Source organism: Periplaneta americana, chromosome 1 (genome assembly GCF_040183065.1).
Source record: "Periplaneta americana isolate PAMFEO1 chromosome 1, P.americana_PAMFEO1_priV1, whole genome shotgun sequence".
NCBI classification, from domain to species: domain Eukaryota; kingdom Metazoa; phylum Arthropoda; class Insecta; order Blattodea; family Blattidae; genus Periplaneta; species Periplaneta americana.
In genome coordinates, this window is record NC_091117.1 from 148,184,031 (window position 1) to 148,244,978 (window position 60,948).

Sequence of the window (60,948 nt, forward strand, 5' to 3'; positions counted from 1 at the left end):
CCTGAGCAAGATTAATCCAGTCTCTACCATCACATCCCATCTCCCTCAAATCCATTTTTATATTATCCTCCCATCTACGTCTCGGCCTCTCCAAAGATCTTTTTCCCTCCGGCCTCCCAACTAACACATACTATGCATTTCTGGATTCACCCGTACGTGCTACATGTCCTTCCCATCTCAAACGTCTAGATTTAATTTTTTTTTTTAATTATGTTAGGTGAAGAATACAATGCGTGCAGTTCTGCGTTGTGTAACTTTCTCCATTATTCTGTAACTTCATCCCTCTTAGCCCCAAATATTTTCCTAGGCACCTTATTATCGATTACACTTAACCTCTGTTCCTCTCTCAAAGTGAGAGTCCCAGTTTCACAATCATATATCCCAAGTACCAAATCTCACATCCTTATTCTTTTGCTGTGGTCGCGCCAAAGAATCAGTCTGATTCCGAGGCTTATGTTTTGGTTTCGTAATAAGTTGTTTTTACGGTGATGGATTGTTAGCCCTTCGCCCAATCCCCAAGCTGGAGGGCCACCCTTTGTCGATTGTCCGCGACTGCTTATTCAATATGTCCGCGGCTACCCTCCACATCTGGAGGCCGTCTCCTCTATCCGCAACATTAGGACGTCCCATGCTGTGATGATAATAATAATAATAATAATAATAATAATAATAATAATAATAATGATTCATTTAACCTGGCATAGGGACTCACCATATATGATTCACTTTTCTTACTTATTATAAATTTATCTTGCCTAGCCATTTCTTACGTAACCTTACATTAACCTAAATTACATTGGCAAAGTTCGTCAAATGGGGCAAGGGCTATGGGTTCGAAAAAGTAAGGGCAGTGGGATATAACACGCTAGCGACTAGGCGTAAAAAAGCGACACCCTGTGCACTTTTTAACGCGCTTTCGGGGCACAGGGCCTGGGGGTATTTAGGACTTAGACTTAACGGACCGACATACTACTCGAGGGGAGATCATAAACATAAAATTAATACAAGGAAACAGAGGACTGATGTAGGGAAGTTCTCGTTTTTAAATAGGACAATAGATGCTTGGAAACAATTGCCTATAGCGGCCTTTGAGGGCTGCCCCCTAACAATCAAAAGGTTAAAAAATATGTGGTGTAAATAGCAAGGACCTAAGAAAGGGCAGACTATTAAAGATGCAATTTTATTAAGAAGAAGGAATTGAGCTACCAGCAGTGACTTTTGGGGGCTATCTTCCCCTAGGGACTCTTGTTTATGCGTAACTAAGTTGATATGTAATTAGGTTCATGGATGTAATTAGATTCATGAATGTAATTAGGTTCATGGATGACATTAGACTCATTGGTGAGAGTAGGTTCACGTGTGATTAATTCAGTGTTTAGTTGATGTATAATTAATTAAGTTGAGGTGTATTAATTAAATTGATATTGCACTTAATTGTTCGAAGTGTAAATTTGTTGAAGTGTATCGGATGTCGTTGTGAAGTATATCGGATGTTTAAGTGTATAGTTATGTAGGTCTAATTATGTGTTATTTCACTTTTTAACTTCGCTCTAGAATATGCCATTAGGCATTTCAGAATAACATAGAGGGTTTGGAATTGAACGAGTTACATCAGCTACTTGTCTATGCGGATGACGTGAATATGTTAGAAGAAAATTCACAAACGATTAGGGAAAACACGGAAATTTATATGAAGCAAGTAAAGTGATAGGTTTGGAAGTAAATCCCGAAAAGACTAAGTATATGATTATGTCTCGTGACGAGAATATTATACGAAATAGAAATATAAAAATTGGAGATTTATCCTTCGAAGAAGTGGAAAAATTCAAATATCTTGGAACAACAGTAACAAAAATATAAATGACACTCGGGAGGAAATTAAACGTAGAATACATATGAGAAATACGTGTTATTATTCGGTTGAGAGCTTTTGTCATCTAGTCTGCTGTCAAAAAATCTGAAAGAATTTATAAAACAGTTATATTACCGGTTGTTCTGTATGGTTGTGAAACTTAAACTCTCACTTTGAGAGAGGAACAGAGATTAAGAGTTTTTGAGAATAAGGTTCTTAGGAAAATATTCGTGTTAAGAGGGATGAAGTTACAGAACAATGAAGAAAGTTACACAACGCAGAACTACACGCATTGTATTGTTCACCTGACATAATTAGGACATTAAATTCAGACATTTGAGATGGGCAAGGCATGTAGCACGTATGGGCGAAACCAGAAATGCATATAGAGTGTTAGTTGAGAGACTGGAGGGAAAAAGACCTTTAGGGAGGCCGAGACATAGCTGGGAGGATAATATTAAAATGGATTTGAGGGAGGTGGGATATGATGATAGAGAGTGGATTAAGCTTGCACAGGATAGGTACCGTTGGCGGGCTTATGGGAGGGCGGCAATGAACCTTCGGGTTCCTTAAAAGCCATTTGTAAGTAAGTTAGCTAAATTAGGTATGTAAGTTTATCTGCAGGTATTTAGGATTAGCTTTAGATATTTAGGTATAGCCTTAGGTTTCTAGAGTTAGTTTTAGGTAATTAGGTTAACTTTAAGTATTGTGTTAGTCTTTTGGGTTATGTATGTTCTTGAGCTATTGTATGTTATACTACCACCTGGCATATGACAATTCGCCGTTAATAATAAATACATATTAATACTTCAATAACGACGTAATTATAATGGTTTATTAATAACTCAATGGAAAAGTCGTTTTTTGCAAATAGTTTTCCTGATTAGTAAATGATCGAAAGATTAAGACGTTATAATTTTGTAAATATTATACTTCAAATTAGACAGGATTGTACTAAGTTATAAATGTATTAGAAACATAATAACAATGAATGTATATGAGTGCATGCGATTGAATTGATTAAAGTGGCATTGACGTTATCAGGTAATTAGATTAACAAATAATGTGTTTAAACAAGTAAGCTGACAGCTGTATTGAGGTTACGTAGACGATTTTGCTGACTAGCGAATGCGGAAGGTGAGACACTCGCATAGAATGTACCGATTCAGCTATTCAGTTTGTTCACTTATTGTCGACATCTGCTAACCTCAATGCGATATTTATTACATGAAATAGTTAAGTATTATGTAAACGAGGAACTGAAATTTAAATATAAATATGGCTGTTGTAGAAGATAATTGGATGAATATAGCAACAGGGACGATTTATATAAACTTGTTTATTATAGGGTTAAAAAAGAGAAATTCAAACTTAGCAAGTAAAGAAGTTTGAATGTTTAAAATAAATGCGATAGGGTGAAAACTTGCACTAAAACCAGAAGTAAATGTAAGTTAAACCATCATAAATTGAATAGTTATAGGATAGAAAATTTGTTATTAAATTATATATATATATATATATATATATATATATATATATATATATATATATATATATTGTATTATCACTATTTGTGCATATTTCAGTTTCAATTATTAAGTTTATGTACTTTTGAACTATTAATAATAAATAATAATACTAAATAATTAATACTTCACTTTCCTATTTTTTCTGTATTACTTTACCTCATACTTCGTGCCCTTACTGGAGGTATGGTGTCTGACCACATTTCACTTCACACAATATTTCCCCACTTCTAGCTACATTATATTGTTCTACCGTACTTTAACCCCCCCCCCTCTATTTTTCTCTTCTTACATCTTCATCTCTTCTAATCTCCATAATCATCTAATTGTTGCTCGTTTCCTTCTTCGCCGATTAGCTGCATTTGTTCAACGTAGATTACACTATACATTCTCGAGTAACAAGGCAAAAGGTGATAGGTTAGCATGTCGCAAAGTTCTGAGATTGGATGGGGCTAAACCAATTCAAGAGCAAGGGGAGAGAAATCTCCACTTGTCTCTGGTTTACTAACAACAGTGATGGGTGGACGTGCAGGGTGTGTACCGCAGCCTTGGTGAAGACGTCACTTAACCATAACGTAGTTACGTGCAAGTTGGAGCGTGAAATCGGAACTCCAGTCAGCTGGCTCGCTCGCAGTATCACGTCAGTCCTTGCACCTGCACACGTCTTCATTCCTTCATTGTTTCATTCATGTATTCATTAATTCACAATACATTAATTCATATAAATGAAATTATTTTAAAATGGAACCAAATCTACACATCAGGAATAAAAATAACCAGTGCTCTAACATTAAATACCTTACTCTATGCCGATGATCAAGTCATAATTTCCAATACAGAGGATACTTTACAAAGAGGATTATATACATTAAATAAAATATTAAAAGATTTTGGGATGGAAATTTCAGCACAAAAATCAAAAGTAATGGCATTTTTAGGACAAGACCCAGTCAGAAGTAAGATAATACACAATAACCAATGCCTTGAACAAGTACAAAATTTCAATTATCTGGGTTGTGAAATATCTTATCAAAATGAAAAAGATGTGAACAAGAAAATTACCAAATTTACACAAATTCTAGTAATAATAAACAATACATTAAAAGCTAACTTAGTACAAAAATCTACAAGAATAAAAATATATAATACACTAGCATTACCCTTCCTTTTATACGGAAGCGAGATTTGGACATTAAAGAAAAAAGACATGAACAGAATCAAAGCAACGGAAATGAAATTTTTAAGGAGGACAGCAGGATATACTCTTTTAGAACGGAAAAGGAATGAAGAAATTTTGGAACAATTAGAAGTAGATTAGATTAGATTAGATTAGATTAGATTAGATTTATTTATTTAACCTGGTAGAGATAAGGCCGGCAGGCCTTCTCTGCCCCTCTACCAGGGGATTACAACTATAACATGAACAATAAGATTACAATTAATATTAAATTTACAATTACAATTACAATTACAATAAAAATTAAAGTACGACAAGAATACCTGATTAATGAAAGCTAGACATTTTATCATAGAAGTTAAGAACAAAGAATATTTTTGTATTTACTAAATTACAAATTAAACCTACAATAACAAAATTCTATAGTGATGAAATTACCGGATATTGAGATATTTTGTGGTAGATTAAAAGAACTATTTACAAGAAACCATGTCTGAACGAGTCTCAATTACTGACCAAGTGCCTAGTAAGTTTGCGTTTGAATTGAATGTTATTTCGACAGTCCCTGATGCTAGCAGGTAACGAATTCCAGAGTCTTGGCAGGGCTATTGTGAAAGAGGATGAGTATGAGGAGGTGCGATGGGATGGTATTGTTAGTATTGTTTCATGGCGAGAGCGTGTGTTCAGATTGTGGTGGGAAGAAAGGTAAGTGAAGCGAGACGACAGGTACGAAGGAATAGAAGAGTTCAAGATTTCGAAGAGAAAGAGAAGTGAATGTAAATTTCTTTTCTTATCTAGTTTAAGCCAACCTATTGCTTCCAGGGATGGGGTAATATGATCATATTTACGAACATTGCTTACAAAACGTACACACAAATTATGAGCACGTTGAAGTTTCATTTTGTTGTCGCTGGAAAGGTCAGTCAGTAAAATGTCAGCATAGTCAAAATGGGGAAATACAAGGGTCTGCACAAGAGACTTTTTTAAGCAAGAGGGAAGATGAACATTTATCCTTTTTAGCACATGAATAATAGAATAGTAGAGTCAGTAGAAGAAAAAATCAGCAGATACAAATTCAACTGGCTAGATCATGTATGAAGAATGGAAAGTTCAAGAATCCCAATTTATGATGCAGTATCAACCTAAAGGACATCGTCGACCAGGAAGACCTTTTAGACGACTGCTAGATGGGGCCGAAACAGGTCTATAGAGGTCTAATTCGTGAAGGATGATGATGATGACATTAATTCATAATTAATTATGTATTAATTACTCCTAATTTCTTTTAGTGTGGACCTTCCTTTGCTACTTTCATAATATTCATGTTTGTGTTCATTTCACTTTTGTCCATTTTTTGTTACCACTTTATTCCTTCTTTCCTTGCTTCTAATCCTACTTTCTGTCATTCATTCTTTCCTCTTTCCTCATTTTTGTATTTGTACATATCCTATGCGCATTTGTCGTGAAAGCCTGATTCAGATATAGTTGACAGGGCGACAGCTTCAGCAAATGAGACTTCTTGAGTTTCATACGGGTGTGCATACACAGTCGACTGTACCCGTGTGCTTGGCACAGATATCTCACAAGCACATCCGAATGGATTTATGTTTAAAATTTTTCGCACAAGATATTGAATTTCTGAAAGTGATTTCCTTCACGTCACTAGTGGCCTCGCGTCGCGGAACTTGTCGCCTAGTCTCATATGAACGTGTTTTTGTGACCTAGAAATAGGAACCGTGGCGAATATTAGGGGGTAACAAAACACCCTTGTATTTTTGTGGCGTCAGAGTGTCCTTGCTAAAAAATGAATAACATAGGACTTCGTTTCAAAAAAATACACATATGTCATTACTATTTACATTTTGTATTGAATACCTAATCGAAATTATTATTTTGTAGTTTCTCATTGTGTCATGTACAGAGAAAGTACTTTGTTGTTTCTAGTAGAAAAACTCTGCTGTTTCCGTTATTTTTCCTACATTGTAAAATTTCAACTATATAATAACATGGAACAAGTTGTTCAATACTAGTAAATAATCAGAGCTGGAAAGTTAATACCAAAACTGTTAAGTTGAGTGAGCTGAGACTATATCTCTACCGAATGAAAAGTAATAGCGCATGTCTCAATGTAAATGAACCAGAACGACAAACATGTACAACCCGCGTGGTAACCAAACATGTGTTCCAATCGTCAACAATCTTATAATAAGAAAACAATAAATGAAAAATATAAAAAAGCAATAATTTGTAATTATTATAAACTTCGTAACTTCCAAACTAAAGCCACTACCCTCCCGACGGGAGAGGTGGCCTACACCTCAGACAGTTGACCAGACGGGAGGGGTGGCGTACATCTCAGACCGTTTGAGGGTGGAATGTGGGGAGGCTGTTGGGGTGGAATGGTACACGGACTTAGAGGGATGGCGGGATTGGTCGTTAGGGTGTTGTGAGCTAGCTCGGTTCGGCGTGGGTGCGGTCGTTGGGCTACAACTCATCCCAGGGGCGCACAATAGACCTCAGGTCGCGGTGCATAGGGATGTTCCCCTCCCGGCCTCGTTGAAAGAGGAAAAAACTTCCAAACTAAAATAATTTACCCATGCATATAAAAATAACATGCAAAGTATACAATTATGATTCTAGCCTCATTGTAAGAAATAACCATGAACATCTCAATTTTATATAAAAAAAATACTCCCTTTATGTCAAAAATAAATGTTTTCGTAGCCTGAAAATATTGGTTCTACGTTAAAAGACGTTACTGCAGCAAATCTGAAATATGATACAGTAGCCTATATCTTACTGTCATCAAGTGAACAACTACTTTGTGAGTGTAATAGTATATCTTGTATGTGTTCCATAATATTAAACACATAATAATTTTTTTTTTTCAAGAAAAGTTTTCATTTTTATTGTAATGACAGCTAGGAAGTTCGTATCGTAATTCCGATGTTGAACTTGGACTGTAACGCAACCGAATGCATAGCATCATGAGACGTCAACATTTAACGAAGAATAATCTGGGAAAAAATAAACGTGTTACACAATCCTGTTTGCATAATTATTATTTAATAACAGACAAGTTTACTTTTTTGGAATCATGCATAATATTAACATTACGTAAATAATACAATAATAAGAGATTAGCTCACTTTGTTCAGAACCTAAAATATTAATATATATTAAAAATATTTTCAAACTATTCACGACTCTACACAGTTCCATAGAATGCCACTATGCGTTATGTGAACATACTGTGTAAGGTCTGTAGCGTGCGGGAGCAGGGCGAGGCGCGGGTGACATCTATACTATACTCCTCGCTGTACTCAACTGAAATCTATTGTTCTGGTACGAACTTCCTACGTATGCTAGTAATAACAATGAGTTAAAACAATTTTAAATTGTTATAACTGCTAACGATAATAATCAAAATGAGATTAAGAAATAAATATTTCTGCTATTGGAACTAGAAAGGAGCTGTCGCTATTCATACACATACAAGTTTGTTAAGTATATATTACATAAGAGTGTTTCAAAAGTGATGGTCAAACATTTAGGAGTGAGAAGTAATAACGAATAGAAGGAAAAAGTTCCAGTAAACATGGGTCTGCAAATTAACCGTTTACGAGATAATGCCATTTTCTACTGGTTGAGGCGCGCTGAATACTAAATAGTAACTCCAACAATAGCAGTAACTTTTTAATTTAATTTATCAATCAAGAGACATTTAAAATTCATAATTTTGGCTTCAGCACCACAGAAATATGATTGAACATACACAAGAGAAACTTTTTGTTTCAAGGACAATGAAGTTAATGGATGAACAAGGTAAAGTACAGTATGAATATGTTAACTGAAAAATATTACAGTAGATTTACAAAATGCTGACCAAGCACTTGAGTGCATCTGTCTAGTCTTCTCCGCTAAAAAGACTTTTGAGAGACAACAGCCACCACAAATTTTCATGGAAAGTATTGACATTTTAATTCATTCCTTATTCTAGATGTAGAGGAAACTTCTTAAAAATAAATATAATTTCCATAATTTTAATGGTCTATTTCACAAATTTCAGCACTTACATATTTTTGACCATTAAAGGTATAATTTCATAAATATTAATGGACTTCATAACCCTATATAATAATAAACTAACAAAATGTAGAAGCTTAATGTACTGTAATTTCGTGTACAATTATTAAAAATACCGAGAGATGACGTGTTTAATACCATATTTTTAAGATAATACTTCAAATTTTGTAATAAAACATTTCAGAACTAATATTTTTCTTCTTCTTCACTTCAAGGTTTAGGCACAGTCTAGTATATACAGTCACGAAGGTCAATACTTACTAAATATGCAAACATAGACAGTTGAAATATGCATCCATAGATAGTTGCTAACCACCAGGATCGATATTATCGCCTCATCTCAGACCCTTTCCCCAGCAGACGATTAAATGTATTGTACTTTCGATATCGTATTCTTTTGAAAAAAATAACACCTTCCTTCCACTATTGCTATATGAAATACATAAGGTTTATATATTATTTTCATAAAGCATATATCATATTTTATACTAACCTTCCTGGATATTTCGGAAGAAGGTTAACTCTGACCTCCTTTTCTTACAATATTTATAGTACCACAAACGTCTCCTAGTCCCATATTATTATTCAAATTATTGTATCTTAGCCATTTACAGTTATTACAACAGACGAACATTTCACAGTTTATACAACTTTTCACAACAGAAATAATTACAAAACTGTGTTATTTTAATGTGAAGAGAATTTTATGTGTTAACATAATCTGTTCGCATCAACATTTTAAGTTTAGAATGGAAGCTATTTTGAAATTCAGTAGAAACGAATTTATATTGTGATTTTAATTTAGCACATCTACTTTCCTTAATTGCAGACAGAAAATTTATCATACCACTCCTATGAAATTAGTGTACGTACGATTGTGTTTTAGGTACAATACAATAATTCAGTACTCAATTGTAGTATTAAAATACAGACAAATAGAATGTGAGGAGTGTCATACATGACATTATGTTTAATTAAAATGTACAATTGCGAATATAGGAATATAAGTTAAATATAGTAAACATAACCTATAATTTCCATATGACATAACATACATATGTAGTGGCAGGGCATTGGAGACCACTAAAATTAGACAGAAAGAGGCAACTGGTACAGTAAACATAACCTGTAATTTCAACATATCTAAATATTCGTGCGGTGCAACTGAAAATTATTGAATCATGCATAAATGAATGTACAAGAATTTCGCAACATTTAATCGAAATAAAGGCAGGTATTACAGATACGAACAACGTAATTTTCACACCAAAAATAATATTATACCTTAACTCGCAAGGAATTATGTCTGAAGTGTCTCCTAATCATTGTTTTAAATTTTATTAATGCAATTACACTACATTTTAGAGAAATATATGTTACTCTTTATGCATTCCAATTAATTTACATGGTTAAAACGCCGTCCTTCGTGTTCGGGTTAAGCAAGTCACATAGTCTGCCTTACGGCCTGTATTAGATCACGATGGCAGTGACACAGTCTATTGTTCCTAGTACTCACAGCGCTCCAAGCGGCTAGCAACTATCGCGAGAAATGCAAAAAATCATCCCAAGCTTCGTGACTATATATAGTAGACTGTGGTTTAGGCTCATCTTAAACCTGTTCCGATGTTCACTTCGTCCATGGCCTTACAACATCTCGCTTTCCCTTTGGTCTACATCTCCTTGCATGAGCCGGTGGTTTGCTATCCTGCATTATTTTTAGGTGTTCACCATTTCTTGTTTTTTCTTTCAGTTTCTGGAGTAGTGGTTCTGCCTTGAGCTCTTTCCTTATATCTGTGTCCTTTTTCTTGTCCATAGTGGTATATTCTATAATGCTCCTGAAGAACTTCCTCTCTGCTGTCTGGATTTTAAATTTATTTCCTTTAGTTATAGTTCTGGCTTCATTTCCATACATTAACACCGGTAGAGGTACTGCGTTATAAAAAATTAATGACAGTATTAATCAGGGTAAAGGTTCGTAATACTGTGATACGAGTAATATTGCGATAGTTCTTTTTGAGAATTTATTACAATTTTACTGAGCGAGAGGAAGATCGGTTTTTGCGTCAACATATTAAGGGAATGTTTATTTATTCATTTATTTATTTATTTATTTATTTATTTATTTATTTATTTATTTATTTAAATCTACCACCAATAGAAGCAGGCTTCCAATTACAGGTAGCTTACACAGATACATACACAAAATACGTAACAAGGAAAAAAAAAAAAAACAAAACAAACAACACAAACGAAAGAAAGAAAATACATAACGGTAGTAGATGCTATAATATAATATTGCAGTTTTTGTAGTGCCAAATGTCAATATAATGATGCAAAATTATTTTAAAACTAGAGTAAAAACATTATAATACACTTCTTCATAATTTAAATACCTAAGGAAATACAATTATTTTTAATATTGTATGAAATTTTTCAACTGTTAAACAGAAATCTAATTGAGAATCACAGTTTAAAGACAGAGAGTTGTATTACACATAATAAACAATGGAGAATTCTTGAAGAAAACAGTTCTAGGAATGGGAATAACAAAAGTTTGCCTATGACGTAATTCTGTTTTTTTTTTACATTGAATTGAAGGAATTTAAGAAAATCACAGTTATTCAATATACCGTTAACAGTCTTATAGAGTAAAATTTGCCTAATTATTAATCGTCGAGATTTTAAAGTTTTATAATTAAATTAAAAAAGTAACTGATTATATGAAATTTGCTTGTCATAAGACGACACGTGATGTTTTTTAAAATATAAATAACGTAAAAATCTTTTCTTTATCCTTTCTATTTGCATCTGATGGGACTGGAACTGAGGTGACCATATTACAGACGCATACTCTAGCTTACTCCTAACTAGAGTTTCATATAGAGTATCAATAGCATTTATATTTTTTTTAATTCTTTTGTATTTGTTCGTGGACAAGTTGCTGCACAAAACCGGTCTTTCTCTCGCTCAGTAAAATTGTGATAAATTCGCAAATATAACTATCACAATATTATTCGTATCGGAGTATTACCAACCTTCACCCTATAATAACAATAATATACCGCAATAGTTTCCTCTGATTGAGGTTCTGGCTAATATGTACGTCTATTATCAGGCAGTACATCTCACTTCACGATATGTGTCAGAGGAAGAACAAATTGTTTGTATGCATCTGAAGTCTGACTAGTGTAATATGTAGCTAGTCGGCGATGTATGAAATGCAGAGGGAAATGAACGGCACCCTACTCCATTATCTCCTGGCCTAGTTGCATCGTAAATGGTGTCTTCTTGGTAATAATAATAATAATAATAATAATAATAATAATAATAGTACTGTAATACGTTCCTTCATTGCTATCATAATTTTTATATTTTCTTCTAAATTTATGGATCCGATTCATTTCTAAAACGGACTTGCGTTTTTTCTGTGTTGTCTGAAATGGTAGTCTTGTGCCTTGTTAGTGACAGGCATGACTATAAAATATTCTTAGCATTTTGTAACACTTTAATGACAGAAGTTTCTTCCAGAATCTGATTCATATTTCATGTAATAATTACATTAATAAAATTACTTGAATGAGGGGTCCAGTGGAAAAGAGACCCATGTCATATTCCTGTTGATTTTTTATTTTTTCAATAATCCGACAGATCTTGACATTTAGGACCTCTTTTATGAACTTCCAGTCCTGTGGCATGTGTCTACTGAACATGGTAAGCATTTATATATACCTCTCCTTCACTTGAAAAGAGACGATTTCAGTGGAATAAATATTTCTCCTAAAAATTTAGTTTTTGTGGCATGGGCCCACTTGCTCCTGAGCCCATAAAATCACAGATATAGGCCTATAATACCTGAATTTAATGAAATGTAATTATATTTCTTAACATTCTAGTTAAAAGTTTTAATGTAAAATATATAGCCCAGTCATCATGAATAAACATAGGAAATACTTCTTGAAAATGAGATTTATTTGTTAAAAATTACAAGTAAGTGCAAATGTCTGCAATGAAAATTCATTCTTCTTTGAGTTTGGAATTCTCTTTCCACATCAAGATACCCAAATTTTGTTCTCCTGTCTACCATGATTAAAATTATATTCACTAAGAAACGGTTCTTATTAATGGAGTTCAAATAAAATTCCACGGTTGTTTAGAAAAGTTCTCAGAATTTAAGTTCTATTGCTAGTAGAGATTAAAAACAATTCACATCCTCATTCTTTGGAAATTTTAACAATATTTCTTCGATAAATGTAATATCCTCCAATAAATTAGTGAGGGTTTAACGAAAGAAATATATTTTAACAACGAATTAATACGTTTTAATTTCTGCATGTAAGTATTTTATAAAAGCCTAAAGCGTACGCATAAAAATGTATTTATATACAAATTAGGCCTATTTCTTTTGTATGTATTTTTTTCTATGTATTTATTTTATTTACACTGCAAGTGGGCAAGCACCCGGTGGCAGTGGTATATACAATATAAACAATACACAATAAAATGATAAGCAATACACAGTAAAATTTACAATACACAATACAATTTTACAATACATATACAATTTTATACACAATACAATAAGAATACGCAATACAATTTAACACAATAATAATAAAACATAAATAAAATACCTATTTTTACAATACAACCTACATAATTATGTATAGGTCCTACATACAGTAAGTTTCAATAGTCTTTCACTTTACTCTCATCTCATTCCCTGTAGTGGCACTATGACGCATTTCACTGACACTTTAGCACACATTTCACTGACACTCTGTAACACATTTCACTGACACTATAGAACACATTTCATTGACGCTATAAATTATCACTGATCGGAACTGTTCACTGCACTGTAAAACCATAACTTCATTGACTCACCTCGCTTCACTGATACAACAGTTCAAATAAGTCAAATAATTACATCCTTATGCATACTTATAAACAGAACTACATTTAAACTAAACATTTCTAGTCTAAGGCCCTCTTACACGCTATTTTTAAATACATAATTTACAATTCAAACCAAGGAAGTAACTCGTCAGGCTAGATAGATACATGTCACCTTAAAAAATTAAATGTTGAATGTCACCTTAATTTTAATTTGCACTTTATACACAATCTTTTAAGTTATTCTTGAATCTCCTTCAATTATATTGTAACGGTATGATACAAAAAAATTCCTGTATATCGTCGTTGTTCCTGCAATAACTCCTATGTGCAAACTACAAAATTTTTCAGTAGGAGGAAAAAACACATTTATTCATCCTATGGCAGCCGTACATAGGAGACTGTGAATTCCTACATTTTCGAAACAAATAAATATAATTACATATAGGAGATTTTATTATTTGCTGTATCACTATTTAAGTTATTTAATAGAGCAAAAATCTGAAAATCGATAAATATGTCACATAGGAGTTATTGCAGGAACAACGACGATATAATCACTCACTTATTTCGGGGATCAATAGTACTTAATACAACTTATTAATTTTGCTGAAATGAAACACTAATTTTAGAAGCAATTCTCATATATCGCTATTGTGAAAAATCACCGTCCCTAAATATAGGCATACCCCCTTTGAATGCAGATTTATTTTATATGCTGCTCAGCTGTGGTTCGCTTTTCAATCACTGGACGCTGGAAGCTGTAAGAGAATCTATACTGATATTCCCAGACAGGAAGACATAAAGCTATTGAAAACAACCGGAGATGCTGAGGTTCTTTATGAATGGTACAGTTTGGAATGAAGAAATGTTTACTCTTCATATCTGGGTCACCCCATCTCCTCGGGGACCATGCGAGGTCATAAATTTCGTCTGCAGAGTTTGGCAATGGCCCTTACCCCTTTAGAATTCTTCTCCTCTTACCCTCCCTATCCTCAAGTACACTCCGAGGTCGTAAAGAATTCAGAATCCATACTGATATTACGTTATATAGGATTTAGAGAAGAAAGGAAAGTTAGAATAACAGAAAAAAAACGAGTGATCGTAAAATTTTACAAGCCAACCTACCGTACAATTCCCAGAAAACTTCTATACTTCTTGGTGGAGATGATCTTTGATTTTGAACAGAATTTACTACGTTGTACCCAAAATTTATTGGAGCATCTAATTCTAAAAACAAATTATTTTCTGGAGATTCTACATCACCCTATACTCTAAATTGAAATTGAAGTTATTATTATTATTATTATTATTATTATTATTATTATTATTATTATTATTATTATTGACAAGTATAATTTGTCGGTTGTATATCAAAGATCATTCTGGGTTACTCCTAACTTCCTGAGTAGCATATCTGAAAAGTCCGATTAGATTTCGCAGTACTCGTATTTTCCGGAGAATATAAACACTTCAGAAAGTAAACTATTCTGTAGTTATTTATTATGAAAATTTTGACATGTTTTCCACTATCCTTTGTAAGAAATTAGTATGAGTTCGAGTTATAATTGACTCAAACTCTATCACCTCAAATACAGAATGTTAAAAAAGTATACAATATTTTAGGAGGTGTTAGTATGCATCAAAACAAGTAAATAATGTCTAATAAACATGGATCCTACAACACATACTTTCTGAGATATGTACATTTGTTCATAGGAGGTGCTCAATATCACGTCCATTCATGGCAGTGCATTCCTCTACCCTTCGGCCTAAGGAATCACGCACTCTTTGAAATTGACCTGGTTGTTCTTGATAACCAAAGATCTAGGGTATTTATGTTTGGGGAACGAGCAGGCCAAGGTGTGAGGTCTCCCCAATCAATTCAGCAGTCCTGAAATGTTAGCGTCAGGTGTTCACGCTCATTGCGGAAAAAAATGTGCTGGTGTGCCATCATGCATGAACCACATCTGTAGTCTTTGCTGACATGGCACATACTCCAGCAAGGTAGGCAATACGTTAATAAGAAAATCCTGATAACGAGCCCCAGTTAATCTCTGTGGTAGCACGTATGGCCGTTAATCTATCACCAAGAACGCCTGCCCATAACTTGATTGAGAATCGGTCTGATGCCTTGTTTCTTCAACTGCATGGGAATTTTCATCAGCCACACGTGCTGATTACGAAAATTCACAACACCATCTCTCCTGTACCCCGCTCACACCCGCAACCAAACTTTTATTTTCAGTATTCCTTGCGACGTATCATTATTCCATGCCAGGGGTGTCAACTACGGTATGATTATCTGGTAGTCTGCTGTATTGTAGGGCAGAGAAATGCATTGCCATGAATGGACGTCAAATTGAGCACCTCCTATGAACAAGTGTTCAGATCTCAGAAAGTATGTCTTGTAGGACCTATATTTATTGCACATTTTTTCTTGTTTTCATGCATACTATCACCTTCTAAAATATTGAATACTTTTATATAACCTGTATGTTATATTCTGTCCTGTTGTTTTAGCAAAATCAATCAGTCGAGATGAATATGTACCTCAAGTTCTGAGTGGCAACAAATATTATGTTTCTGCATAATGTTTTTGTTACATTTACGGTTTAAGTGCACCTTAATATTTTAATTACCAATAAGCCACTTTAAGTAATGCATGTGTGGCAACACTGTTACCGAAATATACTAAAATTTAAGGCCTGAGTACCTAGCGGGGCGTAGAGTTTTTTTGCAGAGCTGGTCTCGCAGCAAGTAGTGTTTGTATACATGATTAACCCCCCCCCCACTGCTGGGGAGAAATGGTGCTTACATACGTTGACAAGTGCTACTCAATTTTCTGCGATGTTGCAATTATTTAGAGAAACTAAGTCGATTTGTCACTAAATAAAAAGACAGTGCAGAATAACGAAGAAAAATTCTGTTCCTTTCATCTTATTATTATTATTTTATTATTATTATTATTATTATTATTATTATTATTATTATCATCATCTTCTCATTTTTCAACAGTTTTCATAAGATAGGATGAAGTGAAAGGACAAAATTGTGGAGGTGATGACTAACATATTCTATTAATGTCTGAGAAATATTAGATTACCAAGGTGTTTAGACTTTCCATTCCAGAGTTTCCATTGTGTATCAGATCTGCGAATATCTAATTTTCGGTACTACCTCTAGTTTCCATCACTACGATAATGTAGCCAAAGACCAGAAGGGTCGTGTAAATATGCCCGGTTGAATTGTTAGAATTATCCCGACATAACGGATCTAAGTTAACCCTTTACTGTCAAGGACAGTTTTGCATACACTAGTTTAATATTCAAATAACTTCAGTAGTTCTCTCTTTCTCAAATGATGTCACATATGGTCAAATTCAGTTATTGACAGTGTGCCATATCTGTCCCGGTATGCAGTTTGAAATATTATATGCTTATACTAGCCGTACCCGTGCGCTCCGCTGCACCTGTTAGAAATAAATATAAAGTAATTACATAATTAAAATAGGACATTTGATCCAGGGAACATTCGTGTTTGATAGAAGGATAAATCGTTTAATATGTTACTTAATTTAAATTGTATTTAAATAATTAAAATGCGATCATTTTGGTCAAGAGAACATTCATTTGGTGCAATGACAATTCCTTTAACATGTTTCTTAATTGTTATTACATGCAACCATAGTTTAATGAAGATTGACATATCTTTTAGTTTTAATGTGTATGCTTTATATTACTTGCTATATCTTTCCATTGAATTATGGTAATAATTTCATTTTAACCCTTGTTTTCTACGTCTTCAGTAAATGGTGCTTGGCCCACCATGGTTCTGAACCCTTCAAATAACTTAAATAGTGATACAGCATATACAGTGATATGTTATTATATTTCTTTCTTTCGAAAATTAATGTAAGAATTCACGATCTCCTATGTACCATTGCCATGGAATGAGTAAATGTGTTTTATCGTCCTACTCAAAAATTTTATATTTTGTACATAGGAGTTACTGCAGAAACAACAACCCTGTAATCTGAGGTGGCGGTGAAAATGTATTGTATTGTTATTTTAAAAGTCTTGTATATCCTTAAATGTTAGTCCTATCAAAATTTTGCATAGAATGAAACTTATCGCAAATTAGTTTTCAAGAAACTTTTGTTATGTAACATTTTTCACAAAAAGCAATAATAAGCAAGATATTTCGATTTATTTAATTCAGGCTCCTTTAAATAAAGTATTTTGAATGCCATATAGCCTAAAATCTATGTTATAATCAACTTAATTTATATTTCAATTTTCATCGAAATCCGTTCAGCCATTATCGCTTTAAAAGCTGACAAACATCCAGACAGACAGACATATAAACAAAAATTTAAAAAAAAAAAAGCGATTTTTGGTTTCAGGACGGTTAATTATACATGTTAGGACCTATTACTTTTGGAAAAGCGAAATTACCAGAAAAATTTCAGCTACGCATTTATTAGTATAGATTATAAGTTATATAAATATAAAACCAATATGTGCAATATCTGTCCCAGTATGCGGAAAGCGATTAATAGACGATCCTTCAGGTATTGAAATATGTTGATTGAAAGATTGGTTTATTTATTTATTGATTAATTAATAAGGGTGTCATGACAACCCAGCAAATAGACCATTCTTTAGTCCATTGTAATAACTTTAGCTACTGTAGCTGCATCTTCTCACACACTGTTTGACTGTGTCATACTGCGTACATATTTTTCAGTTTCAGATCCTCGTGGAGTATTGTGTAGATTGATCCATGCAACAGGATTTTTGGTGCACAATCTCGTCTATTGTTATGCGCCTCTCCGACATAACAATGTCCTTCTTACATTCATCAATGGGCGGTGGTGTACGAGATCACACACAACTGACATAATCCTACTAGTCCATAGTCCACACGCTAGAGTTCCTTCCACTCGCCGCCTGGACCTGCCATCTCGTGGCTGTTAGTAGACCTAAGTATAAGAGTCTTCATACCAACTTCTAGATCTAGAATATTACGTATTATGTAACTCATTCTAATGAATATTACGAATAATGACCCGAGTGTCGATTAATACACGTATGTTCGCTTAAACTCAATCGTAAACGGTGGGAAACCAAAGATCACTTCTTCCAAATACATCTACCATGTCAGTCTGAAATCATATAGGGGGAAAAACACCTCAATATTGGCAGAATTATTAAGAGAGAGAAAAGTTTTTTAATAAGAGGTCGAGTTATTTGGTTCAACCAAGTATAACAGCCCAACAGAACGAGCGTATCTCCTTCGGATATATTAGCATGATGATGGGAACTGCAAGCAGTTTCGAAGCGTTAGAGATATTAAGTCCACCCCCAAAAAAAAGAACACTACACAACACACAACACAGGTCTTTCACTGCAAACCCAGCTTTCTCCAATCTTTCCTATTTTCTTCCTTCCTCTTAGTCTCCGCATATGATGCACATATCTTAGTGTCGTCTATCATCTGATATCTTCTTCTGCTCCGAATCCTTCTCCCGTTTACTATTCCTTCCTGCGCTTCCTTCAGTAGGCAGTTTCTTCTCAGCCAGTGATCCAACCAATTCCTTTTCCTCTTTCTGATTAGTTTTCAGCATCATTCTTTCTTCACCCACTCTTTCCAACATAGCTTCATTTCTTATTCTGTCTGTCCACTTCACACGCTCCATTCTTCTCCATATTCACATTTCAAATGGTTCTATTTGCTTCTCTTCACTTCGTCGTAATGCCCATGTTTCTGCCCCAGACAATGCCACACTCCACACAAAGCACTTCACTAGTCTCTTCCTTAGTTCTTTTTGTATTAAAAGCTTCCTTCGCCATTGCTATCCTCTTTTTGACTTTCTGGCTGCAGCTCTTGATACTGCTTTTACATGTGAAGAGTCCATTGCAAGAATGATGGATGTCACTTTCTTGTCGAAAATGAACCAAGACTGTCAATGCGTAGCTTAAGACATATAGAATATACATACAGAGTTATATGGCATTAACACTGATAGTCATTGTCCAGTAATGATCGGAAAATCACAGTTAAGCTTTGAGCGCTAAGCATTTAAAACTTTCAATTGCTTCTCCTGCAAAATGTATTTCAAATGACATCCATCATTCTTGCACTGGACTCTTCATGTACATTCCAAGTATTTAAAGCTCTTCACTTGCTCTACTGTCTCATTTAGAATCCGGAAGTTTTCCTTCTTTATTTTTCTTTCGAGAACCATGGTCTTCGTTTGATTGCATTTATCTTCATTCCATGCTGTTCACAACTGTAATTTAGCTTCAGTAGCATATCCCTCAGTATCATACCTTCATCTGCTAACAACGCCATATCATCAGCAAATCTTATGCACATTATTCTTCTTCCTCCTACTTTTACCCCTCCCACGTTCTGAAAACAGTTCTTCACCAAATTCTCCAAGTGAACGTTGAACATGATAGATGATAAAGGGCATCCTCGTAGTATTCCTCTCCCTATTTCGCTTCCTTCAGACATCTCTTCTCCTATCGTGAGTTTGACTCGTTTTGTATATAGGTTACTGAACAGTCTCCTGGCTTTCCAATCCACATTTATTTGCTTCAGGATGTCTATCAGTTTGTTCCAATCCACTCTGTCAAACGCCTTTACTAGGTCCACAAATACTGTAATTATACACTTCTTTATTCTTCTCTAGGTATCTTTCGCCGATTGTTCGTAGTAGTTCAATTGCATCCCTTGTTCCTTTTCTTTTTCTGAAGCCAAACTGCTCTCCTTCCAACTGTCCTTCCATCTTAGAATATTAACGTCGATTGAGTATTCGCAGGAGAATCTTCGTTGAAATACAATTTCATTTCTATTATCCTATTTTACTTTTTACGTACCTACGTTTTATAACTTTGTTTCACATTTTAATAATAATAATAATAATTCTTTATTTATACTGGCAGAGTTAAGGCCATAGGGCCTTCTCTTACACTCTACCAGGTCACAAAGTATAAAAGCAGTAAAAATTTAACAAAAAGTTAAAGAACAGAATACTAACACATTACAAAAAAAAATAATATTATTAGAAATTCAGACAATATTTATAGCAGTTACTTACATTAATCATAATATTAGAAGTAAAAAGCTGTTTCTGTCCAAATACGAATACAAAGCACAATCTCAAGTATGATTTCTATTTACACACAAAAATAACGATAAAGCCACTAGATTACTATTTCTCAATGCACACAAATACTTTCATATGAAACGTTTTACAAAATATTATTGATATAGCAGTAGATTAATAATAATATTAGTATAGAGAAAACGTCACAGAAAATATAATAAAACGAATAATCATGCTGTACAGCTGTTACAGACGCAAAGATTGATACACTAATTATTAGAGATTATTATTATTATTATTATTGTTATTGTTATTATTATTATTATTATTATTATTATTATTATTATTATTACTACTAGAAAACTTGTTACAGTTCTTGCATTATCGTGATTGTGTTCTCCGTTTATAATAATTACATTTACATCCAATAACGTCTATCAGATGTGGCAAAAACAAAATCATTCCTGTGTGGGGGGGGGGACATTTACCTACAACATTTATATTACATTTTAAAGCAAGTTTTGTAGTTTTACTATGGAGAGGTTAGCTAAACACTGCAAAGTTTTGAAATGATAAACATCTGTGATGTTACTACGCAGTTCATCACTGTAACAAAAACGAATGCCTAACGCTCGGCTTCTACCGTTCGAGGATTTATCGCTCGTGACAATTTTACCCATCATGCATGTGCGCTACCTATCGGATTATGCTATGAACTACTTGGCGCTCGAGCGAAAACGTCCGATGCAGACCTCTGGTCCTATGTATTATTTACTATCGGCGATCCGGGTTCTGGTCCCGGTGAGGCCTCGGATATTTAATTACAGAAACACATGTTGACTTTTGTTGCGGACTACATTTGAATTTTTTCTCTGGGATCTTCCTTTCCTCATGTTAGGCATCAGCATCATTCGGTCTAATCGCCATTCTATTATCATTCAACAGAATTTCCTTCGCCGGCTGGCGACGTACGGGAGAGGCTTGTCTAGGGATAAGTGGTGTTAGTTCTCAGGTAACTTGGCCTAGTAAAATGGTGTGAGTTGGAAATACAGTCAACTCTGGATATAGTGAACTCGGTTATAGTGAACATTCGGCTATAGTGAACCTAAATCGTTGGTCCTGACCCGCATACATTAAAAAGTACATTAATATTTCTGTTTATAGTGAACCCTAGCTTCGGTTATAGTGAATCTTAAAAATTGAAATTACAAGTCGTATCTGACAAATTCTTATTCGAAGTCAGGCGTTCTTGTATAAAATTGAAAGAATGTGTTGAAACAACATTCTAAGTTTCTTATTCCTTTAGTCAAAGGAGAAAGGATTAGTGATTCCTAGACAATGAGCTGTACTGTAAATCCAGGCAACGCGTGACGACCTTGCCTCACTCCACCGTCGAAGGGTTGCCATTTTGTTCTCAGGCACACTACTCTACTGTTATTTCTAATCCTGCACCGTCAAAGGTTTGCCTTTTGTTCTCAGAAGCATTTGCATTATGACGGATAGCATCAAAACAACGGAAAATGAAATTGCCTTCTTTTATTAAAAGGGAACGGACATTATATCCAGAACATAAATGAAGGTAAGATTCCGATGGCTTTCAAACTCCATCGACCCCCTCCCAGTTCCCATCAAGTGACCCGGGAAATTCCAAGGCTGTGTACGCAGTCACACCATAACAGCGTTTGCCATTTCTACCTGATCAGTCTGTTTCTAGTGTTCTAACAGTGAATGTACTGTATAAAAATGTCGAAGCGTAAAGTGTTGTTTTGGAAGCTAAGGCGAATAATATAGGTGACATTGAATGTGGTCTTTCGCAACCGGACGTGGGTTTACAGCATAGTTTAAGTAAATCAACTGTGTTAACAGTATACAGCAGGGATGAGACTATATTAGCTCCCAATCATGGTAGAAGAGCTCGACCTTGATCACGAGCGCATAGCGCATCCACTACGTAGCGTCGTAACGTAGAAAACAGGGATGTACAGTAATGCACATGCAGCGAATAAAGGCAGCAATTATTATAATAACTTGCGTTACTAAATTTCTGGCTATGTAATAGGGCTAATTACTAAGTTATTTAATATACATGTACATATATAAACAAATCGCAAAGGGAAGGGTTTTTTAGGAACAAAAAGAGAAATAGGAAAAGTTAATTGTATGTAAACCATTTTATTGTTAAAAGCAATTATTTATTATGTAAATACTTCACTTCATTAGTTAGGAGAAACTAATAGGGTCTACCTGCTCGACGTGTGTGAGCTCTAAGTACTTTTGAGTATTTGTTGAAAAAATAATAATGGCAATATTGATTGAAATAGAGTGGCTATATTGATTGTGTGATTGTGAAAATGTAGTCATTACCCTCCAGTCGTGATTATGTAATGAGTTTTCTTAGAGTGATTTGTGAGATGCACGTAACACGAAAAAACAAATTGATTTAATTAAGATATTGAGAGCCATCGTAATTTTTGGGGTCAATCATTTAAGGGGATATGTATGACTTTTAAAGCTTCCACAATTTCGGCCAAAATTTGTGAAATTTAAACTATATAAACAGATCTATAATAAAATCATCTGTACAAAATTTGGTGCAATTAGGTCTAATAGTTTTGAAATCATATTTTTAAGTACATTTTATATTGACGTTACTAAAAAAGCTTCTTGCATCAAAGTTTTCAAAATGTTTAGTTCATATTTGCTCAAAATCCTGAAAATAGTTATTGGAATAAAAGTGAATTAGCATTTTGAGCTTAGTAATAGTATAAGTTAAACTGCAATCAAAGATAAAATATTATTTCTAAATTAAAGAAACACGTAGTCTAATAAAAGTAAATATCCAGAAACAAGCAACAAATAAAACATCAACAATACATTTAAAATAAAGAAATAAAAGGAATCTAGATACAATCTACTGACACAAATGTAAATTATTTTACCTTCGATATATATATTATTTTAATGTACCGAAGTACATATGATATTTCCATGTAGATATTCTGCGTCATCATACGATGAAAGAGTAATGGAACGGAGAAAAATTCTCTACGGCGCCGGGATTTGAACCCGGGTTTTCAGCTCTACGTGCTGATGCTTTATCCACTAAGCCACACCGGATACCACCCCGGCGTCGGAAGAATCGTCTCAGTTTAAGCTCCAACTCTTGGGTTCCCTCTAGTGGCCGCCCTCTACACTACGTCATAGATGTCTATGAACGTAGGACCGAAGTCCACACATGTGCTGAGGTGCACTCGCCATGAGTGACTAGTTGGCCGGGATCCGACGGAATAAGCGCCGTCTTAAATCACGAAGTGATTTACGCATATCATATATATTATTTTAATGTACCGAAGTGCATATGATATTTCCATGCAGATATTCTGCGTCATCATACGATGAAAGAGTAATGGAACGGAGAAAATTTCTCTCCGGCGCCGGGATTTGAACCCGGGTTTTCAGCTCTACGTGCTGATGCTTTATCCACTAAGCCACACCGGATACCACCCCGGCGTCGGAAGAATCGTCTCAGTTTAAGCTCCAACTCCAATGTACTTAGGTACATTAAAATAATATATATGATATGCGTAAATCACTTCGTGATTTAAGACGGCGCTTATTCCGTCGGATCCCGGCCAACTAGTCACTCATGGCGAGTGCACCTCAGCACATGTGTGGACTTCGGTCCTACGTTCATAGACATCTATGACGTAGTGTAGAGGGCGGCCACTAGAGGGAACCAAAGAGTTGGAGCTTAAACTGAGACGATTCTTCCGACGCCGGGGTGGTATCCGGTGTGGCTTAGTGGATAAAGCATCAGCACGTAGAGCTGAAAACCCGGGTTCAAATCCCGGCGCCGTAGAGAATTTTTCTTCGTTCCATTACTCTTTCATCGTATTTACCTTCGATGTCAATTCCGAAATGAATTTATTTCACTCTTCTCCTGAATAATGCCTATATTTTTTCGTGTTGCGTCTCATAATGCCGTTTTATGTTGCTTTTTTTTGCAAATGATATTTTTTTTACACAACAAGCATAAATATTGTATCTTCCACTCTTCCTTGAAAGCTTCAAGCGCTTCCTTCCGTCATAATGCGCTGTGTTCTAAGATCTGTACATCCTTTAGCAATGTTTTCAGGTAAAAGAGCTCAGCGCGCGCGCAGCGGGCATAAAAGAGCTCTCGCTCGCAATTATTAGTCACCATTGCAAGACTGGTATACAGTATATAGTGTAATCCATTCCACAAAAGCTAAATATTTTAATTACTGTATAGTATTTCATTTTCTTGTTCACAGTTTCATTCACTTCTGTCATTTAAGGTTAGGGGAGAGACACTTCAGATTTAGTGAACCTCGGATATAGTGAACGAAATATGTAAATCCACAGAGGTTCACTATATCCGGAATTGACTGTATATCTACCTCGAGATTGAGCGAAATAGACTACGTCATAATGAGCCCTTCAGTAGTAATTCAAAGTAAAGTTAGTCATGTTTTCTTCTCTTTTTGCAGTAATTAATAAATAGTTTTTTTTTAATTACAGCAGAGAGTCTCCAGACACATGATTAGATAATAATAATAATATTAATAATCATAATAATAATAATAATAATAATAATAATAATAATATTTTTTACTTTAGTTGGTTCTTTAACGACGCTGTATCAACTACTAGGTTATTTAGCGTCGATGAGATTAGTGATAGCGAGATGATATTTGGCGAGATGAGGCCGAGGATTCGCCATAGATTACCTTGCATTCACATTACGGTTGGGGAAAACCTCGGAAAAACCCAACCAGGTAATCAGCCCAAGCGGGGATAGAACCCGCGCCCGGACGCAACTTCAGACCGGTAGGCAAGCGCCTTAACCGACTGGGCCACGCCGGTGGCTTAATAATAATAATAATAATAATAATAATAATAATAATAATAATAATGATATCTTTATTTAACCTGGCAGAGTTAAGGCCATAAGGCCTTCTCTTACATTCAATCAGGATTAAAACTTGCGTACATAGTTGAACATACAACTGGATCGGATTTAAGTAATTACATACTGATACGATTTGGGTACATAATGAGATCAAAAGAGGTAGCTACATAAAAATTGTCGACCTGGTTGGCAAGTTGGTATAGCGCTGGCCTTCTATGCCCAGGTTGCGGGTTCGATCCCTGGCCAGGTCGATGGCATTTAAGTGTGCAAAATTCCGGCACATCCGGCGACGCTGATATAACCTCTGCAGTTGCGAGCTCGTTAAATAAAACATAACATTTTTAACATAAAAATTTACCTCATAAAATAAAAATAAACATAGTGGAATACATATTAATGTTGTTAGAATCAAATATGAATCACATAAAAACAGAAGCCGATAATTTAATAAAAAATGTACACAGTAGAAATAAAAAAAAACACCTTGGAATACATATTAGTATTAGATTACAAGTAAGTAGGATTCACATAATTAAACCAGAAACCGACAATTGATTAAAATGTACACAATAAAGAAATAGGACTAATAATAAAAAATAAAAACAACACAGTGGGATACATATTGGTGTTAAGTGATAAATAAACACGATTTACATGATTACACAATAAAAATAAGAAACAAAAAATAAAAAGAAATACAGTGGAATACATTGCATTAAATATTTGCAACGCTTTAGGTCTGGCAACTCATCATAAGATATTTTTCTAATTTACATTTAAAATAAATTAAAGTTCGGCAGCCTTTGACTTCAGGCGGCAGAGAATTCCAATGACGAGAAAGATGAAGAATACAGAGATGATGTGTGTAGTGGTATTTTTAGTTTATCATGTTGTGACCGAGTATTTAAGTTATGATAGCGAGAAAGATTGTGGAATCGGACAAATAAGTAAGAGGGAGCAGAGATGTGCAAAATTCGGTATAAGAGAGAAATGCCTATTGACAAAAATTTTGCAATGACCGATTGGAATGGTATATGAAGTACAGTAGAAATACTGACAGATTTCCCCACAATATTCTAGCCATTTCAGAGGATCTGCTAGAGATCAAACACAGTTTCTCCTCCTCAGACGCCTTCAGCTAGACATCTGAGCTACGGCTGGGTCCCATTCCTTGCCTGTCTGTATGCCAGATATTGACTTTTTACGAGCATCTGTTTGGAATTAGGTTGCTGGCCAATTGTGGGCTATTTCCCTATACATAGACATGACAATTTATGTCTCTCACCCGTATATAAAATGTACACAAGCATTAATTCTTTAGAAACTCGCATAGAATCACTTTAATATTTTACACAGCACTGTTTTCAATTGATGTCACTTGCTTCAGTATCATTCTGCGACCACATTTATAAAACCCAGTAGCATCCGACGGATTTTCAACATAGGGTTCTATCTTTATTCGTTGGATGTAACTGGGGTCTGTGGAACAGACTCTTCAAATGCTTCGTTTGCCTGGTCAGTTTCATTGTATCGCAACTCTATTAACTCTAGATCATTATATAGTCCTCTCTATACTCGTATAGTCTGAACCAAAAATCATAGGGAATTTAAGGAAATTCAAATGATTCCATTGAACGTTTATATTCGAATTAATACAATAAAACACAATGTATACTTTCTTTTAACACTGCAGTATATTTTATTTGATAGTGATATATACACATACCTAAGCTTAGTATTTCAGCTACGTCTAAGCTGGAATACAGTTGCCTACTCTCATACTGTTCCTGACGTCACAGCCCGTCCCGTCTGATACACATAGAACCGCGTCTTACTCACGCTCACTCCAGTTTGTGTTGAAGTCGGAACACGGTCATGCTGATTGCATTAAACCAGTAAAATGTAAAAGTCATATTATTTACTTAACGTAACATTTGTATTTGTGACGAGGTAAAATGCCGAAGATAAAAAGTTCGAAGTATGAAAGATTGGAGGATTTAATTCAGGAGTTCGGAGCCAATAAAAATTTACATTACATGTAAGTTGTGCAAAGTAGATATAAAAGTTACAAGAAAACAGTGCATTGAAATACACTGCAATACAAAAAGGCATAGAAATATGGTTTAACTAACTCAAAACAAGCAGTACCTTCAAACTCAGAGAGAGTACGATAAGAAATCCATGTTTTGCAGGGATCTATGTGCCGTGATAGTCAATGCCAATAGGCCTATATCGCTTAATAAATTGAACAAAACACACTTTAGAGAATTTCTAGAAAAGTACACGAAGGAACACATTCCAAGTGAGCCCCAACTCCGTCAGCACTTTGTACCCATTCATTATAAAAAGAAATAAACTATAAAAAATAACAATTTCCTTAGCAATGTAACTTCAGTAAATGCTTGTATGTATCTTTACCCCGTAACAGATGACGAAATAATCAACATAGCCAAAACTTAAAAAAAACAATGTATCACCTGGTCCTGATGACATATGTGCTAAAATACTTAAGATGGTTATAAATTATATCGCCAAACCTCTAACTCATATTTTTAATTTATGTTTTCTAAATGGCAAATTCCCAAATAAATTTAAAAATGCAATTGTGAAACCTATTTTTAAAACAGGAGACAAAAGAAATATGAACAATTATAGATCAATATCATTACTTTCATGTATTTCAAAATTACTATAAAAATGTATTAAAGTTCGATTAATGAATTATCTTGATAAACATAATATATTAAGTGATAATCAATTTGGTTTTCGAAAAAAATTCAGTACAGATAATGCAATATATCAAGTTATTAAAAAAATTGTTAGAGAATTTGATCAAGGTAACAAATGTATTGGTATTTTCCTGGACATAAGAAAAGCATTTGATACAGTGAAACATGATATCTTAATTGAGAAATTAGACTTATTAGGAATCAAAGGTAATGCTTTAAACTTAATAAAATCGTATCTTAACGACAGAATTCAAATAACGAAAATTGACAATTATTCAAGTGAACATTTAATTATTAATATAGGTGTTCCCAAAGGCACAGTTCTAGGCCCTATTCTATTTTTAATATATATTAATGACTTATTAAAAATTGACTTACAACAATACAATGGTGTTCACTATTCTTATGCAGATGATGCAATTTTACTTTTTGGTGGAAAAACCTGGCATGATGCATATAATAATTCAAATAATGGACTTAAATTAATAAAAAAATGGTTTGACATAAATTACCTTTCTATCAACGAAAATAAAACCATTCCATTCTCATTATCTGAAAAATGTAACAAACCTCCTACATCTACATTAAGTATTAAATTACATAATTCTGATTGTTGTCTTATACAGTGTAAATGTCCGATTATTAAAGAGTCCTCTGAAGTTAAGTATTTAGGCATAATTTTCGATAATCATTTAAAATGGAACCAACACATTAATTACCTTTGTAATAAATTACGTAAAATAGTATATTATTTTGTTTTATTGAGGAAGTACTTGTCAATAAGTTTATTACGTACAATATATTAAACTTTATTTCAATCGGTAATTATGTATGGAATTATAGGATGGGGTAGCTCATTTAAATCCAATTTTAATCCACTTTATTTATTACAGAAGAAAATAATTAAAATATGTCTTCATAAACCTATTGATTTTCCATCTAAAAATTTGTTTATAGACTTTAATGTACTTAACGTAAGACAAATTTATTATATTGTATTAATAAAATTCATACATAAAAATCGAAATAATTTTGAATTGCATTCTCATAGTTATGAAACAAAAGGTATGAATTCTTTAAGATTGTTTGAACCAAAATGCAACACTGTTACAGTATTTAATCATAGTAGTAATTTAGGCCCAGGAATATATAACAAATTTATATTTAAATATCCTAATCTTGTCAATTCTAATAGTTCTAGTATTAAATTTAAAAAGTTATGTATGGATTTTATAAAAATTGAAAAATTGTAAATTTAAATTTATATACTATAATTGCAAATTGTATTGTATAATTATTAATTATAATTGTATTGTATAATTATTAATTTCAATTCAGGAATCCGCCCCTGAGCACGAGTTCTACTTTTTCAGGGGCGAGCTAAAGTTTCTCTGTATATTTTATAATTTATGTTACAATTATTAGCAAATAAATAAATAAATAAATAAATAAATAAATAAATAAATAAATAAATAAATAAATAATGAAGAAAAAGTGTTTGTCACGCAGGTAGGTCCTGGCCAACTTCGGGCTGTTGCGCCTCTAGATTATAAGTCAGTAGTTGCTCTACTTTTATTTCAGGTTGGATGTACTCTACGAAAATGCAGTAAGAACATGTTTGTCTGTCTCTTTCTCTGCTGCAACACCTGGGTTCCACCTCCTGTATAGACTATTTACCCGCAACTTGAGTCTTTTGGTAGCAGGAATACTTCACATAACCAATATACCCATTATAGGCCTATATATATATATATATATATATATATATAGAGGGTGTTGCAAAATTCCATACTCAAACATCTAGGGGTGGTAGAGGAGCTCAAAACAAAGATTTTTCATTAAAATAACCATAGATCGGAAACCAATAATTACGTCAGTCGTCACCTTCGAACCATCGCTGAATAGAAACAAACATTTTTGCACATCACAAACACGTCTCAATTAGCAGACAGTACACGGCTTTTACGTGGCACATTCGGTGAACATCGGATTGGCCGGGGTGGGCCCATTACATGGCCTGCTCGTTCTCCTGACCTTACTCCATTCGATTTTTTGTGTGGGGACATTTAAAGCGTTTAGTGTAAGAAACGCCAATTGTTTCAGAGGAGGAGCTAGTTGCTCGGATTCTTGTAGCTGCCGATCTCTTGCAACATCAACATGGAGTATTTCAAGTATGAGAGACGCATTGTCACGTCGTTGTACATCATGTATTGAAGCAGGAGGCCGCACGTTTGAACAATACTGTAAATGAAATGTCACCAAAACCATTTCAAATGGTTACCACACTCTCAATGTCTGTCAGCAATGTCTGTGTTTGAAGGTGACGACTGACGTAGCTATTACTTTCTGACCTATGGTTATTTAACAAATAACTTTGTTTTGGGTTCCTCTACCATCCCTAAAAGTTTGAGCATGGAGTTTTGCAACACCCTGTATAACTATTGTAACACTTCAAAGAATGCGGAAAATGAGAGGAGAAACGTTTAAAAGGGACACGAAAACACACTATATAAGTGACATGAAAGAGGCAATTGATTGTGTCTTAAACGAAGGAAAACTGCCGCAGAGAGAACTCGTTTTCTTCTTGGTAAGTTCGAAGAGGACCAGGAAGGAACCAAAGAGGCTGACATTTCCAGCCTCCGAAGTCAGTTGAAAGAGGTAGACAACAAAATAGCATGATCTTCAGGAGCCAATGAAAGATCTGTGCTTAAAGAAAAGCCGAATGATAAGCCTAATGATTTGTGCGGATCGTGGTTAGGAAATTTCGAGGGCGAAAAGCATGGTGGAAGATGGATTCAGTGTGTCAGCTGTGATCAATGATTTCAAGAAGTATGTCAAGGCCTTTCAAAATGTCGAAGGAACTTAATTCTTTGAGTTTGCAGGTATGAATATGAATTTGATTAAATACGCCTAAATATTTTTAGTTTAAGGACTATCACGAAAATATCCTTGTACTATCACGAAATTATACCAACCCTTCTAGAGTCTTAAATTTTTTTTGTATATTTTTATTGCTTGTATGTAACTATTGCATAAATTTATTTGATGTAAAAATGCTGATATTCGACCCTCCCAAGTACTAACATTGTAACTCAATTTTTTAATGGTTTTGAGTTGTCCTAGTTAATATGGTCTTAAATTGTTTCTTTTTCTCCCAGTACTATCATTGTGTAGCTCTAATCCTTCCCAATTGTATGTAAAATCTTATTGTTACTCTAAATTTTTGTATACACTAATTTACACGATCATTTTAAAACTTCATTTTCATCTCCTGAAAAATGTAAAAAAGTGAATTACAATGTTAGTACTTGGGAGGGTCGAATGTGACTTCCTGAACTATAATAATGTACGTACTTTAAAACACTCACTTTTATTTTAATTATCCGAGTCGTTCCTAACATATTACACTAATCAGACTTTAGATGCGTACAAACAATTGTTCTTCCTCTGACATATATCGTCAAGTGACATGTACTGCCTGATAATAGATGTAGCCCACATATCAGCCAGAACCTCAATCAGAGGTAAACCAACATTGAGTCTAGAAATATAAGATTTTTTAAGCACAAAAATGTTCCATTATTCTCATTGAAGAAGATAAGTATGTATTATTATATTTTCTTGTTGCCAAACTTTCAAAACGGGCCCGACATTCACTCAGCCTCCTATAACATTGTGTACCGGGTCCTTCCCGGGAGTAAAAGGCGGTCATAGCGTTGTGCCGACCACATCACCTCATTCCAGTGCCGAGGTCATGGAAAGCATGGGGCTCTACCCCCATGCCCACCAAGTGCGTTTATGGCGTTTGACGGGGATACCTTTAACTTTTACCTTTTTATTATTATTATTATTATTATTATTATTATTATTATTATTATTATTATTATTAATATTATTATTATTTTACTTTATTTCGTTATTAAACGAATCTGTATCAACTACTAGGGTATTTAGCGTCGATGGAACTGGTGATAGATAAGGCTGAAAATTCGCCTGTTAATTGATATTCGCCTTACTGTTGGAGATAACTCGGAAAAAAACAACCAGGTAATCAGCTCAAACAGGAATCGAACCCACACCCGAAAGCATCTACGGATTATTTTTCAATTCATTTTATGTAAATTTTCAGAAAAGTCTATATATATCTATATATATATATATATATATATATATATTTATTGAAAGTTTATTGTTTCAGTCATTGACTTTACTGTTGTGTATGTTTAGGTGTTAACCTTTACATAATAAGTTACAAGACTTATAAACGTTTTCGTTGAACAGTGTCAACATCTTCAGATACGAACAATCAATTTTGCAATATCATTAGTCTGTATATTCTCTATACATACAATACATGTTTAATGGCATACGGGGATAAATTCTGTTAAAATTATTATAATTATAATACACATTAATATTCTAATATTCAAATATAGGTGCCCCTAATGACAACATTTAAAAGTGTACATATGATGTACAGTAGAAATGCGTTTGCAAGTCTTCACATGTGGGCTGGGTTATTAATACGTGTAAGATAATATTGTGAATGACTGAAACAATAAACTTTCAATATCTACGGATTAGCAAAGAAACGCACTACCGCCTAAGCTACGTGGGTGGCTATTATTATTATTATTATTATTATTATTATTATATTATTATTATTATTATTATTATTATTATTATTATTGTTTGAATTATGCTGTTATCTTAAATCAGTTGATTTTTCATAATGATATTGTTGGTTGGCCGATAAGCAGGAGTGAATTATAAATATATATATATATATATATATATATATATATATATATATATAATATAATAAGAAGACCGTCTATTTGCTAATATCTAAGTACAATATAGTGTTAAGTACTGTAGTCCATTTATTAAAAGATTATTAACGTTTTCGGCATTATGATGCCATCTTCAGATCCATAGTTACAAACATAATTGATGATAATAATGGTTATGAGGTTTTTATAAAATCAAAGTAATGAAAAATTTACAATAGGCCTATGTGATAAATGAAATGTAAATTGTCAATGTTAAAATTACAAAAACGTGATTAGTAGCATTATAATGCGATCTTCAGATCATAATTAAACACTATATTGTTCTGTTGAAAGCATGATTTGTTTTAAAAATATATGAATGTACAATATAGTGGAGTTAAATATAAATGTTGAATGTTAAAATTTCAAAGACGTGACTGCAGCTTGATATACAGTAAATAAATTATACAATTCTTCCGACGGAAGGTAATGTCACGCTGCGAGAGTCAGCATGGATTGGTATTAGTGATGATTACAGGACGGGAAAATGTGCGTTACCACGCGATACAGGTTAGTTTGGTCTGAAGTATGGATGACGTCACAGGTACAAGCGCAATAACATAAATGCATTACTAGAGGGCGGCAGTACAAGTAGGAACCAACAAATGACCTTCAGTGTCAACTTCTAGTCGTGTGGGGAAGAAAGCCAGGTGTTTACAATACTGTTTATTGCCTTTTTGCAGATGGTAGTGTTGTGTAAAAGTGATTTAAAATACCTAAGTTGAAGGATTTGGAATTAAACATTCTAAGAAATAAATACGGAAGAGAGATTTTGATTCCGCAAACGGAAAATATTTTCTGTGCCGTGCGCAAGTGTGAAATTAAAATACTTAGGAAATATTACATAGAGCGGCATTATAACAGCAAGAAACATACCGAAAACGTGCAAAGGTCTTGGGCATAAAATAATGAAAAACATCACGATCTGAATTTAATGTGGATTTATGTAATATGAAGATTTCTGCAAATATTCCTTTCAAGAACACTGATAATCCACATTTTATAGGAGGAAAAGTGAAAGAAAAATTCCACAAATTTAAAAAAAAAATACTGGTTATACAGTTATGTGTAACATTTTGAGTGGAGGGAAAAACGACGATACTATGGCGCTTTGTTCATTTGCATCTCTAACATCTTGATACATGGAAAGAAGCTTTTCGATGTTGAAAAACTGTTTGAGTGAGAGACGTCGAACTTTCTCTTTCGATAATTTACGAATGTATATTGTGGTTCAGTGTAATGCATTCTTTAATCATTCAGGTGGTGGCAGTTAAAATTTGAGGTAAGTTTTTAAATCATCATAACTATATTATAACTTCATTCCAGTATTTATAGATCGATTGAATGGTGTGATAAGGTTCTCATTACCAGACTGTACTCTCTTGGCGGGTCCACACCTGTGGAGTAACGGTCAGCGTGACTGGCCGCGAAACAAGGTGGCCCGGGTTCGAATCCCGGTCGTGGCAAGTTACTTGGTTGAGGTTTTTTCCGGGGTTTTCCCTCAACCCAATACGAGCAAATGCTGGGTAACTTTCGATGCTGGACCCCGGACTCATTTCACCGGCATTATCACCTTCATTTCATTCAGACGCTAAATAACCTGAGTTATTGATAAAGCGTCGTAAAATAACCCAATAAAATAAATAAATCTCTTGCCGGTGTTTATGTAAGTGAATGACAACAGTATAATCCATTGACACTGAACTTAGGGCATAACGCACATTTTTCCGCCCTTTAGTGATGATGGTGGTTGGATGAGTACTTCATATATTTTTAAAACAAACATGCTTTCAACAGATCACAGATCAATATAGTGTGTAATTATGATCTGAAAACTGCATTATAATGTTACTAATCACGTTTTTGTAAATTTAGCATTGACAATTTACATTTAATTTATCACATATTGTAAATTTTGCATTACTTTGATTTTAGAAAAAAACTCATATCCATTATGATCAATTTTGTGTGTATCTATGGATCTGAAGATGGCATCATAATGCCGAAAACGTTAATCATCTTTTAATAAATGTGCTATAGAAATTAACAGTATATTGTACTTAGATAAGCAAATAGACGGTCCTCTTATAATAATATATATAATATAGGCCTATTTATAATTCATATCAGTTAATGAAATATTTGTGTTTCTGAACTTTGTTAATTGGCTTGGTCCAATTCTCCAAAAATGTCCTTCCTTCACTTAAAGTGTTCAATATATTTGACGTAAACATCCAAATACGAAGTGTGTGTCAATTTTCGAAGTTTCGTTTCTGCATCCCTCTGCCCTCTACCGAGGAGTTTCTGAAATATTAGACACGCAGGTTTAATCGATTTGCTTTAAGCGTATTCACTCTTGCATTCCGTCATTACTCGTAGAAGTACTTGTAACGTTTAACAGATGGAAGCACAAATATCAAAATTGAAATAATGTGCAAGATCAGAGCCTGTTACGGAACATAATGGAACAGGGATCGGTAAACTTTTTTTTCAGTGGACCAAATAGTAACTATTAATAGTAACTAATAGTAATAATACCTAAAGACAAACTGCAAGGTATTAAGTCGGCGTCCAGCTGGAGAAGTGACTAGCGTATGACATAGGACAGGCAATTTTTAAATGTAGCCTACTGTTTTCTATTCTCTAGCCATTTTTGCACATGAGCGACAGGTATAATCTCTCCAACGGCATTTAAATAGCCGCAAAAGTAATTTTCACAAATTTTAGCGTAGTGATGGAGGAAATATATTAAATACCGATATATTGGTATTGCAATATATTGCAAACCTAATTTCGATAAACGATATATATAGAGCAGAAAATATATCGATATATCGAACGATATCGATATATCGCTATCCCGTAAGCAAATTGCATTTTCAGGCATACATTTACTGTATTACAATAGAATTACTTAAATTTTCATATTCCTTTTTACCACTGAAATTATCATAACAGTCAAAAGCATGAATGTAAATTGTAACAATAAACAATACATTTTCAGTATCATATGTTGTAGGCAAGGGAGCTTAAATGATATAGTGGGAAAGAGTTAAGTGAACTCTACATGGTGAAGTATTTTATATTGGAACATGATTAAATTATTCTAATGATATATAGGATTCAATTCAGGACACCTAACAACGTAATCATTTTTAAAATGTAAGTAAACAGAACTTGTAATTATTTTTAAATGTAAGTAAACCGTACTTAGAATATTGTAAGTTTTAACAACCTTAACAGTTGATTTGATACAATCCTTCTATAGTAAGTTTCCATTGCAAGTTATTGTTACACTGAAACATTTCAAATAACAATGGTGATGATGATAGGGGTAGATTTTTTATGCACTAAAAATATATAATAAGAAAACAGAATGTCCGCACTAGGTTGTGCATAGAAATCATAGACGTAAACAAATGTCACATCGGTATTAAATCCTTGTTTCTCTTTCCATTTCAAAATATAGAAATGAAAGTTTTGATACCCGTTTTGAGGTTACACGGTTCCTTTTCAAGATGGGAGTTGCTCCTGCCTTGTAGAACATTAATAACAATATTAAACAGTAGTAGATAAACCTCACGTTCGCATACGCTGCATTTTGAATTTGGTGCTGCATATTAAACAATTTGAACTCGAATTTCAGTCCAGCCAATTAGAACAAGGTATTGAATGAGGTTGCACAGTTATGTAACTGTTCAACTTCTGTAGCGCCATCTCTCGGGAATTATCGGAGTTGTCTAGTGTGGATTTTGTTGTTGTGGATAATGATGATTATTTCACAAAAATCGATACAGTTATGAGAAAACCGATATATAATATGATATATTGAATCAAAATTTCGATATCCATATATCGCTATATCGAAACGAAAATATCGGTATTGCGTAAAAACCGATATATCGTTCCCATCTCTAATTGAGCGAATAATAATAATAATAATAATAATAATAATAATAATAATAATAATAATTAATGATAATAGGCTAATAATTACCAATAGATATGCGGAACGAAAACAAGAATTTTAAAACCCACAAGGAAAGAAACACGGCTCAAGTTTTATTAGGTTATGACTGTACCTGTAATATTATATAGAAGTGAAAGTTTGATAATGAGACAGAAAGATAGAAGCCACATACAAACAGCAAAAATGAAATTTTTAAAAGCTATTGAAGGAAGTACCAAACAACACAGAATATCAAATGAACATATAAGAGAAGTATTACAGATCCCTCCAAAGGATGATATTTAAAAAAATGCAAACAGAACTGGAAAGATCATTTATATATGGACAGCAACAGATTACCTAGATAAATAGTAGATTATCAACTTATAGGAAGAAGATCGGTAGGCAGACCTTTGAAAAGATGGACTTGAGGTCGGCACTTAGGCTTAATCCTTGAATGGAATAATAATAATAATAATAATAATAATAATAATAATCAAACTATTGTTGAAATATAAGTCTTCAATTGAGAAGAATGAAATTACTTTTCCATTACAATATTCCATCAAAATAATAATAATAATTATAATAATAATACTTAGGTCCTACTTACTTACTTACTTACTTATGGCTTTTAAGGAACCCGGAGGTTCATTGCCGTCCTCACATAAGACTGCCATCGGTCCCTATCCTGAGCTAGATTAATCCAGTCCCTACCGTCATATCCCACCTCCCTCAAATCCATTTCAATATTATCCTGCTGCCATCTAGATGTCGGCCTCCTCAAAGGTCTTATTTCCTCCGGCCTCCCAACTTACACTGTATATGCATTTCTGGATTCGCCCATACGTGCTACATGCCCTGCCCATCTAAAACGTCTGTATTTAAGGTTCCTAATTATGTCAGGTGAAGAATACAATGCGTGAAGTTCTGCGTTGTGTAACTTTCTCCATTCGCCTGTAACTTCATCCCTCTTAGCCCCAAATATTTTCCTAAGAACCTTATTCTCAAACACTCTTAATCTTTGTTCCTCTCTCAAAGTAAGAGTCCAAGCCTCACAACCATACAGAACAACCGGTAATATAACTGTTTTATAAATTCTAACTTTCAGACAAAGGCTTTTCAACCGAATAATAACAGGCATTTCCCATATTTATTCTGCGTTTAATTTTCTCCCGAGTGCATTTTATATTTTTTACTGTTGCTCCAAGATATTTGAATTTTTCCACCTCTTTGAAGGATAAATCTCCAATTTTTTTAGTTCCATTTCGTACAATATTCTGAGCATGAGACATAATCATATACTTTGTCTTTTCGTCATTTACTTTCAAACCTATCCCTACTCGTTTGTGGAATTTCTCCTAACATATTCACGTCATCCACATAGACAAGAAGCTGATGTAGTCTGTTCAATTCCAAACCCTCTCTGTTATCCTGAACTTTCCTAATGGCATATTCTAGACATCTAGAGCGAAGTTAAAAAGCAAAGGTGATAGTGCATCTGCTTGCTTTAGCGCGCAGTGAATTGGAAAAGCATCAGATAGAAACTGGCCTATACTGCTGTAAGTTCACTAAGACACATTTTAATTGGTATAAGTACCTGAAACTATTTATAAAAACATATATAAAGCATACTGTAGAAATGGAAGTGACGGTAACAGGAGATTTATTTTAAATTGAGAATTTATTCTCTGTAATGTTACAGTGTAGTAGTGAAACATGAATAGAATCTGAAAGGAACGTGAACTGAACTCACGCAGGACAAATACCTTTACTACTGTTCCTTCAAGGATATAAAAAAGTGAATATAGGAAGAGAAAATATAGGCCCTACGTCAGAGAAATATCTGAAAAATGATCAAATACAGAGAAAACTGAAAATCACATTTGAACCCTATATGTGACACAGAAATAACAGAACAGATTATGTCTTACATTAAGAAGTTGTCCAGTGTTACTAGATTAGCAACACTATAATCCATTCGACACAAGACTTTAGAATACATATTTTTATCCACTATAATCATGTAGAACAGGCCTGCACAAGGTTTGCGCTCTCCGAGCCGGCTCACAGCTGATGAGCGGAATGCAGATATTAGCTGCACTCTGTATAAGGGTGGACTGGAAGAAGGGATGATCTCGTACAAAATATACACAAAAGGAAGTACTATTACGAGTGTTTATGAAATGAATTCCCGTTCATTGTTTACAAAACAATCTTGGACTATTATTAATTAATAAAGAATATTTATGTTACAGAAATAATATAAATTCTATAGCTACTTAAATGTACAATATCATTATGTCATATTTTTATTTATCAGTACATCAAAACGAGGTTTTATGCTGTTGGCAGCTGAAAGGAACAGTAGCCTACTGATCGTAATGAAACATGTTACTGATGTTCGATATCTGCCTTTATTAAAGTTGATTATAGAAAACAGTTGCTCACAAATAGAAATGTTTAGCCAAACATAGCAATCATTTTCACAGCCAGGCTCTGTAGTCGTGGATATTATTGCTATTGTTTAGTTTTGTATAACTTAACCAGACTAGTATTATTCAAACAATCTTTAGCCCTTAGGTCACATTGAAGATCAATAAGTTCGAGCTGTAAATCGTTAAATGTTATGTTCTGTCTTTTAGATTCCTCTATACTGTACTGTAGCAGTAGGTAAGCAACGTGAAACAGTTACTGAGAATAGGCTTACACACTGCACTCCACTAGATAACTGAGTGGTCGTTTTCCTTTCCTCTACCTATAGCAAGTATATGTCATTCTCACGTATCTTCCTCTCCGTTTCGTCGAGCGGTAAACACGGCTCTCGCTCCGAAGGAGCGCGCGCGCTCGTTGAGCGCTGTTTGTGCAGGTATGATGTAGAATTATGGATATTTTAATTAATGTAAACAACTGTACTTACATAGCGTTCTGTATCCAACGCTTGTTTAGTGTTTCTCTGGTAACCACACTTTTATTGCTACAGTACTATGCATTATACATATATAAGTTTAAAAACTAACCTATATGTTATTTATCTATTTATTTATATGACGGTTTATTTCTTTAAATATACTATATATTAAACAATTCGATCTTAGTTAACAGACAATAAATTTGTTAAGGGTAGTAGGTCTACATGGACAGGATTAGAGAGACAGGGAAAACCAGACAAGTACTAGGCAGCGAACGTATTGTTACTTTCTTCCCTACCCTCTCAACATAACCTATAACACTAACATTTTCTTCTCCAATCCAACACCACCCCCCTCAAGTTCATTGTCAGGTAGCTGTCCGTGTCCTTGATCTGTGTCTAGTAATTCTTCATCACTGAAAAAGGGAGGATCAAAAAACTTCGAACAAAATGACAAAATCAAGCTACTCCTACAGATTAGGCGCGGTTAGGTAATCAACCCGTGACTACACGCGACGTCAACTGTACTGTACTCGTATTCTAGATACAAATTTAATTTTTAGTTAAATAAGAAATTTAGTGGGTCTAACTGAGAATTCCACAAAAATTCACAAAGCCAATCATTCCACACAACATTCCACATAGCAATAAAAATTCCACACATTACGTAGAACAGGCTCCGCCAGGTCGACTCAAGATCGCGAGAGGGCGTACAGGCCTGCTTACGGCTTCCACTGCGGGCAGTACACTTGTACACTGCAGTCTATCAGTGGTGGAGCCTATCGAGGTCGCTTGGGGGCACCGGTGCACTGCATTTTGCACCAGCAACATTTATGTGCTAACAACATGAACCTTAGCAATGTAATGGATGTTGTTGTGCGAACAATTAATTTCATAAGGTCTAAAGGACTTAATCACAGGGAGTTCAGGGCACTGCTTGATGATATTAACAGTGAGTATGGGGATTTACTCTACCATACCGAGGTAAGGTGGTTAAGTCGAGCAAACGTTCTGGAACGTTTTCTCCCACTTAGGAATGAAATTGCCTTATTTATGGATGTACATGGGAAACCTGTTAGAAGCCTTGGGTATTTATTTATTTATTTATTATTTATTTAATAATAACATATACATAAAAACGTTACATTAAAATACCCCGAAAGAGCAAAGCTCGTGTTCGGGGACAGTTCCGTTACATAGATACACATACTTTGTAGACAAAATACTTAAGAAAAAAGCTCACATAAAGATTGTAATAAAATTAGTAAATAATAATACTAATAATAACTGAGTGAAAAAAGAGACGATGTTTAGATTGATGGATTAATATTAAATTATTATTAGTAGTATAATTAGTGCAGGTCATGTTGACATAGTAACCAAGATAAAATAGAAAAATACACTTAGGATAGAAATAAACTTGTTTTACAATACATGGTACATAATATATATACAGGGAAGTCTGTCATATAAATTTTTTAATTCTGGATCTGAAAATTTCATTGCTTAAAGTAGTCAATTCTGGATGAAATTTTATTATCGAATTATATAGCCGTGGACCATAATTTGTACTGTGTAGTAAAGCAGCAGATGTGAAATATTTAGGTTCAACTAATTTAAGAATTTCATTTCGTCTCGTATTATGAGCATGTGGCTGAGCTACAAATTTCGTTCTATTTTTATGATAGAATTTCATTAAAGAGTATTCATAAATTTGGTCAATTCTAAAAACATTCAATTCAGAATGGATCAAATTTGTTGGATAATCCAGTCGCCTTTTCAAACAAATTTTGATTATACGTTTTTGCAACATAATTAGAGGAAAAAGAGCAGTTTTTGTAATGCCTCCCCATCCAATTATACCATATTGGATAACAGATTCAACTAGAGCCAAATAAACCAAACGTAATACGTGAGTATGCAAGTAATGGCGAAGGTTTACAAATTTGTAAATTGTTTTACGTATTCTGTTACATAAAAAGGTGATTTGTCTATCCCATTTCAAGTGCTGATCAACAATAATTCCCAGGTATTTCACATCTACAGATTCTTTCAGGCAAGGGCATTTACAGGTTGTAGAGAGTTTACAAAATGAGTTGTGGATTATTAATTTTAAATGAGAAAGTGATTTCAATTTGTTCAATCCAGAGACTGTTAAAGAAAATGGCACCAAAGTAGTTTTAGTTATATTTAGAGATAGCAAATTTGCATCAAGCCAGTTTTTGATAAAATTTATACCTACATTGGCATGTTTATAAGTGTCCTCCCAAGTTAAACCACTGAAAATCACCACCGTATCATCAGCGTAAGAATAACAGGAGCCATTATGTACTTTCAAATCAATGTTTAATAAATCATTAATATATATTAAAAATAGAATAGGACCTAAAATTGTTCCCTGAGGGACACCTATATCAATATTTACATTTTCACTGATATTATCATCAATTTTGGTTACCTGAGTTCTTTTGTTTAAGTATGATTGAAATAACTTATGCGCAATACCCCTGACTCCTATATCAAAAAATTTGTCCAGAAGTAAACGATGGTTCACCGTGTCAAAAGCTTTCCTTAAATCTAAGAAAATCCCTAAACATTTAGAACCGTTATCCAACTCCTGCATAATTTTACCAGTGACTTCAATAATTGCGTCATCCGTAGATAATTTATTTCTGAAGCCATACTGATGTTTGGAGAGAATTTCATTTTTCTCTAAGTAATTTACTAATCTGTTTTTTAAACATTTTTCTAATATCTTTGAGAAGCTAGAGAGCAAGGATATAGGTCTATAGTTATTCAGACTTTTTCTTTCCCCTGACTTATGGACCGGTACAACTACAGCATTTTTCAGAGATTCTGGGAAAACTCCTTGGGTGAGACATAGATTGAATACATAAACAAGCGGTTTTAATATATGTTTAATGATAATCTTTAATGTGTTATTTGTAATTTTGTCGATTCCCGGTGAGACATTATTTTTTAAGGATTTAACAATATTATAAATTTCTTCTTCGGTTACTGGTGATAAAAACATGGAGGAAGATGCGTGCTTATTATGGCCACTGCAATAATTTTTCGTGTTAAATGCCGATTTGTTGATGTTCGATACAATGCTATGTCCTACTTTTGAGAAATATTTATTAAATTCATTAGCTATGTCTTTTTTGTTTTTAAATATTTCTCCCTCTTCATTTAAAATCTCTGATATGATACTATTTTGGTTCACATTTACGTCTGTGGCTTCATTAATAGTTTGCCAAAATTTCCTAGGATTATTTCGATACTTCTGAAATTGAGATTGATAATACTGAGTTTTCATGTTTCTTATAATAAGAGTTAAAGTATTTCTGTATTTTTTGTAATAATTTATTAGATTTATATTATCAGGTTCTTTTCTAATATTTCTGGCTAATTTGTCTCTTATACGGATTGACTTAATGATACCTGTGGTGATCCAGGGTTTTATTATGGAAGAATATATAAGAATAATGCAACAAGTGTGCGAAGACTTCGAACGTAGATATCAGGAAATTAGAGAACTTGAACCACAATTTAAGATATTTGCAACACCTTTTTCAGTGGGTGTCCTGGATATTCCTGCTGAACTACAATTAGAAATACTTGATTTACAAAGCAATATTGAGCTAAAGGATAGGTATCAAAACAGAAAAAGTATTAACCATTCCTATACTTGTTTTCCACGAGAAAGGTTTCCTAAACTGCACAATCTCGCTGCAAGAACGTTGTGCATGTTCGGGACAACCTACGTATGCGAAACACTGTTTTCTTTAATGAAGTTTACAAAGTCACGTCACAGAAGCCAATTAAATGATGGACACTTCAAAGCATGTTTGCGATTGGGTGATACTAAAACAATAGCTCCACGAATTGAAAAGCTGCTTACTAACAGAAAACTGCAAAAATCGCCGCAGATCTCTGATGTATAAGAAAAAGTAGGCCTACTATTATTAGATACTTGAATAACAACGTTTGTGCTGTTGTTTTATTTTGTTAATTGAACTGTATAGCAATGAGAAGAAGACAAACAGTGAACAGTTTTATTTCGTATTATGTTAATCTGTATAAAAGTGTATATTTTGTTTTGTTTCATTGTGATAACATGAAAAAATTTATTTCGTATGTAGTTAGTTAACTGTACCAAATTGTATACGGTACTGTTTTCAGTATAGTGCAATTAACAGTGAAAGTGTGCTTCAGTTAAAAGTTGAAATTAATTTACATTCTTGTCACAAATTTGGTTCATATACAAGTTCTTAGCTCCGCCACTGTGGAAGCAGCTACCCTTGCCCGCAACCGTACGTCAGGGCTTGAGGGTTTGTACGTACGCACCAGAGTGTAGTCACTTGACGCTCCCTGACGTAGAATGACACACGTTTTGGCAACACTGGTTGCCAATGTCTTAGAATGTTTGGGAAACAGTAGGAAGATTAGGGGTCGGCTCTGGTGTAGAGAAGGAAAAGAATCCTTCCAAATATACTGAATAATAATTAAAGGCTAAAATAAAACTAATAAGAGCTTCACTTTATCTATTTATTTCTGTATATTTTCGAACAAGCAAATTCTTACATTTCACGACGTAATGTACTCAGTTCATGCATTAGGCCTAACAATCTCTCCGTAGAAAGAGCGACACATTTTCACACAGTTGAAACAATCACTATTGGATTGGCAAGTGACAGTTTCGGTGCTGTTTTCTTTGAGACACGTTTCTTGCAGTGTTTCTCTCACCGGCAGTAATTTCACGCAATTTACTTGGCAAGTGTTGTTGACACAAGAAGAGGTACCTCCGCGTATCACTGGACCCAGGCCGAGCCATGGAGGCCGTATGGCGCTGTATGAGGTTGCAGCCAGAATCAAACATGTCACTATGATAATTCTGCATTCCATTTCGATTGTCTTTGTATATCCACGATCTGAGAACAAAGCGAACAAATCAAACATTAAAAGTTTTTATAAAATGAGTATTGTTGGCAGTAATGCTGGCAGCGTAAAATATATTATACATATTAAACGTAAATTACACGTAATATAGGTCTACGTTGTGTAAAAACTAATGTTACACGATTTTCTACAATGCGTAATGAGTTATTTTCATGGAAGTAAATTAATAAAAAATCATGAGAATGTAACTGGCAAACATTAATTTTTAATAGCTTTATTTACCAATAATCCAAAATGTATTTAAAAATAGGCTTAAGAACTTTACTAATAGACGGTAGTTATATACACTACTTAAAGGGTGTAATTGATGTTTTGTTATTTGAAGTGTTGTATCAGTGAAGAAGTATGCTGTCAGTGTGTGTTGTGTAAGTGAAGTGTGTTTATGTCAGTGAAGTTTTATAGTTTATAGTGGTAATGCAAAGTATTTGAACAGCGAAATGTGTTTGAAGTATTAGTGAAATTAGGATAGTATCAGTGAAATGTGTGGCAGTTCCATTGCAGTGAGTGAGTTGACAGCGAAATAAGTGTAGTGCTGAAAGGTATTTGTGCATTAGGGTGGAGTGAATCTGTACATGAAATTGTTTTTTAACTGTTTTCTAAATGTAATAGTTGCAAAAATCTGTATTTTCACTTAACTTAGGAATGTGAAAAATATGGAAATTCTATATTTAATTTCTGAGGTGCCCCAAGAGCTTTGAAGTTTCCCAAAATTATAATTTTTTTTTTTTGTTTTGCTTCTTTGTATATTTATTCTATTATTTTGTTTTTCATTACATAGCTAATGAATTACTGTAAAGTCACATATTTAAACTTTATTTGGAAGACTCTAAATTAGGGTTGCAGTATACAGTATTTTTGAGGGGATCCAAAGAGACAAAATATTTAGTATTTTACATAAAATATGGCAGAAATTCCATTTCAGCCCATTTATTTTTTTAGTTAGTATTCATTATTGTTTTCTTTTTCATTTCTTTCTGAGTGGTAACTAAATCAACAGCTCCAATTATCATTCTTCTTTCTGATCTTTGCTCTAGCAGTATATTCTTTCTTGTTTTGGAACACGGCGGTCTTTATAACAATTATGCCTATAGTATTATTATTATTTTTTTTTGCATTCACAACTGCATTATATCAAATAGTTTGTTTGCTTCTTCTTTGAAATTTGCAATGTTGCCATTTTAGTTGTCGTCACTATGTCTTACTTACAAGGCTTCATTAAGTTTGTGTAGGGTAAACTCATCTAATTCCGTGACTCATGTAATTCCGTTATACTCAATATAATGAATATTACTGAATTATGTGTACATGACAAATTGTTGGTAGTTTGTTCAATGGATAGCAGCACTAATCAGCTACCATCTCAAGGAGTTTGGGCTCCTGGGAACAAGTGCACTGCTAACAGGAAGTCATTTCTTAGTACACCATTGCTAAGAAGCTTGGTTTGAGTTGTCCTGGTGACGTATCCTAAAATAAGTTAAAAAAACAGGTATGTGCATAATTATAGTGTGTATGAATATATATTTCTATAGAAATTGCTTTGAAGATTTAGAATGTGTACACAGGTGTCAGTTAACTTATACAACTTAGTCTACAAACCTTAAGTTGTCTGCACAATTTCTTAAGGATTTTTAACATTTGGCTGCCTTACTGTATCACGGAATTAAGTGAACAGAAAATGAAAACTCGTTAAATGAACGTTATAAAGCCTGTACGACTAGTTGTCATCTGTATTAATTAATTATATAATATTTATTTATAATAATTAGATAATTTATATTAAGTAATCGAATATTACCGCCAATTAAAATGAAGAAAATGTTGCATATTTTATATATATATATATATATATATATATATATATATATATATATAATGACCATCTTCGCATAGGGATCAGCACTCTGTTCTCTGATCCGCACTGGGTTCGATTCTCGGAACTCTCAGACATTTTTTAGCCAGGAACTGGTCTTAAGCTTCATCTACCCAGATTCTTAAAGATAATTGAGTATCTGAATCTCAGCAAATGGGTGGATCAATTGAGATCTCTTTCTTGATTAGATGCGTCACTTTGTGGAGAACATCCCTCCAAGCAGACCTTTCCTTTTGTTGATGGACTCACATAGAAGTTACGTAGGTCCTTATGTGTTGGCTTTGGCCAGAGAAAACAAGATCGTCCTCTTCACCATGCCCTCTCATAACAGCCATAATCTGCAACCATTAGGTGTCAGTGTTTATCGTCCCTTGAAGCAAGCTTTAGAAATGAGTTGGAGAACTTTCATATGACAAACTCCAATGTTGCACCAACACGATTTGACTTGCAAAAGTTGTTCAATTTGGCATATGAGAAGGCAATGACATCAACAAATATCCGTTCAGAGTTTTCTAAAACGGGAGTTTATCCATTCAACCCATCTTCTTTGACAGATGAAGCCCTTACAGCTAGCAAATTAAAAGACAAGCCAACTCTTGGAAGTCAACAAACGCAGGGTGACCTTCCAGAAGAAATAGTTCGCTCATCTGTCTGTTTCATCACAACAAAATGATTCTGTTCAGTTGCCTGTTTGAACACAAGAGAAACGACGTCAGACTGTAACAGATTTGTTGAAAACACCCACATATGAACCATCAAAGAAAAAGAGAACGGTTAACCGCAAAATAGATGTCAGAGCCAAGTGTCTTACGCTACCAACCAAACCTCCAGCTGATGCTTCACCGCAGAAGTCTACAAAATCTTCTCAAGGAAAGCCATCCACATCACGAGCCAGTTCTAACGATGAAAATTGGGTTTGTGGAGTTTGTAACGGATCCTATAATGCTGACGTCTAAAAACGAAATAATGAAAATTGGATTGCTTGCTCATTCTGTGGGAAAACATATCATGAGAAGTGTCAAATTGCAGAATCTGATGTTGATGTTTTATGTGTGATAGTTGTGCCACTTCTGATGTTGTTCGTGATGATTCAAGTTGATTATATGAATAATGAATAACTTTAATTAGGGTAATTACGTTCATGTTAATGTTCAAGGTCACAGTGTAAGATTTCTCTGTCTTTATTTTATGTACACTATTGTGTCACGGAATTAAGGTTACAGTGTCACGGAATTAAGTGAAATATGACGGAATTAAATGAAATGTGAGTGATTCTTTTAATTTTTTTTCTCTCTACGTAAATACAGCCATCAGTTATTACTTCACGGATTGTCATATTACGACGTTTGAACAAATGTTTACAGTAATAAACAATATTATTTTGTGTCTTCATATGGAAATAATAGTAATAAAATCTTATTATCACGGAATTAGATGAGTTTACCCTATTGATCGTGGTAAGCACGAATCAGTTGTAATATTCTTGTACGACTGAATTTCGGAATTTATGCCTTTACCTATATTTCCTTAACTTTGATAGAAACTCTTTCTTAAATCTCTCCAACAGTAGATTCTTTTGATTTGAAGTCCGATTATAATTCATTTTTGACCCATAGATAATACTTCATTACGTCATGATAGATAGGTAATTGTGTTGGGTTCAGCCCCTCTGGCATTGCGAATACAGGGAGAAGGTTAGATTTCTTGTATTAATATTAGAGATATTCCGATTTAAGTACCCTGCAATATAAAAAGAATGGATTTCCATTAATTTTATTATATTAATTATATCATACCTAAGAGTTTTGTGATTATTCCCAATTTTCTTATAAATTGAGGTTTCTGTGACACTTCAAAATGAAACAACAGGGGATCAAAAATATGCAAAGTCTTTTAACATGTATTTTTTTTATGTTCCTGGTATCCTGTTCAGATTAAATCACTGGAGAATGTTCTCCCGCTAAAAAATATGAACCTCAAAATTTTGTGAAAATTTCAAAATACGATGCTCTTGTGGCACCTCTAAATATTAATCAAGAGAAAATATATTTTACATTGTTCTTGATAATATCGCACCACAACTTTTCCCTGGTATTACATTTTGATTCTATAAACTATATATTTTCATTTCACCCTATTGTGCATGTATGAATATATCATACTCGTGGGTTTTAGTTCGGACTTAGGGTTAAAATACAAATTAGATTTACTTTAAATGTTACTTTAAGTGATCGTGCTTCATTTAATTTTGGATGCTCATTATTATTATTATTATTATTATTATTATTATTATTATTATTATTATTATTATTATTATTATTACTATTGCCATTATTATTATTATTACTATTATTATTATTAATTGTATTTTTATTAATTGTGTTTATTATTAATTGTAATTATTGAGTGTAATTAGTTACCATTGCCGCCGGGTATTTACCCATTTGCCTTAAGGACAAACGTAAATATTATGTTGGCCAGAATATAATTTATTGTTTTCTCTCAGGTGTAGAAATGTAATATTTTTCTTGGGCTCTATAAATAATTTTACCAGAGGAATACTATTTACAAAGGTACTTTGTAGCAAGTTTTAATTAATATTAATAATAATACTAATTATTATTATCACCATCGGAATATCAGAAGTTACAACATTTGTAAATATACATGAATTGTAAGGAATATAAAAGGCATAAATACAATAATTAATAAATTTTAAATCACAGAAATAGACTTGTTTTAAAATAGGCCTAATAATATTACAATAAGAGAAACAGCATTTAGATTAACATTTAGATAACAAGGAGGTCTGTTTTATATAAATCTAATATCATATGAGTTAACGCTTGTTCGGGGGGCAAATTGAGTATAGAGTAGTTTAATAAATTATTATGAAGAAATAAAGCTAATGTTACATTTAAAAAGAAAATAACTTAAGTACTCTATGTAATTAGAATATAATATTAGTAAGAAATCAGAAATTATATAAGCAGTAACATGAGCTGCTGCCAAGAAGACAAAAGGAGAATAGCGATGGCAAAGGAAGCTTTTAATAGAAAAAGGAGCATCTTCTGCGGACCTCTGGAGAAAGGACTAAGGAACAGACTAGTGACGTGCTTTGTATGGAGTGTAGCATTGTATGGGACAGAAACATGGACATTACGACTAAGTGAAAAGAAGGGAATAGAAGGTTTGGAATGTGGATATGAAGAAGGATGGAGCGTATGAAATGGACAGAGTAAGAAACGAAGCTGTGTTTGAAAGAGTGGCGAAGAAAGAATGATGCTGAAACTGATCAGAAAGAGGGAAAGAAATTCGCTGGGTCACTGGTTGAGAAAAAAACTGCCTACTGAAGGATGCACTGGAAGAAATGGTGAACGGGAAACGAATTCGTGGCAGAAGAAGATATCAGATGATAGACGACATTAAGATATATGGATCATATGCGGAGACAAAGAGAAAGGCAGAAAATGGGAAGAAGTTCTGAAGAAAGTCAATAACAGACCGAAACATGTTAACCAGGTACAGTAATATTTAACACGAGAAAGACATAATATATATTCCGAAATGTGAAAGACTGGAGAATGCTGGGTTTGCAGTGAAAGACCTGCCCTTGGGCAGAACACTATGATTGAATGGATATATATATATATATATAAGTTAAGTCAATAAATTAAATACAGTAAACTGAGAATAAAATTATTTAAAATAAAGTAACACCAAGTCACAAGATATTTATTTAAAATGTATCAGTCAACTATAAAAATAACATAAATTAAATTGCGTAATTTAAATACCTTTCATTTATAATTTGAAGCCATGTGTTTTATTATTTTTAACGTAGACGCTTCAAATCCATGCGATTATACATTTTTAGTTCATAATATAATTAAGACAAGGGAGTATTTCAGGCCTGCTGGCGCGAGGGTACAATTTTTTGAGACAAGGTAGCGCCTGGGCCCTTTTATAAATGTAATATTATCGTCATTATGCATTTTATAAAAAGTAATACTTCATATTTAAAAAAAATCATAGCGAGATCTACTCTACAAACCTAACAACGTCTATATCCAGATTCGAACCCCTGAATTTCCTTTTGACATTCCGTAAGTATTCATTCGGAAATGGTGATGGGGGTGGTGATGATGATGATGACGATGATGACGACGACGACGACGACGACGACGAAGACAACTACTACCAGTAGCACCGAAATTCCAGGACTAAGGCACTTTTTTGTTTAGAAATACATTACTGGATTAAGACTGTATTTTTGCTAGCAGTGATGGTGCATTTGCCTCATTTTGTAAGGATTATTATTTTTGTGCAGGAATCCAGAAATGCATGTAGAGTGTTAGTTGAAAGACCTGAGGAAAAAGGACCTTTGGGGAGGTAGAGACGTAGATGGGGGATACTATTAAAATGGATTTGAGGGAGATATAATATGATGCTAGGGACTAGATTAATCTTGTTCAGGATAGGGCTTATGTGAGGGTGGCAATGAACCTTCGGGTTCCTTAAAAGCCATATGCAACAAAGTAAGTAAATAGAATAAGATATCAGATCATAGTTAACAATAAGATATATGGATCATATAAGGAGACTAAGTGGAGTGGAAATGAGGGAAGATTGAAGAACGCTGATTTCCAGGAATGAATTAATTAAACGTCAAACAATATCCATTATTTGCATTCATTATCGAGATGGCTTCTGAAAGGTTCGGACCATGGACCTACAAAATCTTCTGTCATATGCGTTGGCATTTCATATTAATCTTTTTTTTTTCAGTAAATTGTAGGCGTTAGGCGCCTATTCATTCCCAAGTCTTGAGAGGAATTCAGTCGCTTCTTTATCATTTGTCAAATATATATTAGATAATGTAATGTGGTATTATTAAATACAGCAGAACTCAATGAAGGCAAGATTTTTTTATCATTATAGAATAATGCGATTTTTTTAAATAAAATAAAAGGAGATTTTAATGTATTTGGCATATTTTGAAGAATTTATTTTTTTTCGCGTTTTTTAAACTTGAACTTATTTTCGGAAAAATATTTGTCTCTAGGCCTATATAGGAGAAGTATATTTTCTCTATCTTACCCTGGGAACGTCTTCTGTCGTAATAGTTCGAAGAATAACTTTCAAGTAAGAAAATACCAAAATCTGTTCTCAGTTACAATAGAAGATATAGAATAATTTAAAATGTTTCAAATATAAGTTTTATGGTTTTATGTTGCTCTCAATTAATTAAAAAATACAGTTAATGCCTTATCATAGTGACAGCTAAACATATTAATCAAGATTAAATTTCGAAATGAGTGTGATAATTGTAGTACGTTTCAAGTATCAAACACAACAAATTTAATTAATTAAGTATAATATATTGTCTACGCCATACCCTAAGTATCATGCCTCTAAATATAAAATAGTTTGTACTAACTATTACCGGTAATTTTTTTTACAAGACGTGCTAATACTAAATTCAAATATTTACACACAGAATACTTAATCAATTTTACAAAGAAAGAGTTTGTCCAAAGGGCTGGATTCGGGAAGAGTACCTAAAACGCTCATTGCATTTCCGCGTTGAATAGCAATACTTAAGCGATGACGCAAATAAGTAGTGCAACGGCGATCACCAGAGATGAAAATTCGGCCGATAAGAGATACCAAAACTTTAGCGTCATGACTCCAAGGATTGAAGGTCTGCGCAGCAAAGGGGATAAAGATATAATTGTCTAAAAGATGAGCATATTTATTGACTCTTTTCTTCACGGCTAATTCAGCAGCAGAAGCTGCGCGTATGGAGGTATTCGGCAAGTTCAATATTACTTCAATATTATCTTCAAATTTAGATCCTGGTACGGCCTAATTAACATAAATATGCTATGAATCACACCAGTGTAATTTATCCGGTTCAAACGAACGTCAACTAGTTTGTCTGCAATTGATAATGCTTATCGTACTTGTTTTACATTTGCATATGAGTGAACAAAATGTTATCTAAAGGACTGGGCCAACATCTTGACAATGCAAAACATAGCAAATATACTACATTAAACAACTTATGATAACTTTACTGCAAAATATATTTATGCTGGTAAAGATGTTGTCATCACTCTGATTTGGTATGGCACAAATTTTATGGAAGGAAGATGACATATTTCAATTTACTTCTTTCACTATAGAAGTATGTAGAATACACTTTTTGTGGTGAAAAATGAAGATAAACTGTCTAACATTCGCGCATGTATCTTTAATTGGTCTTTAAACATCCTTTCTATAATGAAGGATCGGTGGAGCGGAGAAAAATTCTCTCCGGCACCGGGATTCGAACCCGGGTTTTCAGCTCTACAAGCTAACGCTCTGTCTACTAAGCCACACCGGATTCCAATTCCGATGCCGGATTGAATCCTCTCAGTTTAAGCTCCACCTCTTAGTTTCCCTTTAGTGGCCAACCCTCATGCACTGCGTCACAGATGTGTGACAGTGGCACAATGCGTAGCACACTATGTGCAGAGGTGCACTCATTACGAGTGACTAAGTGGCCGGTATCCGACGGAATGAGCGCCCTCTTAAATCACTAAGGGTTTTATTCATAGACATTTCGCTAGCCCGCACTATGAGCGTGCTAAACTAGCTCCGGCTATCGACTGGTTACTTGTACAGGATTCATATCATATCATATCATATCATATCATATCATATCATATCATATCATATCATATCATATCATATCATATCGCTAACACGGGTTTATGAATACGAAAAACGTTAGTTCGCTGATCATCCACCGGAAGCCTAATATGGCCCTAAGTGATTATATACGCATATCATATTACAGCGATGTACTGAAGTAGATCTCCGCTCCACCGATTTTTCATTATGTAATAACGCAGAATTCCTGCATGGAAATATCATATAAAATATCCTTTCTAGCTTGTTTTCCGAAAAATTTAGGCTTTACATTTTTCCCCTGATATCTCAAAAAGTGTTTGATATGTTTTAATAAAATTTTGTATGAGGTAGCCTATATTTATGACATCTTAACAGCGTAAATATTATCTGAGTTGTATTATTTTTATAATATGATTCATAAAACGTTGAAATATAATAATAATAATAATAATAATAATAATAATAATAATGCATTTTATGCACGACCATGCCGAAACGTAGTAATTATACACCTGGTAGCAGTCCTTTAATGCATGACATTAAAGTACATCTATTCATTAAAGTTCAGGTTTTCGATTATTCTCGGATATGCAATCGAAAGACGAGGGAAACGCCACGGATGCTGGAAATCCAATACTGTCGCAGAAGGTTATGTTCTGTTACTATAATAATTAGCGTTAATTGTAAATAATATTCAAATAAATTCAATTTGTCATCTCGTTTTTCAATTCTAAATCAATTTCCAGGTTATACATTATCTGCATTACATCAAGGTCAATGACATTATTGTTCCTCGGAAAAAAATCAATACTTTCGCTTCTGCGCATATCTCACAATTCAAGAGCTATGAACAAGGCCACTTCCGATCTTCTGTCAGATACAAATAAATTGTACACTTCTGAATAATTTAAAGTTAGAAATATGGTCGAGCATAAAATGTCGTATGAAACTTGCCTATAATGGTAATTAAGACGTTCGTATGAAAATTATGAAACTCACTTGCGCTCGTTTCATGAACAAACATACTTGCGTCTTAATTACTATCATTATAGGCTCCTTGCATAATGTACTATTATAACATATTTGTTCTAGAGATAAGTAAGCTATTTTAATTTTTGTTATTCACACAATTATTACAAACATTTTTAAGTGAGAATCATCGTCATCTTCTTCTTCTGCTTCTTCATCATCAACGTCATTCTTCATGTATCGGGCAACTTTGCTTGTTGTGTCACTTATTTTGTTTTGCATCACTTATGAGCTCCAACTTGTCTTCGGACAGTTGACTAAACAACACCAAGTGGTTTTTATCAAAATTTAATACATTTAATGAAATTGATCTATTCCGATTAATAGTCCCTTCAACGATTTTCAATGTATGCTGGCCTGCTTCTACTGTGTTGTAGGTATTACTGAGGTATTGTAGGTAGTCGACAGTTGTGGAATCAACAAACGTGGTTTTTTCTGTTGTTTTTAAATTATGGTGTACTGATTAAACTACCATATCTCGTCATACATATTCATTTCATTTCTTGCATAAGCATTAGTTGTCAGCTTTTATAAATCACATGTGTATTGTATTGGACGATGTCTGTGGAATTTTGCAGGTTATATGTGTCACTGAAACTAATATTCACTACCTATTGACAGAAACAACTATGTGGCGCAGAAAAAATATAATAATAATAATAATAATAATAATAATAATAATATTAATAATAATAATAACAATAATAATAATAATAATAATAATAATAATAATAATAATAATAATAGTAATAATTATGACAATAGTTTATTTATACTGGCGGAGTTAAGGCGATTTGACCTTCTGTTACCCTCCACCAGGTCATAAAATACACAATAATTGATATGAATGAAATGTCAAAAGAATAAAAGCACTAACATTTTACAAAATGGTAACAATGTTGTGAAAAAACAAACTCAAAATAATATCACAATACAAGAAAGGAAGTAAAATACAAATCTATAGATTGAAATACAACATAAGTAACTCAATTAGTAGGAATAGTTAAGTGGGAAAACATACGGAAAGAACACAACAATTGGAATGTAATGTAATAATAAGAAAAGTAAATTTAAATAAAGACAACAGTAAAAACCATGATAATACAGTGGAAGCTCTTAAGTTCGACATCCTATAGTTCGACTGCTTACGTAGGAGAATTAGACACGCCTCTATAAGGGCACTAAGAAATGGGTTTGCCATTTGAATGGGAATTGGTCCTGTTTGTTGTAGTGATACTTTTGTTAAAGGAATACAGAATATTTTATTGATCAGGACATCCATATTCATCACTGATTTTAAATTAACGAACTCTTCTTTTTCTGTTTGGGAATTGTGCCGTTGTGAGACGGAACTATCGAAACCCACTGTGGTACTAGAAGCGCATACACAAGTCTCGTGGCGGGCAGGAAATGCAAGTACAGTACTGTATTCGTTGATGGATAGCCAATAAGAATTTGTATTCATTTCACCTGCCACAACCACTACCCTTATTGGACAGAACTTTCAATTCTTTTCTGAGGAACTTAAGAGAGTCCACTTGCAATGAACAAGGAAGTAGAGTGAAGATAGTTATCAAGTTGAAGTTCTGTGAAAGGGATGCAGTTTCATTTAATTTATTTATACAAGGAATTTAGACTAAGACGGAAAATAAATGTTGGCCTATATCACAAGTAATCCAAGTGATATTCTAATGATGAGTTCCAAGAAAACATTCCTAAATTAGTTAGTGGACCTTTAAAGTTCGTGCATTGTAGGGTTGCAGAAGAAATATTTAACGGACCACTAGTTAATGGATCGTTAACCAAGCATCTTTGGATTTCACAAGTGACGCAATATTACGTGAAAAAATAAAAAGTTGACATCGGCTGCTAGACTGATGTGAGGAATTGCTTTTATTGTTGTCAAAATTTGCAATAAATATCGACTAATTGTGACGTCACAGTATGGGAAACTGTTAAACACTACACCTGTATTTATTTTCCTCAAATTACAACTACCTTTTCGGTGTCACTATACCTGTATTTATTTTCCTCAAATTACAACTACCTTTTCGGTGTCAGTATACCTATATTTATTTTTCTCAAATTACAACTACCTTTTCGGTGTCAGTATACCTGTATTTATTTTTCTCAAATTACAACTACCTTTTCGGTGTCAGTATACTTGTATTTATTTTTCTCAAATTGCAACTACCTGTTCGGTGTCAGTATACCTGTATTTATTTTTCTCAAATTACAACTACCTTTTCGGTGTCAGTATACCTGTATTTATTTTCCTCAAATTACAACTATTTTTCGGTGTCAGTATATCTTAGCTATTTATTTTTCTCAAATTACAACTACCTTTTCGGTGTCAGTATACCTGTATTTATTTTACTCAAATACCTTTACTGTATCAGTGAGCGGAGATCCTCTGCTGTTCCTCAAATTACTGTAGCCGACTGAAAATCATGAAAATTAAAAAAAAATATGTTTGTTGGCTCTTTCACTTATTTAGAATGTGTATTTTCATTCCCCAAGTAGATTTAGTTCAATTCTGACTACAAATATGTTTAATTTTTTTTTAATTAAGACTGTAAGAGGCCTTGACTTTTAAAGATCTCTCAAAATTATTATTTTTTTCATCAAAGAATTCTGTTTTACAAATTTCTTATTATAAATATAATAACTTTTTTTTTTTTCTAAATTTGACTCCCTAAAGTTATTAGATGAATGTAGCGGAGGAGAATTTAAATTTACATAAATATTCATTTCACTTCCAAATGCATTTTCCCGTAAGTAGGCCTATATTTTTCTGGATTCAACTTCAGCTTATTTTATGCCAAATATTAATCAATCTGAATGAAATTTTACTGCAATTATTTACGAAGTAGCTGCATGTGTCTATGCACTTATTTTATGAGAAATAGTGCTGCTAGGTTATGAATTATATGAAAAATAACATTTTTTAAATAAAAAAAATCGGAAATGAATAAGTGAAATATTTCATAAAATGAATGAATACAAATGTTTCTTCATGTCTTGTGAATGTAACCAAAAGAACCTGAAGCTTAAAAATTGAGCTCTTCTACTAAAAATTTGGATTGAAAATTTTCCAAAAAAGAATAGAAAAAAAATAAAAAAATCAAAAGCCAAAAACATTTAGGAGTTAGAAATTTGGAATTTGTTAATCCTTTATATAGTAGACATGCTCTCAAAATTTACTTGAAAAAATGATTAGGAAAAAATTATTGTCATTTTCAGTAGAATGTCTCCTTAATGTATCAGTATCGAAGAATATTTGCAAAAATAAAACATTATAACGTTTAATAAAGGAACACGCGATTCACTGCATATTTGATGTAGCAGCTTTTGCACTTAATCCATCATTGCTAATTTTTTTAAGGTGACATGTATTTATTTAGTATGACTAGTTCCTCCCTTGGTTTGAATTGTAAATTATTTAAAAATAGCTTGTAAAAGGGTCTTGGACTAGAAATGTTTAGTTTAAATGTAGTTCTGTTTATAAGTATGAATAATGGTGTAATTTTTGTCTTATTTGAACTGTTGTATCAGTGAAGTTATGGTTTTACAGTGCAGTGAATAGTTTCGATCAGTGATAATTTATAGTGCCAACGAAATGTATTCTATAGTGTCGGTGAAATGTGTTATATAGTGTCAGTGAAATGTGTTCTAAAGTGTCAGTGAAATGCGTCATAGTGCCAGTGTAGTGAGTGAGATGAGAATAAAATGAAAGATTATTATCAGTACCAATGGGAAAATTATGTAAGGCCTATACATATTAGGTTGCAGTGTAAAATTAGGTTCACTTATTAATTAGGTTATATTATTTATAATTATTAATTGTAATTGTTTTGTATAATTGTATTGTGTATTCTAATTGTATTGTGTGTATAATTGTATTGTGTATTCTAATTGTATTGTGTATTGTAATTTTACTGTGTATTGTTTATATTGTTTGTACCACTGCCACTGGGTGCTTGCCCACTTGCAATGTAAATAAATACATACATACATCATTTCACTGTTCTTTATATACGAGTGTTATCGATTTTGACATTCGGCTCTTTACTGATGAGCGAGAAAGATGAAGATATCAGAACTCCGCCATTAACTCATCCTGGCATAAATTGTATTTAACTGACTTTGAAACTAGAATACTCACTTATGCTGGGTTGAGAAATCGTGAAAACAAAGATGGGAAATGAAAATAACGAGTCATTTGTTTTACTTTTTCTTGTGATGGAAGCCACATGCATAATTAATTTTTCCATTCTTCCTAATCTGACGGAGTAAAACAAATGGCATTATTTCCTACACTTCCTTATGTGATGGAATTGAACTTAGAATCCTTTCCCAACTTCCTCATCCGATAGAAGTCACACTTTGAATTTGTTCCCAACTTTCTAATCTGATGAAAGCCACACTTATAGTATGTTCCTAACTTCCTCATCTAACAGAAACGTTATTTTAATTTGTTCCCAACTTGCTAATCTGATGAAAGCCAAAATTCAAAGTCGTCCCAACTTCCTCATCTCAAGGAAAACATAGTTATAACTCTTGTTTGTAACTTCCTCATTTAATGGAAGTTATATACTTAGAATTTGTTCTTAACTTTCTGATCTGATGGAAGTCACAACTTTAACTTGTTCCCATTTACCTTATCTGATGGAAGCCACACTTATAAATATTTGATATCAACTTCCTTATCTAATGGGAACCCTACATACTTTGTTTCTAACTTCCTCATCTGAAAGAAGCCGCATTATAATTTTGTTCCTAACTTCCTCATCTGATGGCGGTCACAGAACTTTTTTCCTAACTTCCTCATCTGATGAAAGCCAATCTGATAATAGATGTAATAGAAGCCACACAAGAAACTTTTTTAACTTTCTCTAATGGAAAACATACTTATAATTGAAGGGTTCATAACCATAGTGGGCCAAGCGCCATATAATAAAGACGTAAAAAACAAGGGTCAAAATTAAGTTATTACCATATGTAATTAAATGGACACATATAGTAAGTAATATAAAGTATGCAAATTAAAATTAAATGATATGTCAGTCTTCATTAAACTATGGTATTCACTTACCTTTAACCCCTTACTTTCGCCGTTTTTAATAAATGGCGCATGGCCCAATATGGCTCTGAACCTTTCAATTGTTTTATAATTTCCTCAGCTCTTGGAAATTACACAGGATTTTTCATAGCTTCCTCAGTTGATAGAAATCACAGGTGGAAATTGTTTCTAACTTCATCTAATGGAAGCCACACAATAGATAATCCGACCAGCAATTCATTTATTCGCGATTGGGGTTCAAGGCCTGCTTCGTAATTAAAACCTCTGCCACAAAATTTACAAGAATTGGGACGCTCCTCTGTATGTGGCCGTTTGTGGTATTCCAAAACTAGTTTCTGAGAATATGCTTTCCGAATTCTGTATATAGAAATAGTCTAACACCAACATGTACGCGTTTATACTTTTTAATTGAAGTGTTAGTAGAAAAAATTTTTTCCACATTCTGAACCCTGAAAGATTGCGTTAGTGGAGTGTAGAGAATATTAGAATACCGAAGGCTAACTGAATAGAAATGTGGATATTTATTAACTAAAAATATGTATTTTACAAATCCTTTTCATGTGTCTGAATATAACATTAAACTGTAACTTTCAACCAATGCATAGCAATGTACTTACCACTTAAACGTGTGTAGTTCCTCGCAAGCAATGTGCAATATAGCTCTGTGTGGTTCGTAGAGAGTACCCTCAGCTGCGGCTCCTCGTTATTATATCGACATGAATTGAAATATAATTTACATAAATAATAGATAAGAAACGGTAATGATTACTTTACGGATGTCTAAAAGAAAAAGTATATTTCATATTGTTTGTTCGCCTACCCACGGAACCTGACGTGTATGAAATAAACTTGTTTTAATATATTTTAGGGGAATTCCATGTAACTCTTTTAAACCTGCGTTCAACCTACTGCAATAAATTATATTTACTTAAACAGTAGTATAGTGGCTTTCTTCCCAACCTCTTGAAGTGAATGCAGTTTAAGAGGTACAATACAATAACATAAAAATAATACTGTAATTTACTGTTTCCGGTATTGCCACAGTACTAATACACGATAATTAGATTTATACATAATTATGCGTTTGAAGTGAGTATACGTCAAGAAATATGAGTAAATAATTTCCTCCGGTTGTGTCACCACGCGGCCTTCGCTATTTTATCAGGCCAGCATACTGGAATCGTGACGTCCTACACGAAGGCCATGTTCTACATGCCATTTCTGTTATATTTAACACAGGTATTTGACATTGTTTACTGTAGGTACTATTAAATTACATTAATGAGAAAGTAACAGCATAGTATATATCCCCTACTTGTGTTAT

General features: G+C 33.5%; 1 long non-coding RNA gene across 1 annotated transcript; it reads right to left on the minus strand.

The window, feature by feature from the left end:
* Positions 1–44,539: 44,539 nt before the first annotated feature.
* LOC138701854 (uncharacterized) lies at positions 44,540–60,658 on the minus strand. The gene is made up of 2 exons (XR_011332709.1): positions 60,242–60,658; positions 44,540–44,936 (listed from the first exon to the last, which is right to left on the minus strand). It is a non-coding gene; the product is annotated as an uncharacterized lncRNA (long non-coding RNA).
* Positions 60,659–60,948: the final 290 nt, after the last annotated feature.